Source organism: Cyclopterus lumpus, chromosome 22 (assembly GCF_009769545.1).
Source record: "Cyclopterus lumpus isolate fCycLum1 chromosome 22, fCycLum1.pri, whole genome shotgun sequence".
In the NCBI taxonomy this organism is placed as follows: domain Eukaryota; kingdom Metazoa; phylum Chordata; class Actinopteri; order Perciformes; family Cyclopteridae; genus Cyclopterus; species Cyclopterus lumpus.
The window spans coordinates 12917472-12986977 of NC_046987.1; the positions used below are offsets into that span (position 1 = coordinate 12917472).

At 40.3% G+C, this 69506-nt stretch overlaps 7 protein-coding genes across 16 annotated transcripts; 3 read left to right on the forward strand and 4 right to left on the reverse strand.

Moving 5' to 3' along the window:
- Positions 1–7398: 7398 nt before the first annotated feature.
- On the reverse strand, positions 7399–23741 carry LOC117725482 (sorting nexin-14-like). 6 transcript variants are annotated; one of them, XM_034525681.1, is made up of 31 exons: positions 23446–23741; positions 23097–23280; positions 22849–22969; positions 22457–22530; positions 21903–21981; positions 21757–21800; positions 21568–21655; positions 21396–21480; positions 21157–21313; positions 20880–20955; positions 20618–20662; positions 20413–20493; positions 20097–20211; positions 19568–19723; positions 19335–19459; positions 18536–18594; positions 17982–18008; positions 17026–17172; positions 16208–16340; positions 13118–13304; positions 12703–12786; positions 12356–12456; positions 11651–11762; positions 11438–11478; positions 11132–11251; positions 10143–10266; positions 9488–9652; positions 9301–9396; positions 9075–9166; positions 8763–8819; positions 7399–8000 (listed from the first exon to the last, which is right to left on the reverse strand). In XM_034525681.1, exons 2-31 carry the CDS (start codon positions 23231–23233, stop codon positions 7962–7964), a joined length of 2967 nt encoding a protein of 988 aa, XP_034381572.1. In that variant the 5' UTR covers positions 23234–23280; positions 23446–23741; the 3' UTR covers positions 7399–7961. The 6 variants fall into 6 exon arrangements, with proteins under 6 accessions (XP_034381572.1, XP_034381571.1, XP_034381569.1 ...); XM_034525680.1 differs by having other exon boundaries at positions 7399–8003; XM_034525678.1 differs by lacking the exon at positions 17982–18008 and having other exon boundaries at positions 7399–8003; positions 8763–8873.
- Positions 23742–24502: 761 nt separating this feature from the next.
- LOC117725483 (heterogeneous nuclear ribonucleoprotein Q) lies at positions 24503–32537 on the reverse strand. 4 transcript variants are annotated; one of them, XM_034525686.1, is made up of 13 exons: positions 32388–32537; positions 31177–31251; positions 30446–30605; positions 29353–29471; positions 29101–29208; positions 28721–28834; positions 28233–28409; positions 27967–28102; positions 27456–27661; positions 27164–27313; positions 26939–27060; positions 26514–26839; positions 24503–25976 (listed from the first exon to the last, which is right to left on the reverse strand). In XM_034525686.1, the coding sequence occupies exons 3-13, from the start codon at positions 30591–30593 to the stop codon at positions 25948–25950; spliced, it is 1635 nt and encodes a 544-aa protein (XP_034381577.1). In that variant the 5' UTR covers positions 30594–30605; positions 31177–31251; positions 32388–32537; the 3' UTR covers positions 24503–25947. The 4 variants fall into 4 exon arrangements, with proteins under 4 accessions (XP_034381577.1, XP_034381578.1, XP_034381576.1 ...); XM_034525687.1 differs by lacking the exon at positions 31177–31251 and having other exon boundaries at positions 24503–25973; positions 32388–32536; XM_034525685.1 differs by lacking the exon at positions 31177–31251 and having other exon boundaries at positions 32388–32536.
- A 4254-nt stretch (positions 32538–36791) lies between these two features.
- Positions 36792–38629, forward strand: cga (glycoprotein hormones, alpha polypeptide). Its single transcript, XM_034563346.1, has 4 exons — positions 36792–37196; positions 37279–37381; positions 37569–37753; positions 38540–38629. The coding sequence occupies exons 1-4, from the start codon at positions 37170–37172 to the stop codon at positions 38612–38614; spliced, it is 390 nt and encodes a 129-aa protein (XP_034419237.1). The 5' UTR covers positions 36792–37169; the 3' UTR covers positions 38615–38629.
- Positions 38630–39859: 1230 nt separating this feature from the next.
- On the forward strand, positions 39860–51293 carry znf292a (zinc finger protein 292a). 2 transcript variants are annotated; one of them, XM_034525418.1, is made up of 8 exons: positions 39860–40053; positions 41988–42142; positions 43008–43086; positions 43381–43516; positions 43660–43862; positions 43951–44087; positions 44469–44610; positions 44761–51293. In XM_034525418.1, exons 1-8 carry the CDS (start codon positions 39904–39906, stop codon positions 50857–50859), a joined length of 7101 nt encoding a protein of 2366 aa, XP_034381309.1. In that variant the 5' UTR covers positions 39860–39903; the 3' UTR covers positions 50860–51293. The 2 variants fall into 2 exon arrangements, with proteins under 2 accessions (XP_034381309.1, XP_034381310.1); XM_034525419.1 differs by having other exon boundaries at positions 39944–40053; positions 41988–42047.
- Positions 51294–52213: 920 nt separating this feature from the next.
- On the forward strand, positions 52214–58314 carry orc3 (origin recognition complex, subunit 3). The gene is made up of 20 exons (XM_034563599.1): positions 52214–52370; positions 52488–52542; positions 52626–52723; positions 53372–53510; positions 53623–53727; positions 53868–54025; positions 54123–54262; positions 54564–54723; positions 55201–55314; positions 55436–55569; positions 55745–55808; positions 55912–56028; positions 56158–56237; positions 56638–56771; positions 56943–57037; positions 57152–57249; positions 57352–57493; positions 57574–57690; positions 57902–57981; positions 58116–58314. The coding sequence occupies exons 1-20, from the start codon at positions 52347–52349 to the stop codon at positions 58219–58221; spliced, it is 2160 nt and encodes a 719-aa protein (XP_034419490.1). The 5' UTR covers positions 52214–52346; the 3' UTR covers positions 58222–58314.
- LOC117751659 (akirin-2-like) lies at positions 58305–61202 on the reverse strand. Its single transcript, XM_034563600.1, has 6 exons — positions 61024–61202; positions 60505–60706; positions 60187–60324; positions 59937–60086; positions 59351–59422; positions 58305–59219 (listed from the first exon to the last, which is right to left on the reverse strand). The coding sequence occupies exons 2-6, from the start codon at positions 60680–60682 to the stop codon at positions 59209–59211; spliced, it is 549 nt and encodes a 182-aa protein (XP_034419491.1). The 5' UTR covers positions 60683–60706; positions 61024–61202; the 3' UTR covers positions 58305–59208.
- Positions 61203–62238: 1036 nt separating this feature from the next.
- On the reverse strand, positions 62239–65402 carry LOC117725196 (cannabinoid receptor type 1B-like). The gene is made up of 2 exons (XM_034525220.1): positions 65247–65402; positions 62239–64572 (listed from the first exon to the last, which is right to left on the reverse strand). Exon 2 carries the CDS (start codon positions 64494–64496, stop codon positions 63066–63068), a length of 1431 nt encoding a protein of 476 aa, XP_034381111.1. The 5' UTR covers positions 64497–64572; positions 65247–65402; the 3' UTR covers positions 62239–63065.
- Positions 65403–69506: the final 4104 nt, after the last annotated feature.

Genomic DNA, 69506 nt, shown 5'->3' on the forward strand with positions numbered 1-69506 from the left:
CATTCAATATAAACTGTAGTAGGTCTGAATTGTCTGCGATTACCACAGTTCACTGATTGTCAGGTTTAGTTCCACATTTCAACAATTCAATTCAGTTTATTTTATATAGCCCAATATCACAAATTACAAATTTGCCTCAGAGGGCTTTACAATCTGTACACATACAACATCCCTGTCCCAGGACCTCACATCGAATCAGGAAAAACTTCCCAAAAATAACCTTTGATAGGGAAAAAAGGGAAGAAACCTTCAGGAGAGCAACAGTGGAGGATCTCTCTCCCCGGATGGACAGATGCAATAGATGTCATGGGTGAAATGTCAAAATGAACAGCATTACAGAGTTACATTACATGAATATGACAATGTATGAATGGAACTCCAATCCATGAAACAGAAGGAGGTAGAGAGGAGGGGGGGCTGGGCGCATCAGCAGGGCCAACGCGGGAGGCCGGCTCACCAGGCATCAGACACCTCCAGGTCCAATGGACCCTAGGAGACGTAAAGTCACAAAGACTCCGGGGAGGAAGCAGAGTTAGTAAGGTCAAATGGAGAGATGTCAATTCATCCATAAGCAGAGAGAGAAGAGGATATAGGTGCTCAGTGTATCCTAAAACATCCCCCAGCAGCCTATAAGCCTATAGCAGCATATCAAGGGCCTCGACCAGGGCAAACCTGATTCAGCCCTAACTATAAGCGCTATTAAAGAGGAAAGTCTTAAGTCTATTCTTGAATGAGGTGACTGTGTCTGCCTCACAGACTGAAAGTGGAATCTGGTTCCATAAAAGAGGAGCTTGATAACTGAAAGCTCTGGCTCCCATCCTACTTTTTAGGACTCTAGGAACCACAAGTAGCCCCGCATTTAGTGAGCGCAGCTCTCTAGTGGGGCAATATGGTACTACAAGCTCCTTAAGATATGATGGTGCATCACCAATCGAGGCTTTGTAGGTGAGGAGAAGAATTTTAAATGTGATTCTTGATTTTACAGGGAGCCAGTGCAGAGCAGCTAATACAGGAGTAATGTGATATCTTTTCTTAGTTTTTTTGAGTACACGAGCTGCAGCATTCTGGATCAACTGGAGGGATTTAAGAGACTTATTACAGCAGCCTGATAATAAGGAGTTGCAGTAATCTACCGTAGTCTGGAAGTAACACACGCGTGAACCAGCTTTTCTGCATCTTTGTGCCTGATTTTTGAAATGTTACATAGATAAAAAGATGCAGTCCTTGAGATTTGCTTCACGTGGGAGTTAAAGGACAAGTCCCGATCAAAGATAACACAGAGATTCTTGACAGTGGTGTTGGATGCCAGGGCAATACCATCTACAGAAACCACATCACCAGATAATTTATCTCTGAGGTGTTCAGGGCGGAGAAAAATAACTTCAGTTTTGTCTGAGTTTAACATCAGGAAGTTGCAGGTCATCCATGTTTTTATGTCTTTAAGACATTCTTGAATTTTAGCGAGCTGGTTGGTCTCCTCTGGTTTGATCGATAGATATAATTGAGTATCATCTGCATCAAAAGGATAACCCTGCAACAAGAAACCAAAACAATGAAAGATGTTAATTAAGTTATATGAGCAAGAAATTAAGATAAGACTGAGTTTCTGCAAACACTTCACTCACTTACACTATTAAACTCTCCAACTCTCTCTAACGGAAGTTTAATCAGCATCACATTGAGTCAGTGACCTTTTAGTTATTGTGGTCATATCTATTTCTAGACCAAATAGGGCAAACCCAAAATCAGGCCAGATCCCTTGTTAAGAGATTCAAGCCTCGCTCTCCACCAACCCAAAACCTTCGCTGTAGGGAATGGCTCATCTTATCCAAGTGTTTACGTGTTGAGACACGGGATAAATGACCAAGCGGAGCAGATAGATCAGCCATGTTTGGAACCTGGATCCTAAAAGTATCTCATGTGTGCCGCGGTGTCTGCAGGAAGTCTGCATTTAAAAAGCAATGAATCTATTTATTGTTTGACACATTACACGTTGACGTGCATCTGAAGGCTGCATATTAAAACACTTCACTGACAAAAGGTGTTAGTTTTATATAGTTTGAGGCCATTTACAATCAAATAAAAAGTTAAACACTTCTATGTTTATTTACAATATACTTACTTCTACAATATATATTTTTTTCATTGTAGGATTACTATGAATGTTAAAGTTAAATTATAGGGCTGAAAGATAGGGAACATTTAAATATTTTGGTGGTCAAAATCTAGAAAGCAGTGAGTTTACCAGACCCCTATAGCTTCTATAAAGTCAAATTGCCTCTATAAAGTCAAATTCTGACCCACAGTCCTGTGCACAGCGGATATACAGTATGAGCAAAATGGTCTTAGCTCAAGGTGCAATGTAATGAGGAAGTATGACGTCTCAGTTGAATGCAAACTGCATGCAACAGTACATTACCTTGTAAGGGAAAAGCTGCAGTATGTACAGAAAGTAAAGTGAAAAAGAATGCGATACGCATTCCCATTCTCTTAAAACCTCACTCCCTGTTTCTGGGTTTGGGTCCTCACTTACCGTTCACAACAATTACTTTTACTTTCTATACTTAGATACATTTTGCAGTTAACAGGAATGTACTACTTTAGTGCCATTTTAATGCCATCTGAAGGCTGCGTGACAATGAAGGAATCAAATATAGGACACATCTTTAGTTGAAGAACCCGTCCCTCTACAGTGTGCCCCAGCCTGGTCTGATGGCATATGGTGCCTTCTGCTCTGCCAATCAGCCCTCAAAGGCCCCCTGCTAAAAATGAATCAGGAGAGATATGCACTTCTATTTACAACTGGAGGCTTTTTGGGGTTCTAACTTTCCAAAATGTGATGGTCATATAAAGGAGCTGGTGCCACCATATAAGGAAGGGACTGTGCCACTTGTGCCCCATTTTTGGGAGCCCCTTCCTGTGTGGGTCACAGGGCTGCCCACGCATTTCAGCACACAGCTACCGGGAAGGAGAGGGGGAAACGTGTATACCTAAATGCACCATATAGGACAGAATTATATTCCCTCAAAGAAAACATGTGACAGGAAATGAGCTAAGTGGTGATGATTGATAGCAAGCCTGTTTTTATGCGGTCAGACTCATTTTGGCTTGAGTGAAAGTGGCCCAGTCCATTTGGAGACTGCATGGTCAGAAGGGAGACTGACTGCAGGCAGTTATGAGTTGTATCATCATTTTTAAGAGCTGGAACTGGTCCACACTTTTCGGAGGAAAAGGGGAAGCGTAGAATTGATTTATTAAGCCCTCGCGATGATGCTGCAGTGATTCCATTGTGTCAGTCACTGAGGTTTTGTTGCATAATGCATTCACTCTCTAAATATTCACAGCATGCTGCTACAGTATCACAGATGGCCTCATTTTAACAATTAAAGGAAGATTACCCGGCGGTATAGATTGCAAACATTGTAATTGATATGGTCCTCTGTGATATGAGGAGAATAGGACTTGATTATGTGAGCATGAGATTGATTTACTGCTCCTGGAGGCATAAGCTGTCTGATTGTGCGTGCGTGCGTGCGTGCTTATATACTGTATGTGTGAGGTTTGTGTGCAGGAAGAGACAGAGAGGAGGTGAGCAGCCTATTCCCGAGTGGACAGACAAGTGCTCAATTCAATTAAGTTTGCACAATTCAAACATATAATTTAAAAAATGTCTTTTTGAAAAATTAATTTTTGAAAGATGCACTTTTGAAAAATGCACTTTTGAAAGATGCCCTTTTGAAGAATACTTTTTTGAATGATGCACTTTTGAAGAATGCTTTTTTGAATGATGCACTTTTGAAAGATGCACCTTTGAAAGATGCACTTTTGAAAAATGCACTTTTGAAAAATGCACTTTTGAAAGATGCACTTTTGAAAGATGCCCTTTTGAAAAATAATTTTTTGAATGATGCACTTTTGAAAAATCCACTTTTGAAAAATCCACTTTTGAAAAATCCACTTTTGAAAAATGCACTTTTGAAAGATGCACTTTTGAAAGATAAACATTTGAAAAATGTACTTTTGAAAAATGTACTTTTGAAAAATGTACTTTTGAAATATGCTTTTTTGAAAAATGCACTTTTGAAAGATGCACTTTTAGCCAATGCTAACTTTTGAATGATGCACTTTTGAAAAATGCACTTTTGAAAAATGCACTTTTGAATTATGCTTTTTTGAAAGATGCACATTTGAAAAATGCACTTTTGAAAAATGTACTTTTGAAAAATGTACTTTTGAAAAATGTACTTTTGAAATATGCTTTTTTGAAAAATGCACTTTTGAAAACTGCACTTTTGAAAAATGCACTTTTGAAAGATGCACTTTTGAAAAATGCACTTTTGAATGATGCACTTTTGAAAAATGCACATTCCAAGAGGGGCATCTGAATATGAATACCCTAAAGTTTGGGGCCAATCGCTACAGGTTAAGGGCCTCAAAACAGGCCCAAAGTGTCAAATTGGGCCTTCAAAGCCTTATTTATTCGTCTTTTTTGACAAGTGCAAAACTCGCCATGAAATCTCCATACTTGGTCCCACAGACTCCAGATTTTGCACACACACTCTAGACAGAGCCTATTAACAGGAAATGGGGTTGCATTTGTTCAGATTGAAAGTGATTTTTTTCTAAGCATGCTAGAGCTTAGCTTTCTTTTCCAGATTGTAGCCTCTCCCATATGGGTCCCAACCATGTTAGCTGTGATTCTGTAGCCCTTAGCATCTCTGTTTGGCAGTGGTTTGAAAACCCAGATTTCCATCCTTCAAACGTCCATAAGTCCTCTGAAGAATGTCCAAACTGCTTGTAAGTTGAAGGGTCAATTGCCCTGGTTGAGCTGAATGATATCCTTGAAGCACAAGTCTGTAGACCCTCTAGAAAAAACGACTAACAATCGATCTAGTTAAAACCAACAGATCCTAGTAGAGGGTCCTCTGCTGTCCGCTCTCTGCGATTTTGGTGTCAATCGGTCGTTTAATCGTGTTTCTATTGAACCCAGTAATAACTCCATGTTCTCATTGAAAATTAGCGCTAATGCGAACTTTTAGCCAATGCTAACTTTTGAATGATGCACTTTTGAAAAATGCACTTTTGAAAAATGCACTTTTGAATTATGCTTTTTTGAAAGATGCACATTTGAAAAATGCACTTTTGAAAAATGTACTTTTGAAAAATCTATCCATCCATCCATCCATTATCACCCGCTTATCCGGGGTCGGCCCAGCTCATTCTGGGGGATCCCGAGGCGTTCCAAGGCCAGCCGGGAGATATAATCCCTCCAGCGTGTCCTCGGTCTTCCCCGGGGCCTCCTACCAGTTGTAGTTTTGTACTTTTGAAATATGCTTTTTTGAAAAATGCACTTTTGAAAGATACACTTTTGAAAAATGCACTTTTGAATGATGCACTTTTGAAAAATGCACATTCCAAGAGGGGCATCTGAATATGAATACCCTAAAGTTTGGGGCCAATCGCTACAGGTTAAGGGCCTCAAAACAGGCCCAAAGTGTCAAATTGGGCCTTCAAAGCCTTATTTATTCGTCTTTTTTGACAAGTGCAAAACTCGCCATGAAAATCTCCATACTTTTGAAAAATGCACTTTTGAATGATGCTTTTTTGAAAAATGCACTTTTGAAAAATGTAACCATTAAATCCATGCAGTCTCGGAACAAGCTGGAAAACAGGTCCCAATGATCCAACCTCTCCATCGTGAACGCACGGAGGTGACATTGGCAGGGAGCCAAAGTAGTTCCTAGTGGACCTACTGATGGAGACGGGCTGGGCTGCAGGAGTTCACTACACCCTCGGGTACCAGAACAACGGGGATCCACCAAGTCCGGGTCTTTTATTTGTCTCTCTCTTTCTCACCATTTGGTGATTACTGTTATTCCCGCTACTATAATTGTTCTGGTGAAAGCCACTCTTTTCTTTTGCTTTTTAAAATACACACCACCCTGTGTAATCCAACCTCAAGGTCTGATGCGTTTCAACATGTACTTGTGGGTAATTATACATATAATTTTATATATATATATGCTTATCTCTCTAGATGCAGAAAAGGCATTTGATAGGGAGGAATGGCCATATCTATTCAGGATTTTGGATAAGTTTGGTTTTGAGTTAAGTTTGTGGCATGGGTAAAACTCCTCTACTCACCAATAGATCAAACTATAGAAAGAATATTTAAATTTATACCGAGGTACCCGTCAAGGCTGTCCTTTAAGTCCCTTATTATTTGCCTTGGCTATGGAACCATTATCCATTGCTCTTAAAGCATTCCTTGACAGTACAGAGCACAGAGTCTCGCTGTATGCTGATGATTTATTAGTTTATATTTCTGACCCAGTGGAATATGTCCCTGCATTATTTGGGACAGTCTCAGGATATAAGTTACATTTCTCCAAAAGTGACAACTTCTTTTTAAACTATTTGGCAATAAGGATTCAAGTGTGATTCTGAATTCAAATATATGGGCATCTATATCACTCGTAATGTTGAAAGCTTATATAATAGGAATTTCCCTCCTCTAATCACCAAGATGAAGACAGACTTCGACAGTTGGAAAAACATCAATGCTTCATTAAGGTAGAGTTCATTATATTAAGATTAATATTTTACCATGTTTCCTATATCTGTTTCAATGTCTGCCTAAACTCTTTTTTAAGCATATTACAGGCTTTTTATGGGATGATAAGCAACCACGGATAAGTAAAGTGATGCTACAAAGACATTGATCTTAAGGTAGACTTTCTCTTCAGATATTTCAGTTATTACTACTGGGCAGCAAATATACAGAACATGATATCCTGAATCAAGTAGGCTGGTGTCTAAATGAAGCTACATTTTGTCCATCTTCTTCTCTTCGGGCATTGGTAACCTCTAGCTGACATATTAATCTACACAGAGAAAAACACCAAGAATACTTTTGTTCATAAGCGATTCAACACTGCCGTTTTTCTGTTTTTGTCATCACATTTGAGGTGTATTCTCAGCTACCTTAAAAGATCGATTTCCAACATACCGATTAACATGTGCGTTCGGTCAGTGGCCCCTCAAGATAATGCCCTTTGATATGTTGGAGGGGGGTCTGTGCCTGTCTGGAACGTGTGTGCTTAGATCAGAGACCTATGTTATCTCACGCTTTGATGTATGGTGCTCGCCCTTGGGTCTGAAACACATGTGTTTGGTTTAGAGGCTCCTGTGTGTTATCCCCAGTTTCTGTCACAATATCGCCTCTATAAAACTAGCTGCCTTGCATGATCTAGTCAGACTCTCCATTTGACTGCGAAGTCTCCGAGCGATCTAGACGCTCGTCCTGACCTGTGATTCCTCTCTGTAATAAACTCTATTATAACAGAAAGAACAGTGTCCGCGGAGATTCCTTCATCCTCATTCTTCAACATCATGGCCGTTTAAAAGATACGACACATTCAAGTCAAAGTCTTTCAAGTTCTTTTGTTAGACTGTTAAAATAAATTGAAAATGGGAATCGAAGGAAGATTGTTGTAAATGTCTCTTATCTCCCAATAATAGCGCAATCAGGGCTTAATAGAGTATTGACCTTTCAAAACATTGTGAGTGGAATTATGTTCACCCTTTTTCAAACGAGAGGTGTTAGAAGCTATAATGTGAGGTGATCATTTTATGGCAGTTCACATCTGTGGCAATACCACAATGTGCTCAACAGGATATCACATTAACTCATTTAAAGTGTACTCTGTGAAACAGATACACACTTTACACTGTTGGCGTTGATAGTTAAGGCTTTACACCGTTGTGTCATTTATTTCTATCATTTATTTTGCAGAAATAAATGATACATACAGCAGGAGATGCCTTGTGTTCCAAGTCAGATACAGTACATATGATCTGTGTTAGTTTCAGGGAACCAAACCAACACAAGTCTCTTCAGGCGTTTCATGCTTTGTTTTATTCCTAGAAAGCATGTCAGCTCATGTCCATTGAAGTGCATTTTACATCCATGGAGGCATCACAGCGGCCTCCTTCTGTACCTGCTGAGGAAACACAAACAGAGCGCAAGCACTAAAATAGACGGTCTTTGATATCAAATAGGTGTTCCATTATATAAGATTGAAATACAATACAATGCATGTTAATATTATTCTGCTATTATTACACAATGATTTATGTTGAAGCAATATCTCATTAAGTAAAACATGAACGCTGTACATCAAAAAGTGTTATATTTCAACAGCCACACATACATCCAAATAATGTACATACATTTTGAATTTGTATCTTAACGAGTAACCTCAAAATGTATAACATATGCACTGACACAAATCAAATAAAAAAAGATAAGATTTTTATATATTGAATCACAAAATATTTCCGTTGCCATTTGTTCCTGATTTATAGTAAGACACAATAAATAAATAAATCTTGTCTGGATAAAAAAAACATAACTCCATAACTCTATAACTATTCTGGTAAAAATATATGCAGATCTTTAATCACTGTTAAGTGTATAATAGAAAGGAACTGCAGTCAATTATAAACTGATTTATAAAGACTTTAATTATTATTACCAAGCATACTTTTTATTATAACAAAACACTGCTAAAGAAAATACAGTGATAAACAATAATAATCTCTAAAAGTATTTTGTCATTAGTCAGACATCATCATACAGACATAGAATTTGCTTGTTAATCAATACTTTACAGATATAATACAATACATTTTTTTGTCCAAACATGGGTGGATGCTCAGACTCTATCTTTCTGTAGAAACCAAGACTAACATCTGGTTACCTTGTTTAGTTCAGGGAAAAGTTCTTGAATGGCGATGTCCAACAGCACATATGTCAGCTGAGGAAGGCCAAAAGCAGAGAGGGGATATAGAGCATTAAAGGAATACTCCACCTACCATTTGTAAGTCAATTACTCAACCTGTGTTACCTTTTTAATTGTTGAAGAAAATTGATTTTCTTGCATGACTCCATCCAAATATGGAGACAATTCTTGATGAATTAATGTAAATTGGTACCACATTTAACAACAGCAAAACTATATTAAAATATTTTTTGACAAACACAACTCGTGCGTGCGTGTGTGTGCGTGCACCTGTTTGTTGAGAACTGGCTGTTGCAGTCCGTCAAACAGAAGACGCACCCCTTCATACTTGGATTCTTCTCCAATACATTTCCCCAGAATGTCTGAAGATAAGTGGCTTGTGAGTTTCTTGTGAGACATGTTCTCAAAGCCGGACAAATTGTCTTGTAAATTGAAGTGTCAACAGTAAGTTGGTCTACAAATTACAAAACACTGCCTTGAAGAACTGAATGCATACCTGGAATGTAGGTCTTCATCTCCTCAAATGTCTTCTTGGCCCTCCTCTGCTTGTCTTGAGGCGAGCGGGCTAGACTGCTCTCACAGAACACAGTGTCTAAAAGGGTGAAGATTATGTAAATCATTTCACCTCATTAAATTAGCATGTTTGGAAAATACACATATTTCATTCCCCCCCCCCATCTTACCTCTCAGCAGGGTGATGAGCGAGACTAGCCGGTGTTCCTGGACCACTTTGTTTAGTTTGTGCTGAAGGTAGTGATCTGTGTAGGCCTCCAGTGTGTTCTTGAACAGGATCCGGCCAGCCATCAGCAGGTGGTGCAGCCAGTCGGGAACGTGGAAGACGACTCGGGCTGACAACCGGAGAGAAAAAGGATAAGAGGGAGGAAGAAAGAGTGTGTGAGTGAGTATCGGTGGTCTACTAACAAGGCAGCAATGTCTTTTAATAAAAAGTATTGTTGATAAATTGTATTCACTTTTTTATTCCTGGTGTTAAACAGTGTAAAACACTGTTTTATTTTGTTTTTCAACAGTGCTATATGAATATAGGTATTATTACTAGATTGAACATGTCTAAATAATATTCTAATACACACGCAAATCATTATTACAGTGCAACAACACCTGACAAACAAAAAAATTATCATAATAAAACTGCATTTTGTTGTCCTAGTACTTGCAATGACAATAAAATATAATCTGAATAATCCCATTATGGAATCCCATTAGGCTGCTGTTATAAAATTGTGTCTACATGACATCTGCTTTTGTTTTTGCTGTAATGGTGGTGATATACTCAATATGTTCAAACTGCTCATAACACCTCCAGGTGAAGGCACTTACCCAAAAACATTAAGTAGTCATACAGCCCTTCAACCGTGATCATTTCCATGAAATAGTTCTGATTGTGTCTCTTCTCTGTCATCTCTGATCGGTTGGCGTTGTTTTTGAAGAGGTCGTTGAAGAGCTAGGGAATTTTAGGATTTGATCAGACCAAAGCCAATTTAAAACCACATGATCACGATCCTGACTTCCTATTTCAACAACCTTTTTTATTCTGAATAACTGACAAAACTCTACTGAGGTAAATGGGCAATTTCTGCTTCAATTTTTAAACCATAATCCAAAATCTATACATACAAATATTGAGAAAGAAATTCTTTCTCCATTTTAAACTGAATGGTAGGTTTATCCCTGCATTTTGAGACGATGACACATTTGTTCTGGAGCTTTAGTGAAGTGGACATTTATATTAAATCAGGGATAAATGGGCTGAATGGCAGCATTTAAGCAGGTCAAAACTCATGAAGCCTTTTACGATCCGATGGATTCAGCCTCTGGCAAGTTTTCATATTGAATGCAAATAGCCTTTCTTGGCCAAAATAGGTGGGATGCAGAGATGCCGGAGCAGATAACCATTTTGTGAAAACATTTTAATAGAAACTATATGCAATGACATGATCTTTCCCCATACAGTCTGAATATGATAGAATACCATGTACATAAAGCTCAAGTCTCAAATAAAACAACCACACTGGCTGTGAAGTTGAACCTCTATCTTTACTTCTTTAAGGTCCAGTTTCAGTCTTTTAAGTCAGCTGGGCGAATGGACTACATTTCAAAACAATTGAAAACTTGTTATTATCATGACAATACAAAGAAAACAAATAACAGTTCCTACAGTGATGTACAGTGGCAGATGCAAACCATAACTATGTTCTGAAAAGTCTCTAAAACATTGAACTGGAAAGCTCGATTGGATAGTGAGTTTATAAACCAGAAAGTTGAGTATAAAGCTAAAGGAAGGAAGTTATACAATTTGAATCCCCAACCTTTTTATCATTTTCCGAGGTGGGGCTCAGGATTGTGAGCTCAGGGCGGCTCGGTTTGGGTTTGGGAGATTCACAGGAGTTGAAGAAGGACTGGATGAAAGGCTCCAGATGCTGCCCTTTCTGACAGAGAAAGCACAGGATATTACAAGGAGAGTTTCTCTTGTGTATTTGTTGTATACAAATGGGTAATGCACTGTTAAGGACTGTTAAGTGACTGCTTAAATTTACCGTGATGGGAGACATTAGTATTGTAGAAAGACGAGATAGAGATAAATAAATCTGGCCAAACACTCGTGCATTTCTTACCTCTTTTATCAGTTTGCTGGGAACTGACTTAATGATTTTCCCTGTGAAACATAAATACTTTATCTCAGTGATGCATGGTTCTGTCACATTTTGCCTCTGTCTCAAACTCAAATATCTTTTCACTGCAACCATGTCAGGCTTGACATGTCACTTTTGACATGTTCTGCTGTGCAAACATAATCCATCCCATCATCTTTGTCAGTCATACTGTACCCAGGTTCACATCCGGTAACATCTTGTCCAGGAACTGAGACTCCATACTATAAGGGGACAGGAAGTCGGCGAGGAGCTGACTGTTACTCAGCTCCGGATGCTGCAGAAGTTTCTGCAAGGAAAACATATGTAAATATACTTTATAACATAACTTGTGTTCTTCTAAAGTAGAAGAACAGAGGATCTTAAATCAGTTTTTTAAATATATGAAACATTAGAAGCAAAGTTGGGTCAAAGCAGGGACAGTATATTACTAAGGTTGCCGTGTAGACACATTCGATCACAGATGTTTTATTATCCAAACTGATGGAGCCGATCCCAGCTGACATTGGACGAAGGCAGGCTAACCGCAGGGGAAACATAGAAACAGACAACCATTCACGCTCACATTCATAGTCTTCAATTAACCTGAGCTGCATGTCTTTGGACTGTGGGAGGAACCCGGAGGGAACCCACGTTGCCATGTGGAGAACGTGCAAACTCCACACAGAAGGACCACCAGGGATCGGGGATCGAACCCTGGCCCTTCTTGCTATGAGGTGCCACTGCACTACCACTGGACCGTACATGGAGTTTTGTCTTTTTTGTAGCCAATCAACATAGTTTATATTACTGACAAACATTTTCCATAAAATATAATTATTATTATTATTTTTTAAATGTTCAGTCCTCAAAGTAGCCTCTTCTGTCCATTAATTTATCTACCTGAAGGTACTCCTGAAACTCCTCCCGCTTCGATGTGAGGAACTCGTAATTCTTGGGACCGATGATTCTCTTCGAAGGCAACTGCGCATCTGGAAATGAGCCTACAAAAATATGAAATAAATGAAAGAACAACAAGCTTCCTTATACTTTGATGGGGAAAGTTGTATGGTTTCCAAAAGGAAATTATGCAACCGGGCCAATAAACATACTTGAAAGCTAAGGTTTACGTGGATGTAATGTTCCTCTGGAATCTGTGAGAACATTTGGGTGGGAAATTCTTTTCATATGACAATAACTTATAAAAAAGATTAGTGGACAGGACCTCAAATGCAAAACAGAAACCTTACCGTGAAACTCAGTGAGCTTTGATTCAAAGACATAGAACTCCAGATATCTTCTGTACACGGACCAGTGCTCAGTCTCATGTCCCACTGCAGCGAGCACAAACAGGGATAACACACAGTACAATTAATATGTTAGACAGGCAGTGAGGGGTAACTGCAGTCACTTATATTTTACTCTTATGTTTTGATTTTGGTTGATAAAAAAAAAGTTGTTGCTTCACTGCTTATTTACAGATAAATATTTCAGCGACTTTGAACATTTCTTTAAACAAGAACTGACAGTACCCTAAACACTTTATTGGTTAAATACTAGTTATAAGCTGAGTGCAAAACTATATCCGCCCACAGCCGCTTCCAAACCCCCATGCAGCGAGCAGAAGGACCCCACTCAGGTGACACTGAGTCCGTTCAGCCTCACCTGCCTTCCGGTCATTGCGTTCTACATCGATGCAGAACACAGGAATCCTCTCCCTCTTCACATCGTCGTCATAGAAATCAATGTACGGGATGGTGATGTTCCAGGCTGAGAGGTTTCGGGGGGTGCTCGGGGTGGAGGCCGCCTCCACTGGGGAGTCATCCTCCAGCACCATTATGGCTTCCTCCACCTTTAATGGGAGTAAGTGAGATCGGTTAAGGGCAGGTAGAGTACGCGTCTTCAGGAGAGATAGGTCATGGTAAAACATGCTACTATTAAAAAGGTGCAAAATACTGTGAACCATCTTAAGAGCAGGACTGTCTGGAGGGCTCACTTTTGAATTCTCAGATTTTCTTCTTTTTTTTTTCATTTTGTTCTGAATTACAACTCAAATGTGTTCATCAGTTTGACCTTTGTACCGGTAATTCATTTAAGATTCAGTGTACACCAATCAACTTTACTATGAAGGGGGGGAAACAACAAAAGGTCAGCTGAGACTCAGCCACAAATAAAAGAAATGCAAAAGCAAACCCAGCATATCCTCTTCCACGACAGGAAGAGCAATTAAAGAAGCATTCAGCTTTGGAAGGCAGGTCATTATATACATGTGTTGATTTTCCTATACATCATATGTGTAAAACAGTTAAGCACTTTCTATACAGAAAAAGAAGAAGAAGGTAAGAACTGGGATAACAAAACACGCCAGTTACTCTCAACCAAAGCAGATGTTTAGCGAGTATCATGAGTCGCGTGTGTTTTCATGGCGTTTTCATTTCCTTAAAATCCACACAACCTTTTGCAAATTGAACATGCAAACTCACACTGTGCAGACAAGCAACTGAATATATAGAAAAGGCTCCAGTGGAGCTTGAGATAACTAGATAGTGTATACTTCATGTATTTGACTGTGTGTTATCACTTTCTGAAATCATGCAAATGTCTCGGGAATCCAGACAGCAGTGATCCAAATAGAAAACTCTAGAGTGGGAGGCATATTTGGTGAGCAGTTTGGCTTCTTTTCTGCATTCCCCAACACCGCCAAGTGGTCACGACAGTGTTGGTGTAGAGCAGCTATTCTCAACCTCAATGGAGGGCCTCGGAGCGCCATCTAGTGGGCCACAGAGATACTGCTCAATGGTTTGAATGCATTTGACAATTTACAAAGCTAGTTGATTTTATATATAAATGTGCTCAAGAATTCACAGATAAAAACACATATTAATTCAAACAAAGCATAATTTCAATGAACAGTTAAGTTTGAATATCACCACCTAATCACAACACATCATCAGGTAGACAAACGTGTTGCCACAGTTAGCTAGCCAACGTTCCCTCGGGTACAGTGACACAAAACAGATCGTTTTTTGTAACGAAAAAGTGATGTTGGACAACCTTGTGCATGTGATGAAGAAATATAAATATAAATTAAAGCTGCGAGCAGCATTGATCGGGCCCTTGACAATTCACGCACGTCGAGGGTACTTGCTGGACGCCGGTTCGCGCGGCTGAGTGTCTGCGACCGTTGGACCAAGCGTCCACGAGTTAGAGGTTTTTTTGTGTGATGGAAAAGCATCTTCAATTCATAAATGTTAATCACCAAGGATTTTAGACCACTGACCACATTTGAAGCCTATCCCGACTAAGCCCGACTTTGGAATGAATCGGGTTTAATCTCTAGGAGGAGTTCGCTGTTTTACAACTCCCCAAAACGTGAAGAAAAGTTAAAAAATGTGCCACTAGGTGGCGCTATGACTTGAATTCAAAATTAACACATGGATGTCTTCAGGGTCAGTATGTCATGACCTATGAGAAATATGGAGCAGATTAGATAATGTATGGCCGAGTTAAAACAACTTCCATTTTCATGGCAAATGGCGTTTCTTTGAAATAGAACCCTACTCACATAGTTTTTAATTTTTAAAATCCTCTGATAACTTTTCATGCTAAGGTCTCTAGAACACATAACCCGATTTTGGAATGAATCGGGTTTAAGCTCTAGGAGGAGTTCGCAGTTTTGCGACGTCCAAAAAAAAAAAAAAAAAAATGCGAAAAAAGGCTAAAAATGGCGATATTGAGCGATTGACTGCAGCGCCCCCTAATGTTCAAATATTATGAAAAAATCAGGGTAGGTTAAGGGATACAATGTGAACATATGCTAGCAATTTGGTGAGGACAGACCAAGTCATTTGTCTTTACATATTAGGCCACACCCCTTTGATGTTAATTGGCCCATATCTTCTGAACGCAATGAGATATCAACACTATTTTCATAAGTGCTGATGACATTGAACCAATAATGAACCAAATAACTTTTTGTCAAAATCGGACCAAGGGTTTAGGATAAAATGGAAAAAACGTGTTTTTTACAAAATTCAAAATGGCGGAAAATCTAATATGGCGCATTCTATGGTCCCCTTGAACATATTTGTAGAGCAGGTCCAAGTGGACATGTGTACCAAATTTCAAGTCAATCGGCCATTGCTGAAAAAAAAGTATTAGCTTTTCCAACACAAGGGGGCACCACCGAGCTAAGTATTTTCACCGATTCTGATATGTGTGGAAATGTTGAAGTATGCAACTTTAGGCCATGACCCTCTTTTCCCCTTGCAAAGTGCCAGCATAAGAATAATAATAATAAACATTCGAAAAACAATAGGTCCTCGACCGACTTCGTCGGGTCTCGGGCCCTAATAATATAAACCTCAATACTTCAAAGTTGGATTCATTATGGCAGGCAGTGATGAGTGAGGATAAGCAGAATATTTATTTTGGTCATTGGGGGTGACAGTGGCATAACACATATTTAAAGCACAGGTTTTTTATTTGGTCTTCATCATGATATATCATCATCATTTATTTGGAAAGGTAGTCCTCGTGAAATAGTTTAACAGAAGTGGGCCTTACGTTACAAAAGTATGAGAACCCCTGTTGTAGAGGAGTGCCTTTTTTTTGTTGCTTTAAAGTTTACATGAATCAGAGAAATCTGAAAGGAGATTTTTATTTGTGTTTTGATCTAAACAATTATTGTGTTAGTATTATAAGAAACACTTTAAATCATCTAAAAGTGAAAGGATCCTTTTAGATCAGCCTCACCATATCGTCCTCTCCCTCCACCGGCCCATAGGATGGCAGCATGGCTCCCTCCATTGTTGTGCTCTTGAACACTCCTTTGATCTTACTGCCAATACGGCTGATCCCAAAGGACTCGCCCCTCTTTGATGTGTTCCTACAGGCCAAACAGGGAGGTTATTAAATAATGTGTAATGGAGGAGACGTGCATGGCTTCAGCAGCTTGAGAGAAGTGACATGGAAGGAACCGTAGCGAACAGTAGGCGAAGCGAGGAGCAACGTACTGCATCGGTATCGCGACTGTACAACAGGGAGAAAAAGCACCGGTAGCCAAACCCACAGCCCAAAAGGTCACTTCACAGCCATCTCACAATGAAATGCCTGGTGCGTTGTGAAAGTGCTGCAGGGCCAAAAGCAAACACAGCACACTGCAGTGAATTCATGAACAGATGTCTAGTTTGACGGGGATCCCAGATTGGAATGATTTCTAAATATATTGTATGATCAGCTGCTAGTCAACCAAAGAAGGCACACAACATCACAGGTGCTGTGTGTGAATGCCTGTGAGATTGAGTTAAATAAAAAATCCCCATAGGGTGATGAACCCATTACACGAGAAACTGGACATTGAAAAGTCACTGCATTGTGGAAAACAACAGACGAGTCTTCAGCCTACACTACACAACAAAGTTGGAGGAAGGACACGTGGCAAATAAAAACAGGATTCCATGCATCAATCCCACCATGCAGGCGTCTGGCTGGGACTGGGGTCACGTAGGGGAAGGTGGACAGCATGACATCACACTGAGCGACCTGTGACACACAGATGGAGCCCGACTTACTTGGGTGATGAGTGGCGGTGGGATAGCGAGCCGTATGGGAAAGTTGTAAACGTGGGCTGGGCATGGAGAGAGTTATAGGATGCAGGTGAAGAGCTGCCAGAGGCGGTGAACAGGGAGGACGGGGACTCGGGGCTCCAGTCCCAGGAACTATAAGCAGAACAAGGTCACGTCCCCACAGGCAAGTGGAGGGAGAGGACCGTGGATCATACCGGGGCAGCCAGTATGGTGGTTACAGAATCAGATTGGACATTCAGTCACAGACACAGCATGGTGGTAGCAATACACATATGGAGAAACAGGCGGACAGGCGAGCAGAGTGGAACGGGGTTACATGGAAGGAGTTCAGGCTCTTATACGAATGCGAGTGCCAATGAGAGCCATTATTTCTTATCTCATCTGTCTTCTTTAGGTGGCATAATTCATGCTGCTTTGAAAACTGCTTTCTTAAAAGAAAGATTGCTTACTTAACCATGTGAAAAACTGAAACATTAAAAATCAATCAACATCCCTTATCAAGTTCCTCAGATGTTTTCATTTGTCATTTCGAAAATCAAGCAAACCTAAGTTTTAAATAAGTAGCAAGAAAATAATTACAAAATTATGCCTCAACCTTCCAAAACTAAGATTTTATATTGCATGTGTTCAGCAGCAACACCCATGCTATGATTAATGTGATGAGCTGATTAAGGTCACTTTTCTCAATCTCAAACAAAACACCTTTTTATGGGTGACATTAGATTAGCAATAAAGTGATATATCATTCTCATATTATCGTCTACTGCTCAATGAACTGAAGCCCTGATTGCAGTGAGCCCAGAGCACGGTGAGTTTGTTCAAAAGGTGGCATGTTTCTCTGTCGACCAGTCAGGCCAGAATGAAGTGGTTTGTAGCTCGCGTGCAGCAGCAGCGCTCAGCCAGCCACTGTTTTGATCAGCACACTGATGCCTTGTACTCACCGAATGTCATCCAAACTGACGCTATTTCTGGAACAATATGCACAAGGAGTTAGTGGCAGGGCCTCGTGGCCACATACACACCGCACCCCATGATAGTAACATGACAGTCGATCCCTGGCCTTAGGTCACTTTTTATTGAAGTAATCATTCTACTGTAAAGTTAAAAAAAAAACTGATTTGATTATTTACAGCTTTTTTTAGGCTGTATTAAGACAAATTTGGATTTATGTTTGATGCAGCAGACAGATGATATATAGTCTGCCTTCACACTGCACCGGCTAACGGGATACAAAGAGTTGTGAACATTAAAAAAAGTTTGATCAATCATCAGTGAAATCCAGATTGAAGGAACTTGGGTTGTGGGGGCAAATACTACTGCAAATCTATTTGTTACCTCAAAATATAAACTACCAGTGAGGCACTCTATGTTTGAACTATATTATCAAAAGTCATGCATACCGTGTGTCAAATAGTAACTGATGAAGACAAATACTGTAAACATTATAGCTTATATTCTGACAAAAAAAGACAAATATTGGTAAAGTGAAACTTACCTGCTCATCCTGGAATTCCTGGCAGGAGACTCCGCCCCTCTCAGAAGCTGGCGGAAGTACTGGAGATGACATGCAAAGAGCCAATGAAGGTAAATCGGTTTCAGGTCAATCAAACATAGCATGTGCAAATTCTGGAACCTCATAAACAACGTTAAAAGGACAATACTGATCTATGAATCAAGTGACTTCATTATGCCTTAATAATAATAATAATAATAATAATCATGACTTCACTGTTGTAGAGCAGAAAGTAACTAAATATAGGGCAACTAAATATGAAATTATATTATTATTTTCCAGACACACTATTCATGCAAGGCAGTGAGTGGCCTGCTGTGGACAATGACCGAGCACTGGTCCACCCAGCTGTATTCAATGAAACAGCTCTGAGGGGTGAAATTGGGCTTGGCAGCTTGGCATAATGCCAGCGTTGGCTCATTGGCCAGCCGCGAGTCTGGTTTTGATGACACGGCGATAGTGGTTGGAGGCTGAGAGATCGGAAGAGGATAGCGCCTGAGAATGAGTGAATTACAAATCAACGCTCTTTCCAGCATTTCGCAGCCCCTTTACTGATAAATCTGAAGCAAACTAAATTCAAATGGTCGAGGATATTAACATTCAGTCTGTGCTAACACAACACGATTTTGACAGCACTGTAATTAGAAATCAGAAGCATGACAGACAGAGGCAACACAGATATGAAAGAGGGGATTTATCAATCGGGTTGAGCCTCGGGCATGTGTTGTCAAGCTGTGGTGACAGTGAGCTGAGAGATTTATTTGGTGGTGTAGACGCTAACCTCATCACTGTGACAGAACATGGGAGTGAAAACCTTCTCCAGGAGGGACAGGACGTGCTCATAGGCCTCGAACAAACACCTCATGGTCTGCAGTTTCACCACCTCTGCATATGGGCCCTCTGCAACTGGTAAGTTCAACCAAAAACGCACACATGTTCATTGCGTACCCACTTCTTCAAGTCGGTAATTATATGATTGTCTGTGAGAAATTATAATTTTAGTAATTGACATACTGTTTCGTATTTCTTCCACTATGAAGGGGTCGAAGCGGATCTTGTCAACGCTCTCGTCCAAACAGTACGTCTCATAGATCTTCTTCACCTCCTCATGAAGCATCATCTTCTCGGTGTCAGACAGCTCAGGGCATAGTATCCTGTCGTTGAATTCCTCTGAGAAGTTAAAACAGTCAAACATCTCAGCCGCCATAAGGACCTTTTGAGTGTTGCTGATGCTTTCAGACTGACTGTGAGGCTGACAGGTGAGAGAGGGGTTAGAGTAGCGGTGCTTCTTTTAGATGTCTCTGCTATAGAGTCAATGGTTGACATTACAACTATTACAAATTACAGGTAATTAAAACCCCAAAAGAAAAAAACAGGACACTTACTTTTCCTAAGTTATATTGATTATGCAGATTTGAAGAGCATTTAGAATGTAAAAGCAGGATTCCAGGTGATGTGCTTGTTTGTTCCTGTGGTGGTGGCTTGACTGGCTGGTAGCTAGGTAACTCCATGCATGTAAGAGCAAGATTGGGGACACGCTTACCGACTGCAAGACAGAACTGGAGCACATGAACAGCCCCTTCTTGCTTCAGGAAGTTCATAAAACGGAAGAGAAGGTCTTGCTGCTCTCTGATTTCCTTCAACTCCAACTTCAGCACCTGGTGAGAGAGAGCAAAAATCACAGTTAAGAAAGGCAGTGCTCTTATAAATAGTCTGTCTAACTCGTTGAGACCTGATATACCAGGTTAAACACACTCAAAGTCTGCATACTGTGATGACAGTTTCACATCATAACATACAGTATCTAGTGGCTTGTTGGGAAGGTGGTATTGTATGTTTTGATTTAAGGAAACACTCACAGAGGGCTTTTTGCTGCGAATATCAGAGTACTTTTGCAGGAAAGGAACCAACGTTGAAGTGGGCTCTGTGGCTTCTTCGGGCTACGGGGACAAAAAGTATATCGAAACATGTTTTACGTACAAACTCTGCCGCAATATGATTTAATACACAGAATGTAAATGTCACGGCCTGTGCGCATAAGGTCACAATTCCACATATACTTACAGGGGAGTTGTCGATGAATATTAAAAGTAAATGATTCACTGTGTCCTGAAATATAAAAATAAAAAGCAGCCAGTAAGTTCACAAAATGTAGAACACTGAAAGTACTTTTGATGTTCTGAAAAAGATCATATGTGTCCGCCATTTGTGTGCTTTTGGTAAATAATGTGAGCTGACATGCTTACTGAGTATGAATCAAATATAGTCTTTGACTGAAAAACTGCATCCACAGTAGGAAATCTGCCCTTAATGCATCTACACTCACAGGATCAGCCAAGTAGTCCATTGAAGGAAGGAAGACAGAACCAGCCAATACTTCTCTTATCAGGAGAGTAAGAGATCTGAGAGAAGCGAAGAGATAAAGCCGCAGGAAACAAGAAAATGAGAGAGTAAAGACTGACCTGTTTTTGCTTTTGTGTACTGTCAATGCTGTCAGACTTTCTATTTGGGGGTCAATTATGCACATTGATTCTGTGAGGTTTTGTGTTGCACTTTGACAAATACATAGAGGCACTGCTTCCATCATCACAGCACTGAATTACCTGCAGTCTGTAGCCTTGGGTGGCAGAATGTAGGGGAAGAGCATCTCAGTCAGATTCCTGAGGTAGAGGAACTCATCTCTGCGACTGCGAAGGGCGACGTGGAGGTCGGGGCCGTATTCCTCCAGGGCAGCTTGCTGAAGATACTCTGCGTTCTTTACTACACAGGGGAGAGGTTTGTCGTTTTCTTTTTATGGTGAACACAAAGAAAAGACTCAATGGGTGACGCATCTGAGCAATACCTTTCTGTCTTGCTTTGCCTATTATTTCAATGTGCTTCATGGAAACTTTAAGAAGCTTTTGTGTGATGAGGGATGCCACTTCCACCTGAGTGGGAAAGATTTGATAAAAAATGATTAATCTTCAGTCAATAAGCATCCCAAGATTTGAACTGCATGCAGTCCACTTTGTCACCTTCTGGGTTCGGCGGACCAAGACAGCCGCAAAGAAGCGCAAAGTCTCTCTGAGTTCGTCAACAAACGCTTCATCATCCGTGATGTCTCTGAAAAGAAACTCTGTACCGTCACATCTATCACTAAATTGAACACATTAGACCAACTCACTGGTTTCTGACATGATAAACATACAGAAAAAATGGCTTACCTATACCAAGGATACACAAAATTTTCCAGAACCAGCTCCAGAATCTTGAAAATAATAAAACAGAACTGGACTATGAGATGATTTGGTTCAATATTTATCTAATAGTAAATATATTAAAATATATGTTTAATCCATGCATGCATTACCTCTGAAAGAGAAGCATCCACCTTAGAAGGAACTTTCAGGTCAAGCCATGGTTGATAGTTTTCAAGTAATAAAGTCGGTCTATCAGAAATTGAAAGAGCACAAATATAATGGTATTATAGAGAGAAAATCATTAGAATATGTTATAACCACTAGAGGGCAGTGTAACATATTCCATCCATTATAATAAACAGTAGTGTATTATTGGGCACATTGGGTTTGCATGTTTGCAAACCCAATACAACAAATTCTGAATTATATAATTAATCTTCAATTAATCCAGATGACTCTTTTGTACAGTTTACTTTACTGTCTGCTTCCAAATTAATGACTGACTTGATTTTGATCCTCTCCCTTACTGGCAGAAGATATGCAGTCGCATAACGAAAGTCCCAGGGATTATCCAGGTTTATGGAGTGAACTCTTATTGCCCTTTTGTGTCCGTCGGCATTAAGACTTTAGCTTCTCAGCATGTTGACACAAATGATAAGGTCACAAACACACTGCAGCCACGTCCTCGACTACCATTGAAAATCAACAGAACCAGATATCTCACCTATGCCTTTTGCATTTGATTTTTCCACAAACAGCACAGCTGTGGCCCAGTGGAAACAGCTCCTGTTGGTATAACTGCAAGAGAAAGTTAACATACTGTGAACTTACAGGTGTATGCTATACAAGTACTATTATACTAGAATAATACTAATATTTCTCATTATTTACTGCAGCAGCAGAAGGGCCTTAATAATAGGGAATTTTGTGTCCAATCAATTAAATGTTAATTCATACCCAAAATTTCTTCAGAAATCTCCATAAACCATAGATGTAACATTTAAAAAACAGCAAAAGACACAACAATAATATTTTCCAAATTGTTATGACTGCTGTGACCTTACATTTTGTCAGTATCAGATTACTCTATTCAGCAATTCTTGCTTTCAGGGGTACCTTGGTTTTTGGTTTGATGGAGACCAAGACATTGGGCAGCAGAGACTCGGGCCCCAAAGAGCAGTAGAAAGTGACAACTCCGGCCAGAAAGGACCAAAACACCATCATAATGTGTATATATCTGTCAAAATAGAAGACAATATAAGGCCGGTGACTGAGTAACAATATTTTAGCATATAGAGGTGTCAGGGATGCCCTGTATGAAGCAACACTGATGGGAGTAATAACTATTGTTTAAGCCTCCTCGCCTGTTTAAAAGCACAGTGGACAGCAGCAGGACCAGCAGCAGAAAGCAGAAGACCGGATACTGTCGCCCCAGCTGTCTGAACCGCTCCAGCTTCACCGTGAGTCTCATTTTCTGCAGACAAGCCCTGATGCATCCCATCTTCGTCGCTTTGGGGAGCGGTTTCACGTGTAGATTATTGCATATTACTGCAAAAATAAAGAAGACATCATGTGGCGACTGTCTACGAATAAATAACGGCGCGCAGCAGCGATACATAACAGCGTCTCAATTAAAATGGTGTTATTGTATGCAGTTTATTCCGTTTACCCAGGTTCGTTGTAGTGTTTTTATTTATAGACCGCAGCACTTACTGTAAATGTACGGTGGATGTTAAGGGCCAGTTTTCATTGTAGTTCTGCAGCGACACCATCACGAATTGAACGCGCCGGTTGCCCGTTTATAGGATCAACGAGGTGCCCACAGCTGGATTAGAGGTAATTACGCAGCAACATCTGTGTACAGACGGGCCTAAAATTGCGGTGCCGCGCTAATGGCTGCTGCGCTCTCGCTGTCATTTCAACGCTTGCTGTCCGCTCGTCAGCGCTGCAGACGCGTGATGTCACCGCCGCTGCTCGCAGCGCACTGGCTGCTGGAGCGTTAGTTTACAGACAAGCACACCTCGCTAAAATAGGCCCGGATACACGTCTCAGGTCCCGCTTTAAGAGACGAGGACGAGGAGGAAGAGGCGGTTCCTCAACCATGCCAATTCCTTTATTGTGTTGCGACTCGACGTGCGTTCGCGTTGATATAAATAGTTAATAGCTCACCTTGTGAACTGAACCAAAAAAACTACACACGGAAACTGATGCATGTTTACGTCTGCGAGTTACCTCACTAGCTGTCTATTTAGCCGACTAATTAGTTCAGCTGCAGTCACACGTGTCACATTAGTACCGAAAAAGGACGGTAGTGTTGAGCAGAACTGTTTAAGAGGCGTTTACTGCGACTAAAAACCTGTTGGAATTAAGAAAAATGTTTCTAAAAATCCTGGCCGGACAATGTCATGACAGGAAAAAAACAGGTCACATTGGTAGCAATACTAAATATAGTTTGGACAGTTGCAGAGCCCCAGCATTGTGCAGAACACTTGAAGTGGAACTGAGCTATAGAAATGTGATCACAAATCTACAGCGTTTCATTTAATAATTTAAATACTGGTGTTTATTAGCTAAACGCCCGATATAATGCGTGCTATACATTTATTATTTAGTCTAAATTGATCAGTGATTTTTTTTTTTGTAAGCCATCAAATAAGAAAATAGGACCGCTTGCACAAAGCATTTGCATTGCATGACGATTTTATCCAAAGACTAAGACACAGATAGAAATCAAAAACTTTATTACAAAAATAAGTTACACTCACCTCCATTTTACAGTATAAAACAATTTATTTGCAGGAATGCAAAAAACGTTGTTGGCCACCAACAATAGTTTAAAACTGCTAACATCTTTTTTTCAAAAGGTGGTTGTTATGATTTTATTGAGGGAGTTAACTGTAGAAAACTGGGATTGAAGAGCAGTTTCCTTTTTGCTATACCCGGGAAGTAGAAATCCTTCACTGCAGTATCCCTTCTACCACTATGGGACTATGATCCTCACCAATCAGGACAGCTAAAGTTAGGCACACATGCTCACTGGCTGGGCAATATGGCAATTCAGTCGTCCATCAAGATTACCTCGAAATATCTTTTACGAAGTTGCGGTCTTCGGCACTAGGAAGGGATCATTCAAGATTAACATGATCTTATGATGACGGATTGGATTAGGTTGTTTTACATGATTCTGAAGATGTTTGAAAATCCATTGGTATCAATATAAAAACAAACCCACTGAAATAATACAGTGGCACAAAAGGGACACTGCAGGGCTTTATTTTTGTTTAATTTTTTTTTTTTTTTTAATCAAAGGCAGTTGGATGCCTGTGATGTTGAAGCCTTTACAAAAGTAACATTTTATTCCGAAAAACTATACAACCAGTAACTACATACTCTGAAAAAGCAAGGTAGCTAATTCAGTTCAAAATAGGATAAAAGCAGGGCTTGTTCAGACTCATCATATGAGATTGTTTTGCATGCCCAGTTTGACTGTTTGCAGTGTCAGAGCTGCAGCTAAAATTACTATATTACATTAAGTACATTGTGTTTCGCACTGCAGCTCTTGTGCATATTTTGTATGAAAACAAGCCCTGTTTTCATCAATATAGTTTCCCTATTTACAGTACAGGCCGGGTAGTTTAGTCCTCTGTACTGAGGTAGTCAACCAACCCTTTAAAGACAAGTTCTGAAAAGAACCACTTTCCTGGAATGCCTGACTTATCCATGCCAGGTGGGTACACCCTAAAAACCTGCAAATGTTCTCTGTCAAACATCCAGATCAAACGATTAAGAACATGGATATTCCGACAATAAAAATTGCGATTAGCACAAAAATATACAATAGCATCAAGCTCCTTTGAGCCACTTCAAACCCAAGAACTTAAAAAAGTGCAATTTCTTCAATAATTATTTAAAAATGGCATGTTCAGGGACAGGGAAGGGGTAGATTGTAAGGGCAATACAGTTCCCTGTAAACCTGGGTTGGGTACAGGGGCTTGGGGCAAAGAGGCTGTGGAGAGTATTTAGAATCCTCCAGTCATCTTTTAAAGGTGGCAGTTTTAGAAACAAATGAAAATAAAAATAAAACATGAGGGAGGGGAGATGCTTCTTCTGTAAGGCTGGAATATCATTGGACCTTTTTGTCGTGCTCTTTTTTTCAACATCCATTGCAGCTAACGGTGTAACCCCACACATCAAGTCAGTATCCACTGTGACAGGTCAGGACCGCCCTCTGCCTCGTTTCCCTGCTGGTCCAATGAAAGGAAAGGAAATTAGTACAGAATTATAAAAAGAAAATCCAGACATCCATGTTGCACAAAATGTAGACTGAAGACAGCTTTTCCGCTACGATGGGGCTCAGCTAACCTCCTTAAAAATATAGTATGCTGTGAATGACGTTTGTCTGCTGGCAATCTGACTGGCTGCTCTGAAAGACGATCAGGGATGAGTTATGAGGACAATAAGCAGGTGTAATCTACGATTAAGTGCTGTTTTATAATTACTACCAACATCCTTTTGAGAGAATCAATACTTGTGCTGTAGGTCCTCCTCAGCTTCTTCCTTCTGCAGCTGCTAATCTACGATACCGCTGATATCCTGACCCACAGAAACAATGTAGACACCAGCTTTTCCTGTGATATTCAAGACTTATACGAAGCCCATACTCCAAATAAACTGAGCCACGTGGCAAATTATTTACCCCAATTGAGCAGTAATTATCTTTGTGACTTCTTTAATATACCCACATTGAAACTAACAGTATCAAACAGAAAAATGAAATGTACCTCTGCTTGTTCCAGGGCCTCCTCGCTGGGAGAAGCCCACTCGGCCTCTCGGTGTGACGCCACCGCGGCCCCTGGTCTGACTGGCACCACCACGGACTGCTCCCCTAGCTCCTCGTACTCTCCCAGACCCCTGGAAGTCATCGTACCCGTAGTACGGGTCATCGTAACCGCCCCGGTAGTTGTGGTAGTCGTATCCATAGTAATCGTAATAGTCTTCATAGCCATAATAGTCAGGGGGGTAAGAATAACCTCCCCTCCCACCTCGGCCTCGGCCTCTCGTGGGTGGGGGCATGTGGGGAGGCCCGTAATAATAGTATTCATCATACCTGAAAGATGATACAGACTCAACGTAAACATTATATTCTTGAATGTTGCTAACTGCATGACTATAGGTCACAGGTCTGAGTTGCATTGTTCCCTCTTACATGTGTGTTTTAGCGGCTTGTCTCTGGGCTTTGCGCTCTTTCCTCTTCTGGTCAGGGGGCTTGGCGAAGACTATTTCAATGTGCTCTCCCTCGAGGTCTTTGCCATTGAGATCAGCCAAAGCCTGTGAAATTTATCAATGACAGTATGTTTACACTGCAAAACCCACAAATTTAAGATTACGTTGATGCATGTCAGTCCAGCGACAAAAGTGTTTTCTTCCATACCTTCACAGCACCATCTCTTTCCTCGAAGTGGATGAAGGCATAGTCTTTCAATTTTTTCACCCGCTCCAGCTTGCCAAACTGACTGAAGGCCTTTTCAAGTATCTCTTCTGTAACGGTGCTCGCCAAGTTCCTCACAAACAGCACCTTGACCTGGTAACGGAAAACAAAGGTTATGGGTATTTTTTCAAAAAAGGTTAACATACATAACTGCAGCAGGGAGTCATAGAAAATAAACACATTTTGGTCACATATTAACAATATGCTACCAACGACCGCTGGCCCTGTGCCTTACCTTGGCCATGACCTCTGGGTCTGGGTCCTCAATGGGGTCAGCCCACTCCACGGTGACCACATTTCCCCACACCTTCACCTTTCCGCTCATCAGTCGGCGGCGGGCCTGAGCGGCCGTCTTGTGGTCTTCATACTCGAGGAAGCAAAAGCCCCGATTCTTCTTCTTATCGTCTGGCTGGTGGTACAATATGACATCATTTAGACCCTCTGTTGAAACAGGAAAGAGGTGGAGAAAAGGCAGCAAGGATTAATAGGCTTTATTCAACTAAAATGAGTTAAGTGAATAATTTTTTTTATTGAAAATTGTCTGTTTAGTGTCCAGTCAGATCTTAGCGGTAAACCATCATGGTAATGTGAGTCACTCCAGCATAGTAATTAGGTCATCATCATTTGGACGTAAACAGGAAATGCTTTCATTAAAGATCTTGAATGTAGAGCAAATGTAATCAATTGAATTAATATTTCACAGAATAGTATTCAGAAAAAGAAATCAAGTGATGATGTGGACTAACCTGTGACTTTGGCAAATTCTTCAACAATCTGCTCTTTTGTTTTACTCTTGGGGATAGAGCCAACAAACAGTCTATTATTGGCCACAGAGATGCACACGCCAATGTGTTTACCCGGTCGAATTTCATTGTTGTTGCACTGCGGAAGTACGGAGAAAATTGTAAGAAAAGAAAAAAAGTTGCTTTGACCAAAACTACTGCTTACAAGTTAACTAACAATTACATCACCCTCCCGCTTTCTGGATATATTTTCAGTAGAGTAAACATACCAATTTGACCGCCTGTTGTGCAGCTTCTTTAGTGCAGAAAGTGACAAAGGCGTAGCCTCTGTTCAGGCCACTGAGAGGATCCATCATGAGGCGCAAATCCCAGATGGGACCAGCTTTCTCAAACAGCGGAACCAGCTCATCCTCAAAGAGGTCTCTGGGGATTTTGCCTACAAATATCTGTCAGGTTGAGAGGAAAAGAAAATATGGTGTATAAGAGCAACTCTGACTTGTCATCCGAGGTTAAAACATAAATGGCATTCAGGTAAAAAGGTGTCCATTCAGCTCTTAGCGGTAAACTATCATTGTAACCATGGTTACTACAGATAATACAAAAAAAGTTTCATCATTTAGACACCATATCAAAGCTGAATGCTCTTGTTTCACAACTTAAAACAACCAACTCAACAGAGCAAGTGAATAAAAGTGCATAATGCTTGCATCTTTGATTGATTAATGGTACAACTTTTTTTTAATTATATGTTCTGTACCTCTGTACCAATGGTGGGCTGTGCCCCTGAGTGAGCAGACTCTGGTGGGGGCCCTCCATACTTCCTCTGGCCTGTTGTTACATCAAGCGTGTAGCTAGTCCTCTCCAGCAAAGCCTGATCATAAGAAAACATGGAAAAGAGAGAAGATATTGTTTCAGTCATAGACAAAAGAAAAAGAAAGTTCCACAGTAGACTTGTGGGATCAAGCTCATTACAAAAGGCATGCAAAACATTATTTAAAACATGTCCTTTATTCAAACAGCATCCTGGTTATAGAGATTAACTATATTTTCACACTAAAAAGCATTGCATCAGCATTCATATATTTCACCCAAGCATTAAATTGAATACTACAATCTAAATTCAGGATTAGTTCTCACTTTGATTTTGGCTTCATCTGGTCCTTTATTGGTGTCTGACACTTTGGTCCCTTGTTTCTCTCTCTGTCTGTACGTCTTCATCACACCACAAAGAAAGGCACTTTTGTTCTGAAAGAAGAAAAATACTAAATACTGTCAAACACTAATTATGTAATTAAAACGTTTTATGATCATTAAGACAACTTCGACAATCACCCACTGAGTATGAAAACATTAGAAATAAAAGGTTATCTAAACAACCTACACGCATACCTGAACATGTGAGAGGTCGCTGTCCTTAAATTGCAAGAGGACTTGCAGAGCACCTTCCTCGTTGAATTCTTTCAGAGCCTCAATCGCTCGATCATCTAAGTCACTATGTGACACCAAACCTAGAGGGGAGGGGGGCGCAAGACAGAGCGAGAGAAAAAGAAAAAATTAGCTACCAACGAGGCTGAGAAAGTTATTACTTAACTAATTACTAGTTTGTCTTTCAAGTACGAAATGTAAGTACAACTGAAAGGATTAAAGATACATATAGTATGTGTGCATAACAAATATCTTAAATTGTGTAATGGATTAATAAGGATCACTACAATTAGAAGGGAGGAGCGGGACCAGACAAAATCTACAAGCACTGTAGTGAGGCTGCACTTTACCCTACAACCAGCAAGTTTTTGCAGAACTAATCACAACAGATGTGACAATGCAACTTAATATGCCAGTGCCCCTCTATACTGTAGCTGGGAGTTTCTAATGAGCTGGTCTGCATGCTCCTCTATGGAGAGGATGTCACCTGTCCAAGGCAGCCACACACCAAACAGCTGCCACCATTGTTCCTGTCTCGTTTCCATCTGGCTAAAAGGCCAGACCAATAATTTTCTAGATCTGACCGACCAAACTGAGTTGAAAAATGACCCACACACTTTTCACTGTAGCTCACCCCATACAAACGGGTAAAGCTCTGACCAATGCAACAGATAAAGCTTTGACTGACGTTATACTTAGACCAGTTTATCGATCTGCAAATATGTTATGGGATGCGGAGAAATGTCATACAAATGAATGGAGACTGGACAGGCTTACCAAGACACTCCCAGGGAGAGCACAATAAATGTGCCCTGACACCATTGATCATGCAACCATGTTGGGAATGCAAATGCTGCAATCATTTACACATTGGTAATGTGTAATTATATATTTTGTAGCACTGCAGTACCCATTTTGGTAGGAAACCACAAAAAGTTGCTTCATGATCCCAATTCCCCCATTCAAAAAGGTGATAAAATGACAGTACATGCAAGAAATTGATAAACATAAAAAAAATTGCATATTTAAATATGCAAGTATATTCTTTGTGCCTTACCTGCTATGTAAATTTCATCTAGTTTTTCAGCAACTTTCTGTGGTAAACCAGCTTCTAGTAAAGTCTGGAAGTGCTCAGAATGGGTAACTGCAGCAGAGTTGTCCATTGGTTCTTCTGGACCATTTCCATTAATATGTTCTGTGGCCATGTCTCCAGAAATCTGTGTAAATGCAATGAGCCAAATTAATCCTGGATCAAGGGCAAGACTTGGGATGTGTTCAGAAGCGTGCAAAGTCTCAGACTTGTCAGGAAAAAAAATGGTATTACCATTGTTGATCTTGAATACAGTTATGTTTTTATTAATAAGCACAAACGATCAATAAACAGGGGTGTCACTGTGTACACAACAATTTATTATGGTGCTGTGGTCCTGTACAAGCTGTAGACTTTTCACTATCCTGAAAGACTTGCAGCTTTCAGCTTGCATGAGGTAGAAGCCCAAAAACCTGTATATAGGCGGTTGACATACGTTTGAACATTGCAAGCAAGACAATCTACATACCAAAATCCCCCCAAAAATCTATTGAAAGACATCTTGTCAAAACGGTTTAACTACAGAGTATGTGCCCATGTGGCAGTTTTTTCCCCCTTTCTGGTTTGTTCTGGGTTAGGAAGTTTGTGCAAACGGTTCCAAGTCCACTTGTAACCTAACGCCTGTATCACAGTCCTCTTAGTCACTGATGGTGTAGACGCCTTGTCTGCGTTGGTCTCTAAATTGCATGTTAACTTACCTTCTCACTGCTGACTTCAGCACATGCTAGATAGCTGATACACGTTCCATCAGAGTGAGACCCAGTTTCCGGTAGCTGACCAAAGAGCAAGTATGCACCTTTTAGCATTTATGTTTGACACTTTGGCAGCACATATTGTGTAACAAAGGTAAATACTTAAATTGTCACATTAATGATCAATCCAACCATTTGTTCAGTTTGAATCGACAGATACCGAGGCATGAACCGTTGAAAACAGCAACTTAAATGCTATTACTATATCCGCCAACGCTGGACTGAGGAAAACGTGGACAGCAATCATCCGCTTCGGCCTCACATTAACTTAGCTAAGGTTACACCAAGCCAATATGGGCGTACAGATATAATACAACCGATATATTGCAGTGTCTGATAAATCAATTTCATTATATAGTTGAGCACGTGCTTTGTGGTTAGAAACATTTCTGCAATGTTAAAAGTAACTATAACGTGAACCAATCGTGCAAATCAATCTTAGGTTTGGAATTTGAAAGGGAAAAAAAACTAACAAATGTGTTGCAAAAGGTGTACGATAACGTTAAGTTATCGGTAGCTGGGAAGAGACTGGCTCGCACACGTTGAGGCTAGCTAGCTCAACGTGCTAGCTAGCGGGCTAGTTAGCACAGCTAACTTTACAGCTATCGAGTTAACTGAACCTTCAGCGGGACAACAACAAGACACGCTAATATGCATCTTCTATGAGTGCATCTGCGTTGAATATCGTAAAACAGAAGGCATGGAGTACGCCATAGCGTACGGTAGTTACGCGGGAGAGCAATTGGTAGGATAACAGGCTTTACCAGCTAGCTGCTGTTAGCACACGATGACAATGAGCGTGTCAATTCCATGATCTGTCAAAATAGGCTAGCTTAAGCTAGCATGCTAACCCGAACGGGATTTCGGTGAGGCCATTGTTACAACGGCTTTTGACGCTTGGGACTTCACCAGTTGACTAAAGTATCGCTTGTATAAGTAATTAAATTAACCGAGGCCTAGAGGTGTAGACTGCTCGATGCGTGGTTTGTCAACGTGCCGCCATATAGGAAGAGTCCATTTTCAAAAAGCCGGTCTGGAGAAGTCGTTCCCAACCAACACCAGTGTCCACATTGTTTGAAACAGCACCGCACGATTCAGACCCTTTTAGCAATAAATTAAGCAACAATAACGTGACCAAATAGTAGCATTCGCCCTACCTGCCGCTGGATCACCAACGTGTATGGTGTTGGTAATTTAGGAAGATAAATGTGATATTTAAAAGACAGAAAAAGTGTAAAACTCCCGGCACTGATCCGGCTTCAGTCATTCACTCTTGATGATGTAAAATGGCTGCCACGTTCACGCCTCGAGTTTTGTCTCGTCGAAGGGGTTTCTTGGACAGCGCTGCACGGGCTTGCCTTGTATGCATTTTACAGAGTAGCAGCAGGTCATTCAAAGCATCCATCATAACTAGTAACAATCGCTAACGACGAGTAATTTCACGACAACCGTACTACTGTTTATTTGAGGGGTTAGTTAGAAGTGCTGGAGAGAAACGCTTTGGTACAGAAAGGAAACATTGAACTTAAATATACAAGTAAACACTAATGAAATAAAACAAGGAAGTGTAACAATGAAATAAATTAGCCTATCATTAATTATTTACGATTAATCTACCACCACCAATACTACTACCACTACAACATATTTTAGAGATGATCAGTATTTTCGGGTAACATTTTATCAAATGCGAGTCCTCATATATTTAAATCTAAAACAAGATGTGTGACATTAACAGACCAACTCGTGGGCTTCAGCTCTGACAATATTTCAGCAGAGTGCTTGACTGGAAGTAGGGAGGGAGATCCCACTTTCCACCACACTGTGTCACTCTTCTCATTGATTAAACGCTCATCTTCTCCGTGAACAAAAGAATAGGTCAGAGTATGTGTATGCATATAGAAACCTATATGATTATTGATTTGATACAACAGAGACAACATCAGGTGCAATGGTTTGCACTACTGAAGAGTTCTCTACTTAGTTTATACCAAACTACGTAGCATTTTTATTGGTTTGGTAAAAGAAAAGTTATACTTGTCATTGTGTGTGTATTTTACTTACGTCTATGTTTATTGTAGAAAATCTAGTTCTTAAACAATGGTATTTGTCCTCACTCTGGGGCTGAAAGTGAGAATCAATGGCAAAATTGCACAGTCAAATTCCAGTTCGGGTTATCTTTTTAAATTGCAATTTCTGGGTTCACATATTTGACAGTACAAGGTAGATACATGCCTTAATACGAGTAATGAAAAGTACTTGTCAGTGTTGATCCTTGACCATTCTTTTAAATAAATACAAATACATTGCAGTGACAATACAAAGTATGAATTTGGGATTTGGCTATATGCACAGCTACAGTGAATCATGGATTTAATGTTTAGCTCATGGCTGAAATAATAAAACCGTAGCAGGTAACTGACTCCAACAACTCCCTCAGCTAGGGCATTAACAGCCGGATGATGATGGCTTGAATATTTTGAGGAATAACTTACGCAGCTGTTGAGAAACAGAGCAACATAATGATTTCCTGGTGCACATTACCAATCAGTATCAATGTTTAACAACAACAAATTGTTTAATGACACAGATAAGGCGGATACAAAAGTGCAATGACAAAGCATAACAAAGGTCACTAATCAATAGTTCTCGATTTTTTTGTTCATGCCTGTGAAAACTCCTCAGAGAACAAACAAAGCTCAGACAGATATTTGAAGAAAAAACAGTTGGTTCAGACAGTTTTGGGTTCAACTTTAAAACAATATGCAGCAGGGGCTGAGAATGTGGAAGAGGTCTTCTGTACGTTTTCAGGGATTAGCCAAAACATGTGCCTTTTAAAAAGTCAATTGAAGATCCAGTTTCTGAAGTCAGCTAATATTCGCTATTACGAGGATAATAATGTAAAAAGAGCTGCAGGATATAATTTAGGTTCATATCATTAGGTTTCAGTGGTTAACTTCTGACATATCACAATAACAATATTAACAAGCTCTTTATTGACATTGGTATTTCAATACAAGCATGCTTTGAAAACCATAGACCATAAGAAGGATGAAGCATTATGGTTATATTGGTCTGTCTCTGGCAATGACTGCTTTGTTTCTGTTACCCCGGTATGAGAGCCTCTGATGCTGCAGAGCCACTATTTTATGGCTTTTGAATAAGATAAATGGCCCATAATTGTACCTACAAGCCTGTTACAGATCTCTCATGCCACCGTGTGGAGAGACTGTCGCGAACAAAATGATCTTACCCCTGAACAACTTAGCAACACTTTGGTTCATCCCTTTCAGTCTTTAGTATTCCTTTTAGCAATGCACCATCCTAGCTCTCATGTGTATAAAAGAGGATACATGTGTATGCCAACCTGCACACTGTGTACTTATTCAGATCAATTGTTAGTTGTATTCCATCTAAATGGTGCTTTGCTTTGAGGAAAAAGTAATCTTTTCAGAAGAAAATTAATAATGCAGCAAATATATGTATATAAATATATATATATATATATATATATATATATATATAAATATATATATATATATATATATAAATATATATATATATTTTTTTTTCTGGTTCAGAGTGCAACATTTAAAAAGGTGCTAAGGCAAGCAAATGGGTATCTTCTAGTTAGTTTAACCAACCAAATATACCAAATCTACTTTAAATGTGCCAAATTCAGCCTACTGTGACTCTCCGCTTTACAATCCTTTAATTTAATGAATAGTTTAAGTCGTTAATATGCTTGGACTTGATTTCAATCAGGTCGCAGCTAGTTTCTTCAGTTGTTGTCTGCTGTCCCTGACCTATTAATATCATCGAGAGCACCATGACTGGGAACTGAGCCTGTCTGAGACATGACCTGCTAACCTCACTGTGTCTCCCCTCTGTGCTCTTTCTGCAGCAACAGTGACGGCGTCGACACCGGAGCCCCTGAGAATATATCTGACTAGTATTTCTCCAAGCGTGACTGTGTAGACTGCAGAATGTACTTTACACCTTGGGCCACATCTCTGTGATTCTCATCCTCATCCAGCCAGACCATTGTACCTTACACAGAGAGAGTCTGAGCTACATTTCATAAGCCAGGAGGTCATGAAGCAGGCCAATGCCAGAAATCAAGAGAGGGAAGTTGCTCATGTCCTCAATCTAATCCTCTGTGCTTTTATTCTCACATGGTGAACTGTTGTTGGGCTTTAAAGTACAGCGACACCCTCTTCTATTTCTCATAACATCTCATCTCTCGTATGTCTTAAACATCTTAGTCATCAATCAGCTCCATGATTATTTTAGACCCTTCTGCAAATAGCCATGTGTGGTTTTTATTTGATTAAAGCGTGTCAGATCTTGGCAGATGTGATTTTACGCGTCAATGTTTGAGATTATATTTGTATGCTTAAACATTTATTTTTCAGTAGTAAATAGGCCAATGTACTCAAATAATTGTACTAGTGTATATTTGATTTACAGGACATTTTGTGTGTCGTCAATACACTTACTTGTGTATGCCCAATATATTGGTTGTTATGAATTAGATTGATGGATAGTTATTACATTATTATGTAGAAAACATTTGTTACAGACAAAGAATAGAAGCCAAAAAACAGCTTTAAACATCTCTGTGATTTGAAACTCTTCAACGCTTATTGAATTACGAGTCTTAGGCCACGGATTTATCACCAGCACAACCAAGGACACAGGACATGGATACTTAAGTAAACAGACAGATGAAATACAAAATAAATTCATATTCATCCTTGACATTTCGGATGTGGGAGGCGGACAGATGCAAACTCCTTAACAACTATCAGATTTATCCATTTATTGATAACTTCTGCATCCAAACATGTTTTGCCTCAATATAAAACTATGGATGAAAAGAATACACCCAAAATATAAGATTGCTGTGATGTTTTATTGAAGTTTAGTTAGATTTATTATTAATATTTGTTTTAATGAAATGTGTTAAGAAATAAGACGCAAGGCAGCATTCCATTTTAAAACTAATCATTTAACAGGGTACAAATGTGTATTACATAATATATGTACAGTATCCAATGTCTGACTGCATGTAGGCCATGCATAACATACATAAAATAATAACTTTTATCATGGTTATTGTACAAAAGAGTACAATTTCCAATTAAGGGATTCATTGTTTAGTCTATAAAAAAAATTCAGATCAACAAATATATTTTTTTGTCTCCAAAAATCCCAAACCCAACCATATTACAGTCATATAAGACAAAGGAATTCTGCAAATCATCACATTTGAGAAGCTGGAACCACAGGATATTTGACAGGTATGCTAAAAAATCTAAAATAAATTTGACATATTGCCTATTGATTGATTAATCAATTAATACATTGGGGCAATGAATGTTTGAAAATGGCAAGGGAAAACAGGCGTCATGGGAAATATGATATAAGAATATTGACAATAGGAAATGATGCCATTATTTAACCCTGAAGATACAAATGGATCCATTAACTGAGGGAAGATGCAGCGAGAACATTGCTTTTCAGAATCACACTTTTACACTCTTTATAATAACACTTTTAAGGCCTCTTCTCTTACAGGCAACTATTGGTCTTTCTGCATTAAACCGAAACTCAACTAATGACCCTCCCTTTGTGACATGACAAATAATAACATCCCCCAGTTAACAAAAACCCAGGGATTAAATGCAGCATCCATAGTCAGGATGGAAGGTTGATGGAAGTATGTTTTGACTTTCCACGATTTGTTCTTATCATTTTGTCCTTTAAGGGGATTATGAGAAAGGTAGCGAAGTGGCCAGTGAGTCGGTGAGATCGTTGATAAGGTTGGTAGGGTTCATCTAATCCAGGAAATGGCCACAGACTGAGGGACACGGTATAAAACGTCATTGAAGGGAAGCAGAAATCCTCAATAAAAAGCAGCCCAGCACAGATGCACAATGAAGAAGAAACTTTCTATCAACACGGTAATACTCTATCTCTGAGGTACTCATGCTTTGATTCAAAAGACCATTGATTGACCATTTTCTTTTGTCTCTGTATCATTAGGTAACCACGATGGGCTCGGTGAAATCAACTGGACTGTCTCTTCTTCTGTTGTCTTTTCTTATTTACATAGCAGATTCTTACCCCAACCATGCTTTATCAAACAGTAAGATTCCATTTTATTTCAAGTTCTGAGTCTCCTCTGAAATCTAGTACACAAACCAAGGATTTACTTCAGTAAATTAACACCATTTGATTTGGTCACAAAGATTGTACACTGTGCTTTTAATCTCAGATCTCAAATGTAGCTGTATAACAAGCTGTCGATGATCAATAGTCTCGTCTTTCTCCAGTGGGCTGTAAGGAGTGCACACTGGAGAGGAACATTCGTTTCTCCAGGGATCAGCCGATCTACCAGTGCATGGGCTGCTGCTTCTCCAGAGCGTACCCAACATCTCTCAAGACCATGAAGACAATGACGATCCCAAAGAACATCACCTCGGAGGCAACATGCTGTGTCGCAAATCACAGCTACGAAGTACAAATACAGGCAATCTTTTCTTTAAACGCTGTGCTTATTTAATATACATAGAGGGGAAATGAGTGTAAGTGGGAAACTATAGGTTTATGACTAAATATTTCCCCAAATCTGCAAATGAAAAACTCTGAAACAAAAGACTCCATGTTGGAAATAGTCTAGAATATTATTGTTCAACTTTTTTGTCGAAATTCTTTTTTATAGATCTGTAGTTTTTAGATTTTTGTTTAGATCAGTTTCGGGATATTTCTGTGGATTTCGTCATGTAGTGGAAATAAGTACATCAATTTTGAGGTATATGTTAAATAATTCTTTTTTTTATTCAATTTGCAGTTTTACCAAAGAAACATGTACCATCACACTTCTTAAAAGGTTCACTGTTTGATATTTAAAGAGGTAAAATTAACCAATACTTCACAAAAAAAAGATATTGATAGAGATTTGAGAAGCAGAACTTAGTTTTTTAATCATCCCAAGGGGGCACCAACCCCTAGACTGGGAACCATCTTGCATTATATGATAGGGTCACATTTTTGTAGCACACATATATACAGTACATATATAGCTTTTACATTCAGAGGACCTGAAAACTTCTATTAATTCTACAGATGTTTGGTTTTAATTTGGTTTGCAGTTTAATTTTGGGTTCCGTTGTTGAAAGGTGTTTAGAACATTTTGACTGCGCACACAGCTAAAAAAATTGTTTAATCTTCCACAAATACTGCTGTCGCTTGAATTTGTTAATAATCACTTGTATGTCTTCCTCCTCATCTTTGCCTCTTTCAGACAAAGGTGGACACCATAGATGTGAGAAACCATACAGAGTGCCACTGCAGCACCTGCTATTTTCACAAGATATGAAGACGGGAACTGGAGACCATTCTGCAGTGCTCAGCTTGGCAATGAATTGTGTTTCTTTTAATTTGCACTTGTGTGAATTGTGTGTTTGTGTAATTAGCCTATATTTGCATTAATGTATATGATTGTCGATTGAAAAGCAATTAAAATGTGCAACCAAGATGTTGCATTTTCATGAATGTCTCTTACAGTGAAATGGATGGGATTGTGATGTGTGTGTGTTACAAATCGCTAAGTTACTCTGTGTCGGCTAAAGCAAATTAAATGTGAGGAATAGTAACACAAGTAACTGTCTGAAAGGGAAATTTTGTTTTGAGGTTGATAACAGGATTTTGCGCTTTGAAGTGGAAGCCGCAATATCAAGTAGCTGAACAGAACTGACATTTAAGCCAACATCACAGAGAAGTCATTGAAAAGCCCCAAAAAGCAAAGGTTATGGTGATTTTAACCTCGACAATTCAATGACAACTGTGAACATCTCATCTGCTGGAGACTGTGTGATATGACAAAAAACGTAGTGCTTCAGAATTTAAAACCTTTTAAAACTAGATTCTTAATTAATTTCGAGTAGACAAACCAATCAATTTATTTTGTGGAAAGAAATGTAGCCACATTTGTAGGGTATTTTGAAACTTCAAGATGTCATAGTAAGTACTCTACAATAACCAGGAGTATTTTGGCATCACTCTTTAAAATGTTTTTTTATGCTCCTTATAATTTACAAACATAATCATAATGCTTTAATGCCACTTATTGAGCAACTTGCTAAGTTACATGTGGCCTTTTAGGCCGGGTGATTAACAAGGAGTTCAACTCACTGATGCTTATTAAAAGACACGTGCCCTGACAAAGTCACATTGCATGCACATCGGGGAAGCTGACCCTTGTGTGTGCCCTTGAAGACAATAATATTGTGCCTTGGAGATATTGAAGGTTGAATAAAACGTTTGTGAAAAATATAATAGATGTTGCTTCATGTTTGAGGTTGTTTGTCAAAGGATGCTGTGCCTGGAGGTCATAGCTGACCTGCAGTGTCTTTGCATGGATAGTAATAGCATGGAGTCAGGGGAATCCAGCACTCCAATCGTTCTTAGACGAGCTGTTAAGTAAACCTTTCACGTCCAGTCTGTGTGCAGAGTGTGATCACTGTAAGGCCATGGATGCTTTGTTGACATCAGGGCTATGTGTATGTGGAGCACACTGTGTGCTCTCCCTTCCCCCTCTGCGTGCGCGTGCGTGTGCGAGTCTGGCAGCGTAACATCTGTGCGTACGCGGTCGTGATTGTTGTGAAGATGGCGGAGGGGGAGACAGAGAAGGAATATGACACACGGAAAGCTCTCGAAGAGCTCCGAGAGCGGTTCCAGGGTTTGACCACAGCTTTGAAAGAGAGCTCGCAGTCTCCGTTGGAAGCCTCTCTGCATTTCTGCCAGGAGTTTTGCCAGGTTAGCCCGTTCTCCTACTGCTCATCCCGGGCAGCCTGCAGCCCCTCTGGCTTCCTGGCCGAGGATGCGCGTCTACGTTTGCTACAACAATGTAGCTAAGGCGCTAGCTGCCTGGCTAGCTTCCTGGCATTTCAAGATGGGGAAAAAAACTCTTCCGAGGTTTTCCGCCATTATTTTAAGGATGTTTGTCCGTGGCATGAAGTTATTTGCAAAGTCTCACTATCCACGCGGCGGCGAGTCGCCCCAATGTGTGCGCGCCGTGCACGTATTACTCGTATTTTCCAGGCCAGATAGCTAATGGCAGATGAATGTTGCTAGCTGGTATGCAGGGTCCCCCTGTCCTGTGCAGTGGTCATGCTGTGCAAAAAAACAAAATGGGTAGCTACGTTAGCGAGATTTTTTAGGGCGATTGCATTGATATGCACTGAATTATACGTCTGTGTTCCCCGTTGAAAATATTATTCAAACTTTATAACGCTGCATCTCTTCGCTGGTTTAGATTTCCGCTTGGTGTAAAAAGGGGGTTACTTTGGGAAAGCTGTTTTATTGTACGGGAAGATCAATGATTTTTTTTCCAAGGTGCTAGCCCAGGCCTTTTGCACTAATTAATCCAGCGAACCACACCGGCGGGATGTTTATTACAGCCATATAGCCAGCACCAGCGAAAGATGCGGGATTGATGTCAATGTTATAGCAGCCGATCCGCCTGCAGCTGACTCAGACAGTGATTTAAAAGGGAAAGTGTGGCAGTGGTCACTGACTCCATTACACATCCTCCTCATTAATTTGCCCTAGCCACGAAAATATCATGCGAGGTCTCCATTTAGCTGCTATCCTACTGATACAGCAAGGGTTGCTCTTATTGCACCATATTAGTTTTGGTTATTGGTTTGGTTTCTCTATCACATTAACCGGCGGTGAGGAATTCCTTCAACTTAAAACGGTATTTGAGCAAAAGGGGATCAGTTTGGATCAGTTAAAATCATGATGGAGATTTATCTCGCAAGAGCCTAACTGCAGAAAGGAAGGATGGAGGCATTAATGTGTGTCTATGAATATTTGTGTGTGGAAGAAATGGAGGGAGTTTTCATTGATGAAGGTGAGGCGTTGCTTGAGCTGGTTCATAAGGGAAAAAGGGGAGGATACAAAAGTTTGCAAAGCCACACACAACTTTGGTGCTTTGTTGTCTTAGGTGTCTACATATTGGCTGTATTATGTAATCCATATATCATTTGAGTTAGTTATGGCTTTTTAAAAAAATTAAAGTTAAAGTTAAAAGTTGACTTTTTACATTGAATCATGCAATCACATCTTAGTATTTAGTCCTAGAACAGAATAATTAGATCATTCCTTTCTCACTAAACATGTTTCATTTTTATACTGTCATGAAGCATAGATTTTGTCTTTACTACCAAGGCCAACGTTTTATTGGCTCTTATTATTGATCAAGAAGTATCCCTAAGCATTATTTGCCTATATGTTATTACACAACTGCTGAGTTTAGAAAGTATAAACAGACAAAAAGGACAAAACCAGAAGAGAAAATAAGCAATACAGGCTTGAAAGCCTAAATAATATTTGTATTATTGATTCATCTGCCAGTTTAAAGAATATTGATTATTTGCTAAATGTAAAACAATAGTGAATTGTTTCTATCAATCAGATCAGAAAAAAAACATTTTAAATTATTTTATAAAAGAGAGGAAAGTAGCAATCCTCACTTTTGAAAAGCTAGACACAGAGGATGTTCTGCATGTTTTGCTTGATGAAGGACTAATTGTTTTAGCAGTCAATAAGTATATTAGGGATTTAAATACACATTTTTTGATTTTACAAACATGATTATTATTTTTTTTTAAATACTAGAATGCCTTATAAAAAGCAATCACTTTATCAGTGGCTTTATTGTAATATAGTATTTTTCTGTTTTCCAGGTCCTTGTGGAAAATGCTGGCCGTTGGAAAACTGATGAGGATCCACTGCCTTTACTGGAGGTATACACTGTGGCCATCCTCAGTTTTGCTAAGGCTGTGTCCTGTCTCTCCTCCGAATGTGAAAACGTGCCACTCCTACTTGAAAAGTTAGCACTGTGAGTATGAACTCTGACATGGGTGTCACTGTAAATTCGATTTTTCCCTTAATCCTGTATTATATTTGTATTCTTCCTAATGGCATTTTCCTTCTGAACTTATGTATATGTATTACACATTAATGACACATAATGCTCAAATTGTATGTCTGTTAAATCATCTCCATCGAGTCTTTCATGTACTATCTTAAAGTGTATGTGGCAAAGAATGGGTTACTGGTTTTGGATGTGCACATGACATTAGACCTAACATTTGCTCTGCAGTTCCACTGGTGTAGCATTGTCTTTGGATGGCTCCTCAATGGTAAATTCAAATAGAGAGAGCAATCTTCAATGAAATATGCACAATATTTGACAATAAGAACAAAATATAACACACCCAAATCCCAAAGTAAATTTAGATATAAAAAGTTTTGAAATACTATTCAAACTGTATACAGGAACTAGACAGCTTTTCACACAATGTGCTCACGAAGCAAAGTCCTTGAGGCTGTAATTGGAATAGAAATGTAGGCTTTGACATATTTGGGATGAGCTACATACTATTCTTTGCACCTTGCACACACAAACAGAGGCAACAATTAATAATGTCACAGTTGTTGCTTTTTTGGGGAAATTATTGATCACAATTACTGATCCGCCCACTCCTGAGCTGATTTATAATTTCTACCATATGAAAAACCACAGGGACTATTTAATAACACTTACTAAAGTGTTTCACTGCTGTTGATTTACGCCTCAATTATTTCCAAAATGCCACACTGACATTACAGCCCAACAATTTATGAATAGTTATTCTTTGTGGTGTGTGTGCACAGACTTGACCTAAATGTGGCTTTACCAAATGACTGTGTTGGATTCACAGGAGCTGTGCGGAGCTGCTGCTCTTAATGCCCCAGCATGTCCCTGGTGCCTTATGGGAGGAGTTTCAGTCCTCCATGAAGGTCAGTATTCCCAGGGACTTTTTCTGAGGCTTATCTTTGCAGTGATAAGCAATGAAAGTTGTTTAGTTATTAGAATGCATTTGGTTTAGCGCATCATTGAAAAGTAATAAAAACACGAGCGGAATGTTTGGATAAAACGACATTTCATGAAATGTTCTGTTCACTGCTGCTTTTCAAGAAATGTAAACTGTTGAATGGTGACACATCCACCACAGTAACATGTCTAAGGGTAATTATGACTCACTGACGTTTTAGTAATTTGGTTACTACATCTTTATTTATCTTCTGTTGCAGTTGGCACACAGCCTCTTACAAGAAAGTGGGAGCACACAGCTTTGCCTGCTCTCAGTTCTGGCGCAACAGGATGGCGTCTGGTCTAACAACACACTAAGCGCCATCATGTCCAATCAAATCCCTCAAACTGAGCAAGGTCTGTTCTTATTGTGTTTGAGGATGCTCCGCTCTGACGTGTACAGCCGTATTTACATTAAATTATAATTGTTCAATGTGTGTATTATACTTTTGAGCGGTTTCTTACCTTTCGTCTGTCTCTTTTGACTTTTTGTTTCATAGTTCATGAGTATCTTGAGTTGGAAGGTGCCACCCTTCTGAACATGAGAATAAAGCATCTAATCAAAGTGGAGAGTGTTGATAAAGCTGCTGTACTCGCAAAAATGTGCTCAGAGTATCCGGGATATGAAGGAAAAGGAAACTTCAAGCAAACCTACTTGCTGTGCATCTGCATGACCAAAAGCCAGGAGCAGCTAATGGAAGAGGTAAGAAATGACACAGTGTAAAACAGTTACTTGTACATACAAAGTCATTACATTCACATTTGATTTTTTTCCTCTTTATTCCGAACAGATTGCATCAATAGACTGTAAAGATGCTCTTGAAATGATCTGCAACTTGGAGTCAGAGGGCGATGAGAAAGGAGCTCTCTGCTTATGTTCTGCTTTTCTCAAGCGACAGCTACTTCAAGGAGATGTTTATTGTGCCTGGTGAGGGTTCCCGTTTGTTTCAAAGTAGTAGTCTTGGAGCACTTACTTGTATCCATCCTAAAGAAATATCTCACAACCATATGCACAAAGATACCCTCACAGTTGAGCATATTGCTGAGGCAGACTCTTTGTTTGACGGCTCATGTTTCTTAATAGCTTAGTACTTGAGGAAAGATAGGACAACTGTGAATTAATGACTCACGCTCTTTAATCTCTTTGATACAGCAACAGTTGAAGTTAAAACGATGCAGTACACTTTTAGATTTGTGGTCATCTGTAATCTGAATTTATGTATTTTAAATAGAGTAGTCAGAAAAATAATTGAATAATCCAAAAATAATCCATAGTTGTTTCTAACAGTTGTGTTGTGATGTTTTGCAGGGAGCTCACACTGTTCTGGAGTAAGCTACTTATGCGTTTAGAGTTGTCATCTGATGCATTTCTTGGACACGGCAAAGCGATGGCTCTTCTCTGTAGAAGCGTCTGTCATATTCTGTTCCTTATCAAAGTAATCCAAAACGAGGTAAGAGAAATAGTCTACACATTAGTAGCTGATAGCGGGAACCATTACACGTAATCATTCACGCCAACAATGACTCATATGATACTAGATCTGTTAAATGGGCCTGAAAACACAACCCGTGGCATTTATGTTTCTTTTTTATTTCCGTAGGTTGGAGAGGTGGGGCTTCCAGTGTGCGTAGAAATGTGCATTCAAGCTCTGAAAATGACATCCAGTGACCATAAAGATAGCAAGTCCACCATGTGCAAGACTATTTCCTGCCTCTTGCCAACTGATCTAGAGGTTAAGCGTGCATGCCAGTTGACAGAGTTCCTCCTCCAGCCTACCGTTGACTCGTATTATGCTGTGGAGTCACTTTACAACGAACCCGACCAAAAGCCTGAGGAGGACGAGAGTCTACCAGTGCCCAATTCATTACGTTGCGAGTTACTGCTGGCCTTCAAGACACAGTGGCCTTTTGATCCAGAGTTCTGGGACTGGAAAACACTGAAACGCAACTGCTTGGCCCTGATGGGAGAGGAGGCGGCTATTGTGTCATCTATTGACACACTCAATGACACAGATGAACAGGAGGTGGAAAGTGCACTTGGCAAACTCCCTGAATACAGAGACTTGGAGGATTTTCTGCTAACCACTACAAATGAACTAAATGAAATCACGGATGAAAGAGAAAAAAACAGAGAAGCTAAAAAACTTCGGGAGCAGGGTTTTGTGTCTGCCCGGTTCAGAAATTGGCGAGCCTACATGCAGTATTGTGTTTTGTGTGACAAGGAGTTCTTGGGTCACAGAATTGTTCGCCATGCGCAGAAGCACTTCAAAGATGGAGTGTATCTTTGTCCAATTTGTGCTGACAGTTTTGAAACTAGGGAGATTTTAGAGCCACATGTAGCATCGCATGTAAAGCAATCTTGCAAAGAGAGACTAGCTGCAATGAAAGCTGCTCGGAAGGTAACCAAACCACCTCAATCCCCTAAAAGTCCATCAAAAATGTCCAAGGTTGCTGCCAAGGTGAGCATTAGTCCTGTTAAAATTGAACCTCACATTGGCGACCAATTGGTGTCTCCTGTTAAGATCGAACAAACTACATCTGACACACATATAAGTCAAGACTGTTTCTGTCCTGTCAAAAACTGTTCCAAGGCTTTCAAGTTTTTCCGCAACCTCATGGCTCACGTCAGATCTCACAAAGACGACGAAGAGGCCATGAGGTTTTTAGAGATACAAAAACAGAAAGTGGTGTGCCAGTATTGCAGACGACAATTTGTAAATGTCAGACATCTTAATGATCATTTGCAGATGCACTGTGGCAGCAAACCATACATCTGCATACAGTTGGATTGTAAGGCCAACTTTAACTCCAATTCTGAGCTTCTAATGCATAGAAAAACACATCCTGAATTTAAGGCCCAGTGCATGTTCCCTAACTGTGGCCAAGTTTTCAGTGAGGCCTACCTGTTGTATGATCACGAGGCTCAGCATTACCTTACTTACACCTGCCAAACAGAAAACTGTGGCAAAATATTCTACTCACAGGCTCAATTCTTGTCTCACCAAGATAATCACAGTACAGACAATGCAGTTGATAGTTTTCCCATCACAAATCAAAACCCTCCTGATACTTCAAAAGTAGAACCACCACCCGAGAGCACCCAGAGCAATGAAAACAACAGTTCTGCAGTTGTCTGCATTGAAAGCATAGACATGATGGAGGCATCAAAGTCAAACTCATCACCATGCAGTTTACCTGACCTTGCTAAAGAACCTCTTCCTGTGAGAGTGAAACACTCAATTGAAAGCATGCTAAATTCTGCGGAAGATGCTGAAATCACAGAACCAGACAAATGCTACACTCCGCTAACGAACCCCACTCCAGCACATTCTGATGTGAAACCCACACCGGAGGCTCCTCATGCACACCATAAGGAGGCTGGACATGATGAGACCCTTCCAGTAAATCCTGTACCAAGTGCAACAAACCCTGTGGCAAGTCAACAGGAAGAGGGGCTTAATAATGTACAGGGCAAGGAACTCACAAAAGCAATTCCACAAATAATTTCTCCAAGTCAAATCAAGACAGAAATTCCTTGTTCACTGCAAGGATATCCTTCCAGCTCGCCTGCTGTAGCTGCTGGCAATGAAGAGAACCTGCATTGCTGCCCATATAATGACTGTACCCGGGCATACAGTACCAACAAAAGTCTGTCTAGGCATGTGAAGAAGCAACACCCTGAAATATTTGAAGATTGGAAATTGGCAAAGAAGTATAACAAAGTGGCCAAAATTACAGCAAAAAAGGCACCGAGTGGGCCCATTTCACCTAGTCAGTCTCAGAACCAGGGTAACAGGCCGTCAAATCAGCCAGGAATACTATGCAACAAACCTGGGATGCAGCAAATGGATTTCTCAATGGCATCTTCAACCTCACCTGCCCAGTGTTATCCTGGATCAATGGAGCCTGTGCCTATTACTCCAATGGTGAACCCCACACTGTACCCATCATGGGGAAACCCAAATAATTCCTCCGAAATGATGCAGTCAGACATGTCACAGTCATGGTCTTCACCTCTGATGAATAACTGCTATCCAGATGCCTTCAACGCGAATGAGTACCCCCCTCGGAGCGGTCCTCAATGGCAGGCAGACTCTTATCAAACCACCGCATCTCTCCCGTCTGATAGAGATCATTCAATGGCAGCTACACATGGGCCCTCTGTCTCACAAGCTCCTTCAGTTTCAAGTTTGATGTCTCAGTATGTGTCAAGTTCTCTGATGCTTGACAATGGAGGGCAAATACATAATGGAGGGCATCAGTATGGAATAATGCATCCAGAGGGCAGTGGAGATCGCGAGGATGTGGGGAAAAGCAGTGCAAGTATGATGAGCCAGTTGGATAATGGAAACAGTATGTCAACATTTGATAGCCTCCCTGAAGGAAGTTACCAGACTCCATATGCCCAGAGTGAAAACTCTTGTCCTACTCAAGACTCGTCAGTTGATATTCCCATGAAATGTCTGAGCCCAGAGGCCCAAGTTGCATTAAAAGCTACACATGAAATCATCAAAACAGAGAATGTGTCCACTCCTTGTTATGAACAGATAGACAACTCTGTGGATGGCATGCTCAGTCCAAACAGTGTCATTCACACAGATTTCCCTTACGAAGAGGACTGTCCCAATGCCGACTGTGAGGTTACCCCTGCAGATGAGAAGGTCGGTGATCCTGACATTCAGAAAGGAAAACGCGGCAGGTTGAGCAAGAGAACCAAATGGCCAGCCATCATTAAGGACGGCAAAGTCATCTGCAGGAGATGCTTCAGAGAGTTCACAAGCACCAAGTCTCTCGGAGGTCACTTGTCTAAACGCTCCCAGTGCAGACCTGTAGAGGAAATTGACCTAACCGCTGATCTGCCATCATCTTTTCTGGAATTTCTCAATGACCCCACTGTCCCTGATGCTAACGGAGCAATATTCAACTTGTCAAATGGGGATTTCTCACAAGAATCTTGTAGCCTGACCACTTTGACTTCACCCATGGTGTTGAAACAGGAGCCCCAAAATACAAATATAATGGACTATTCTAACTCCATATGTGTTTCCCCTGAACACCAACAACAGAAGGCAGGAGAGTTGGCTAATCCGTCCCTTGCTGTACATCATCAAGAGGATCACTTGATGGAAATTTCACATGCCTTTCAAAGGCTGGATTTGATTGAGGCAGCACAAGTGAAGATGCGGAGTGCTCTGTTGTTGGAGCAAAATGTCAGTCATTGTGACACAGCCCATAACATTGAAAAAAGTAAGATACTGAGTAAAAGTGATGACAAGCCCCCTGAAAAGATCCCCAAACCTTTTAAATGTGACCAGGATGAGTGTGAGTACTCATTCATGACGAAGGAGGCGTTATTCAAACACTTAACTAAAATGCACGATTACACTCATGAAATGATAGAAGATCTGAAAAAAACCCCATCTAAACTCTCTCCATATCCTTGTCAGATTTGCCCCAAAACCTTCACGAGAACGACAGGTTTGAGAATTCACTATGAAAAAGTCCACCGATTGTCAAAGGCAGACATACAGAAGCTAAAGATCAGTGCTCGAAACAGGCGCGCATTCAGACTGAACAAGGATGACGTGTTTATTAGCCGTGTGACCACTGATGCCAATTCCAGTCACACAACACAGTCTGCAGTTGTATTACCTGCTATCAAACAAGAACCGCTTGACATTGCAATTGCACCTCAAACAGACAATGAGAACAATCCACACGTTCCTCAAATGACTTCACCTGGAGACGCAGGTGCACATCTACCACCACCTCAAAACCATATGACTGAGAGGTCGTTCTGTGAGGTAGAACCATCAGGTCACGAAAAAGCCCCAGAGCAACCTGAAGTGGCTGTTGTAAACAAGAGTCCAGATGTGAAGCAGAACTCCAGTGGACAAGAGAAACTCAGTCCAGTTGGCAAAACCAAGAAGCAGCACGGACGATCAGATGCATCATTTAGCAAAATCGAGGAGCCAATGTCCAGCCCTTCTACTGCATCTGCTTCATCCTCCCCAGAGAAACCCAGCAGCTCCAAAAACACACCAACGAAGGATGAAGCCCAGAGGAGAGAGAAAGCTCAGAAAAGGTTGAGCCTCAAAATGTGTGAAACAGATGCCTACAGCCCATATCGACCATATCGCTGTGTTCATGAAGGATGCACTGCTGCATTCACCATCCAGCAAAATTTGATTCTACATTACAGGGCCATGCATCAGGCATCCCTGCCCACGAGCAAAGCTGAACCCGACACTGAAAACACAAGTGTTGAAAATGGACAGGAGAGCCATCAGAGCATAGACCAAGAAGATGAAGTCAGGTGTCAGGTGAAAAACTGCTCACGGGTGTTCATGGGAATCACAGGGTTAGTGCAGCACTACCTCTTACTCCACAAGTTCAGTCGTGACAAAGCTACCGCCATGATGGCCAGCATGAACATAGGGACTTTCAACTGTGACCGGCGAGAGTGCGCTCTCCCCTTCAATTCTGTGGAAAAGTACATTGAGCACATTAAGAATTATCACAAAGAGATTGCCATCTCTGAGAGTGGCTCAGTTGATCAAACTTTCAAGTGCGAGTTTGAGTCATGCGACCGCGTTTACACTACAAAATCTAACCTCCTACGTCACCTAATAAAAAAGCATGAATATGTTTATGATCCCAAAACAAGTGACGGAAGACGGACTAAATCAATGGGGCTCTTCCTGGGGGGGAATGGGAAAGAGAATTTTGAAAACAAATTCAAAGTGAAGAAGAAAAACTCTAAAAAGAAGGATGGGAAGTCCATTGAACACTGGACTAGTTTTGGAAAGCCTACGTTAAAATCACATGAGGAGGCATCAGCCATGTGCACCAAGAAGTCTGCACTGCAGTACCCATGCATGATAATAGGCTGCGATGCAGTGGAGCGGGCTGAAAGAAGTATATTTAAACATTACACAACCCATGGTCTCACAGAGAGATACATTGAAGACCACAGGAGCCAGTTCATTTTCTGCAAAAAGTACTCGCGCTCCAGATTCAAAGATTCAAGCAAGTCTGAGGGCGCATCAAGCTCATCTTCGGAGGAGATGGAGCCAGATGACGCAGAAAAGGCCAGTGAGCAGAAATCCGATGAGCTAGTGGATCGAATAGGCCATGATGACAGCAAGCTGTCCAACGATGATAGTGCAGAATCGCAAGCTTCCAATGGGACAGAAGGAGGAACGAAAAGAGGCCGTCCCAAAAAGCCTGCTCATCCTACACCTGCTTGTCCGGAGAGGATGCAGACCCTTAGGACTCGTTCGACTGTTAACAGTTCAAGAGAGAACTCAAATCCTGGTACCCCTACAGCCCAAGAACAACGTGACGACGGGGTTATGCCGGGGTCTTTCAAGCCTTTAGGACTTGAGGACTCTTTCCTTAAGTTCTTGGAGACCTCCGAGTCAACCCACTCTTCCAAACGCAAATTAAATGACAAATCTAGTGCTGAACTGCCGTCCAAAAGACAACAAACTCACAAACAGAAATCTGCAATGAAGAGTAAAATAACAGGCTGTGAAAATCTAGTAGAGTTCAGAAATCCACTTAATCTCAAATCAGTGAGCAATGTCAAGATTGTCGTCGATAAAACATTTTCAGACGGTGCTGATCTTTTGCTAAAACAGCTTCAAGACATGAAGCCCATAGTCATAATTAAAAAGTGGCTTTATAGCGGATCATAGCGATATTTAGTTTTCAACTCGATCTCACTCAGGATTTGAGAAGTTATGCTGCAGAATGGTTTGTTAATGCATCAGATTTCCAACTGGTAACAGTAATGGTCGCAGTTAATGATGAAATGGCCTATTTTGTACTTAATGAAAAAATGTCTTGGATGATTTTAAGTATGTATGTTAGTTATAATAACCAGGTAATCTATAGGGCATAGATTTTAGAAACATGTTTGTATTTATGCTTAGTACTGAAGATGTTTTTTTTTCTTTTGCTAAATGGAGACTTTTAAAGAAAAACTATGTTTTTATACATCCCTATGGGATTTCAAGTTCTGTTTGTATTTATTTCATCCTTTTTCAACACTAGTAGACCTATCTGTAATATTTACATGTCTTCCACAAAGTGTTCAATAAAATGTTACTGTTTCTTTTTGTAAAATATTGCCTGCAGACCTTTTTGTGTTGCAGTTTATATATATATATATATATATAAAATGCACAGTTTTTCGTATATGGAAAATAGAAAAATAATGCCTAGCATGTCATAATCAGCTTGATCATTGTTGAGTTTCAGACAAAACGTTAGAGCAAGATCATTTATAATAATATTGTTGTCTGCAGAGTTTCCTAACACAAATTACACATTTAATGGACTTAATTTGCATAAAAATAAATGCCTTTTTTGTACCATTTCGTTTTTTTATTTTGTCATCTGCATAGAACCACCAGAAATGTATACAATTACATTATTTTACCAGACTAAAAATCAAAGTAAAACATTATTTCTTACATAAAGACAAACAGTATAGAGTTATAGGCAGGCACCCAACAGTATACAATATGCATAATGCACAATACAGCATCAAGCCATGGCCAGGTCCCTGTTTTTATGCGATAACAAAAAGCATGCAGAATAAACTGCATCCTGATAGAAATGTATAAAATGAAATACTATTACTTATAGTACTGATATTGTGTATGTAATTACGTTATTAGTAGTGTTAGGGGGCATCATTTGTACATGCTTGTCTTTGAATATTAATATTAAACACTGCAACAGGACATATTTGGACCTGTCGACCTGCAGGCAGAGGCCTCAACAGGGAAACCAGGGATCCTATGAAGGGTCGGGGGTGTTCAAGAGCAGCAGTGTTTAAAAAACATCCACCGCAATTAGAACTAAGGTCGGGAATAATGTAAGTAAACCAAAATGATGCTCAAACCTTTAAAATGGCATTAGTCATTTCAATGTATTCGTGACAGCGTCAATCATGCCGTGCGGATGACTTAAAACTTGACCACGCTCAGCTGCGACCACACGCACGTGACCGTTTATCAGCTGAACGCAACTCTTTCCGTAAACGTCACATTGGCGGGAGGCAGTCGGGAGTTTGTTTAAATACACAAGCAGATTTCCATGACTGGGATTTCTCTTCTATCCGGACGGCAGCGCTATCTCACAAATAAAGCAGCCGCTGCATGTCGCTAACGCCAAGATGTCCACTTCATCTGTGTCGAAGGTAACGAATTATTCATAAAAACCTCACGAAACTCGCTCGGCAGTCGTGACACACACAACATGGCCAATATCACAGTTAACCGTCTTTGTTGTTAACTTGTGGCCGTCGATATTTCAGGGCTGCTTTGTGTTCAAGCCAAGTGCGAAGAAGAAGAAGACCGCTCTCAGTTTGGGTGCGTTAAGTTTAATGTTTTAAAGTGAAAGCATCCGGACTTGAGAGGTCCCGACGTCGCACTCACGTTTCTTTTCTCCACAGAGGATCACTTCGTCCATGGCTGTGAAGGTGCTGAGAACAGTGAGCTACGATTCAAACTGTGTCATGACCTGTGGGACAAAATTCAAACCGACACAGAGGTAAGAACACATATTCAACATATTGGTCACCCGACGTACAATTAAACGTTTGGTCAAAGTTAAGTGTGTAACCAAAAAAGGTTGATTCATTCAGAAATTATCTTTCCTCTCAGATATGGTGGTGTCATTATTTGGTAAATGTTCATACATTATAAGCATTACACTGACTTTTATATATGAAATATGTCAATCCACATTGGTGGTGTCTCGCCATTCTACACAACCAAAGCAGTGTCTCTCTTCCCCCCCCAACCAGACGTGAGATGCAACCCCAATAGGCCTTTTTCACATGTCATTGCAGGTTAAACACAGGTGTAATTATTAACATTAATTAATGCGGGGCCGGGGACCTGGTACTGTGCATGCTGGCTCACCGGAATGACACACTCTATAGAATGGGAGCATAATTAATTTGATCAGTTGCACCTGTGTTCACCCTGCTATGACATGGCAAAATAGCTGCTGCGAAAATGGCTCCACAAAACTTAACAGTGCATTATTTTTGAACAGAACCCTCTGAAGGCGATGGTAAGCATTTACATGTTGGCCCTAAACAGGGTCTCGTAAACATTTTTTTGAGTTTGTTAGAGAAATTAAGACTTTCAACAAATTAACAATCATCAACAAAATATGTTCTGCTTATGTAAGGCGTTACAGGATGAACTCAACAGGAACATCTTGGACAGCTTGCTGGACTTCACGAGGAAGTGCTCTTCCACTCGCCAACACAGTGACTGGGCTTCACAGATGAGGGCCAGTGAGATTCCCACAGCGGCTCTTGTGCTCGGTATGTTTTTAAAAAGCAGTTGCATGTGATATTTAGAGATTATATTTTTAATACTAATCTTAAATTGAATAATACATTTTGTCTGCCATCTTCCTTTTGATATCATCCGTAGGTGTGAATGTCCCGGACCATGACATGACCTTCCAGAGTCTGTCTGACCTGCTCCAGCAGTCTGTCACTCCCCATGTGGCCTCTGTACAGGCCAAAGAGTGTGGAGGTAAAGCATCGCTTTGACTTTTGATTTTGAAGAAATTTATTTTTTAATGGCAATGTTAGCTGCTACATCATTATTTTGTCATGTACAATCATTACAATTATTTATGCTTTCAAGTCTTTATGTTTGCGTTTTTATTTCAGCATTGAAGCATTTGATGAAGAGGGTCCTGGAGAGGTTAATGGACACTGTTGTGGATGATGAGGATGAGGAAGAGGCTGAGCAGACTAGTGCTCAGCTCAACAAGAGCGTGCACTGCTCCCTCAGTACACTCTGTGCTTGGTACAATGCCAAAACAAAGGTGAGTCCGTAAAGCATAACTAGTGTACGTGAGTTGGGATTTGCAATTTGGTCCATAAAAAAAAGTTTGATCACCTGAAGGCATATTTTTATTTCAGAAATCCAACACTGTCAGTCCTGGAAAAAAGCGTTGTTCTCATGTCGGAGATGATCTGCAGTCTCCACCCCTTGTGATTATTTTCAAAGATCTGGAGGCTTTCAACCCAAGAGTTCTTCAGGACTTCATACTCATCTGCAGGTAACTAGAAATATTGAACTAATCAACTTCACTGTTGCGTTGCAATTCTGTTACAATTTTGTTCCTTTTTTTTCTTTACAGAATTACAATAAAATATTTGGCAAACTTTGAAATAAATCTGCGTTTGTTTCCAACTTCTCATACACCTGAACTAGAGTGAAACAAAGTGACCCACCGAGAATCTGTTCATCCCCCACCTTGTTAAGAACATTGTGTCTTTTTAATTGATCCATTTTTGATTCCGCTTTGTAACTTCAAATGTAAAAACATAATTTCCATGAACATGTTCTCCATTCAACAGCCGGTACATTGAACGTCTTCCGCTGATGTTCATCTTCGGTATCGCCACATCACCCAGCACCATCCAACACATGCTGCCCCACTCCGTGTCCTCCCTGCTGTGTATAGAGCTCTTCCAGTCCCTCTCCTGTACACAGCACCTGGCCACAGTCATAGACAAGGTAGTTTTTCACTCTCACATACAGTACAGAATAAATACATTCAGGCAATATGGTGGAAAGTAAAATCGTGTCTTCCATCCAATTTTGTATTATCAAGGTGTTAAAATCGGTCATATTTGACAATATTTGAATATAGCCTCTACAACAGGTTACATTACATAGTCTAATATATTATACAATTATGTTTATTAATCTGAGAAGCCAAATCCGGATGACATGCTGCAAAACATTTAAGCATAATACATGTTGGAACTAATTCATTTTGTTAGTTTGATTTTTACAATGTGGTTCCTGCACGAATGCCTCAACAGAATTATGTTAACAGAATTATGATCCACTGCACCAAAAAATGTAATCTATTGCAGAGGCTAAATTGCATTTTTCAATCAATTTTTCTTTACTAGGCCATCGTGTTGCCTTTTTTAAGTGAAAACCCCAGAAGTTAATTGTATTTCTTTGTCTCGTCTGTATTTCCAGTTGATCCTGACGCCTCAGTTCCCTTTTAAGCTCAACGGTAAAGTGATGCAGGTGCTGATCAGCATCTTCCTCTACCATGATTTCTCAGTGAGAAACTTCATCAAGGGCATTCAGGTATAGAGTAGCTTTTAAACACGTCCTCCAATATGTGTCTTATCGTGGTATCCTCTGTTGGTACCGGTGGTCTGTCCGCTGCTCATGTGCTCAACAAATGTTCTGCTCTGTCGTGGTGCAGCTGGCCCTGCTGGAGCACTTTCACTCTCAGCCTCTCAGTGTACTGTGCTGTAAAAAGAAAGCGGCTCTGCTGAATGTGATGCATCTTGGTCCCCAAGACTTGGAGAGGATCAGGCAGCTGCAGTCGTTCAAGAGGTACGCGCACACACCTGCATTGACTCCAAGTGGACTTGTTAGACAAAACATTAAACTGTGATTCTACCACTTAGTTTGGATGCAAGCAGTGAAACCACATGTAACTTAATTTTTTGTACCTTTTCAAGTGTAAAACTAAGCCTTTAAATCAAGTCCAACCTGTGTGTTTCTCCAGGTATGTAGAGAAGCAGGACCCTCAGGAACAAGTCAATCTGTTCACGGATGACACTCATTTAAAGGTACATTCTTTGTTTGTATCTCTGCACCTGACTCATTAGCAATTAAGAGTGCACATACCTTGTGCAGAATCTAATGCGTAAGGTTTTTTTAAAATTTTTTAAGGAGGTGTGTCAGAAACTGATAAAGAACCTTCGCCAATATCACAAGAACTATTATCCCATCCTGAGATGTCTCCACACTCTGACCTCGTCATTACCTCGGTATCCCCTTGGAAAACAGGCAAGAATTGACTGCTTTAGAAGTGTAAAGAACAAAAGTTTGAAACCGTTTTTTCATTGTGTTGAAGTAATTGTGGCAGGTTGTTTTTCCAAACTGGCTTGATGTATCACAGGATTATGTGTGTTACAGATCAGAGAGCTTCATTTAATTTGTCTGGATAAGAACATATGGGAGAATGAGGACTACCAGTCCGCCATGAAGCTTCTAAAGTAAGTCTGGATATTTAACCTGTATCACCAACAAATGGCCGATAATCATACTTTGTTGTAGGCTGTAGGCCCTTTTTGATCTGTGCCCACTGTTTAAAGATTCAGTACTCCTAAAGTCCTCCAGTTATCGTAACCATGTCTCATTCGGAGTAATATACAATACAGTTCCTTAGCCAAGTTAATTTTCACGTTTTACTACTAGATGACAACGTATTCAAGTATATTTGGATTAGTGTTGCGCTTCCTCGTGGACAAATAGCCATTAATATATAGTATTACAGAACTGTACTTTTTCACACTGGCTTTTATTGTGAACAAACCAGGCGTTGGTCCAAAAACAACCCAGTCTGAATTTGGCCACCTGGCCACTCATTGTGAACCTCCTGTGCTTTCCCTCCAGGATGCTGGCTAAAGATCAGCTGATTGCTCTGCTCCAGAGGTGTGAAGAGATTCTGCAGGCTGCCAAGTCGAAGAACATAAAGATGGCTCTTGTCCAGCTGGAAGACATGCTCTCCAAATTTAAGCAGTTGGACAGTAAGTCGTAAAAATTAGGCGGAGCACCCACATGGCGTATTTCTCCGTTTAGAGATTCTTCCACTCCCTATTTTGCATTCACCCTGGGATAGTTTATGTTCTTAAATAATTATTACTTGAGTTAATGAATTAGCAACACACCTTGAAATGATTTTCCTGTGTTCTTAATAGCAGTGGCTGCTGAACCTTCCCCCAGTGTGGAAGACAGCATCACCTCTCCAGTGAAAAATCTTCAAAAGAAAACGGATCTGTTCCAGTTGCAGAAGGTTTGTTTGGTTTCATGAAGAATGTTATCTTCACAGCCTTTCTGTCAACAGATTTTCCACCTCCTTGATGTTTTTGATTCAGAAATTGACACTGGTAATTCTCACGTATTCTAGACGCTGCTGGAGATGAACGAGTCTCGGAGATCCAAGAAACTGAGTCCGTTCGAGGCTCTGCGAAATGAAGCTCTTGAGTTTATCGACAGCTTAGTGAAGTCAGACATATTGCCTTCTTGCTCTGCTGAAAGAAACAATGTGTATACAATTATTTATTTGAATAACTGACTATAAATCCATAATCTCTCCCTCCCACCCAGGAGTCACCTGTCTGCCCCAGAGTCTCAGACGCTGAATGAAGTTTGCTACTACACTTCCTCTGCCACTGTGAGACGGCACCTTAACGCAACACCTCGCACTTCCATTCAGGCTGCACTCAACATCCCCTACTATTATCTTCAGGTACTTGTGCCTCTTCATCTTATCAAGTGTGCAGCTATCTTAACACGAGCAATGGAAGTACTCATTGGAGCCTCTTCCAGAATGACCGCCTAAAGACCGAGGATGGGATTGTCTCTAATGCTGCGCCTGATATCTGTATCGTGTACAAACTCCATCTGGAATGCGGCAGGCTGATAAACCTCTACGACTGGCTGGAGGTTAGCTTGTATACAGACTGTCATATTTGTGTAAATAAGGTAATTTAACTGCACCAACCAACATCTTTTAAGGACAAAGATGAGTGTCAAACTTTGATGGTTGGAAGTTAGTTTTTATTCTCTTGAGGCGTTTTGGATCTCAATGTTTCACGTTATTGATCTAAAAAATATCGGTCCAAAAAGACAAAAGAAAACCTGTGTTTGTTTTCAGGCCTATTCCACTGTGGTTTCTGCTGCTGAGGGCAATGACCCAGGTTCTGACAACTTTGGGAAAGTGGATGATGTCAAACAGTATCCTTCTACAAACATTCCCCACCATTTTATTACTTATTATTATAAAGAATTTGACCCCAAAAAAACATTGTAATTGTTTGCGCTAGGGATGTTTTCTAATGAGAACTTATGTTCCTTAGTCTGTTCTCCAGCGCTCGTTTCATTCGAGCCGTGTCTGAGCTCGAATTTCTGGGCTTTATAAAGTCCACCAAACAGAAGACTGACCACGTGGCTCGACTCACCTGGGGAGGCTGCTGACCAAGAAGATCCGTCTCCTTTCATTTAAGCTCTTATAAGAAACAACTTTGATTCATCCCTCCAAATAAAATATATGCGAGTAGTGACTGATAATCATGGTGCCATGTTTATTTTTTACTCATAGCTGTGTATTAAGCAAAACATCTAATGATATAGTACAGAGATCATTTCGGTTTCCACAAGATGTTTATAGTACCAGCAGTGAGTCTTAAAGGCTGAGCAAACTTTCCTATACTGAAGGCACAGCTCAAATACGGATGCATAGTATGTTACTTGACAGACAATTGTTGGTGAAATTGAACCAATATTCTTACAAAAGAAAAGATCAGTTAATCAAAACATCAGTACCATAGAAATGTCTTAACATGCATCAAAACAATTCAACTCTTAAGATTTTATATTTTCCCCATAAGTACATTGGTTTCAAAGTGATACCAGCGAAACAAGTCAAAATAAATAAACACTGGTAGGGAGAACAAAAAAAAAAATCTAATCACTTTATGCTCAATTTAAAAAGCAATGAACAGAGGACAAACTGCAAACACATTCACTCTGTTCTGCTGTTTCTTCCCCTTCCTCTCAGATTGACCAGCAAACCGTAAGTAAAACTCTTGCACTGCTTTATCATATTTACATGTAACAAACAAAAAACAAGTGACAAAGCCTGGAATGCTGGGAATCATTACAAAAGTGAGATAACTGTAGATACACGTACAGCAGGAGGAACATAGGCCACTGGTAGAGATAGGGTCCATTCATTTACATAAGGAAGCACCTAGTTGCTAACAGAGTGGTAACAACTGACAACAGCTTCATATAAACCTTTGCCCAAAGACAGAAATATGGCACAGTAAGAAAAGTTTCATTTAAACTAGCTAAACTGAATCTCTTACAATGATGAGCTTTTTTTTTTTCTTCTTTCTTGAGACATCACATGATAGCTTGCAGCAAGAGAAGGACATCTTGCAAAAGATTTCTGGGCCACACTCAGGAAACATCTGGTGAAGAGGGAGATGAAACAAAAAACAGACTTTTTACTTTAAACTTCAAAAGGCAGAGCTCAAACCAAGATCCTTAAAGTATTGCCAGTGAGACAGGAATATGGAAATGATTAAATTAAGTAACTCACAGCTTGCAGGTTGCTCCCCGAATCGTCGCATCAACTGATCATGTGTGAACTTCACAAAGGTGTCATATTGTTCTGAAATATACATGACCCAGATATATGAACTGCGTACATTATTGGAATTAGTCCAAGTCATAATTTCCCTATTGACATGTAATGACGACGGTGCGGGTCAAACATTGACTGGTCAGGAATCAATTAAATTCTGGCTTTGTGAAGTGGAAAAACAAAACTCACAACTTTGAGGATGTTACTTAATATAGTAATGTCATAACTTTAGTGTCTTTTTTTTTTTTTAACGGCTGGTCAGACAAAGCACTTCAAGACATGACTATGGGCTCTTGTACCATCGGCAATTAGAATTTTACATTTCAAAGATTCAATGAGTTAAATATCTTGATCAAGATAACAGTGATGCAAAGATAAGTGCATTAATCGTTCAGCAATTTTGCTTACCAACTATTAGCAGCAACGCCAAACATTTGCTCTTTTTGGCTTTTCAAGTGTGATAATTTGAAATTGGACACCTTTTTAGGTTTTGCACTGATGGTGGATCTGAGTCATAACAACTTGCTCAATGTGCACCAACCTGCCAGTTTTGAAGTCATGGTCTCCTCATACTCCTCCCGCACCTTCTCTTCCTTTTCTTTCAGCAGGCGTTCACAGATCATTCCAACTTGTCTGAGGGTGAATAATGGCTGTTCTTTTCTAGTAGGGGAAACGCCTCCAGAAGACGTCCCTGTGCAAATCAAACAAAAACATGGTATTTCTAGTTGCCAGAGTACATGCTAGTGATTCTGGAGCGGCCTCTCCTGTAGGCAGTGCGTTACTCAACCAACCTGGCATGCTGGACACATTCATAGTAGACGATGGGGACTCTGGAGAATAGCAGCACTCTGAATGTTGGTAGCTTGCATCTAGATGCTTCCTCTTCTGAATGCGTTTGTACTCCTGCTTGATGCTGTTGAGGATTTGTTCTAGTGGGACAAAAGAAAGTACAAAAAAAAGACAGAGCGGTTGATCAGTGAGGGCAAAAAAAGATGACATGTAAACTTTAACATTGGTAAGCTTATCTGTTTATTGGTAAGTGTGGTTTAACGTGCTAATGCCTCAAGCCCCTGGCTGGTCACCAAGCAGGCCAACTTGGCCAACATTACCTGCACTAAGCCTTGACGACGACTCCCCAAATGGCGAGGGCTCCATGCTAAGATACTTCCTAGGGGATGAGGACGAGGATGACTGCGACACGGGGATACATCTTCGTCTTTTAGGCGACGTCGGACTCATCAGAGGATCGAAATCCATGGTCCTCTTCAGGGTGGCTCCACACGCCATGACTTCAGGGTTTTAAAAGGAGGGCTGGGGGGGTGAAAAACAACGAAACAGAACATTAATGAAACGATAACATATGTTAGTTCAGATAACGGCTCACCATACCTATTCTTGAACACGCTTGGCTCGTCAGTGTGACTTGTTCTGCTAAAATCAGATTCCTTCTCCGAGCAGTACACGCTAACCACACTGCGCAGCGGAGGCTTTTTAATATTTGCTAGCAAGCTAACGCTAGCTGCGCTTGCTAGCAAATATTCAAAAAGAAAACAAAGCTAACGTTAGCTTTGGCCGCCACTAATGGAGCAGAGCGCTCCGGTGTATATTTTAATAAAACAGTTTCTTACCTTTTTTAGGGTGGAAGCTAGTCCGTCAAACTGCGGTCAACAATCCGTGTTGTTCTAAAAGTTGCTTCCCAAAAGTTGAGGTGACGATCCGCCGGCTGCGGGCCAACTGTCTGCTGTAACACGGGGGAGCTAGCCGACGCAACTTAGCTGCTTGTTTTTGATATGGGGCTGTCGGCTTCTCTCGCTCGTAACGTCACGTGAGAAATGCGCCACAAGGCATTCTGGGTCATGTAGTGAAACGGTGAATGTCGTCCTCATTACTTAGCCTACTTGACACAGTCTCCCTACATAATGCAACATACGCGTGTTTGATTTGATGTAGTTATATTTTAGCCTCGTTATGCTGTAACACCATTCATCAGTATGATCAGTACATGGAAAATAATAGACAATAGATGGATGGTGTCTCTTTTATCTCCACAGGAGGGCAGTGTTGCATAAAATAATTCCATCCACATTATGACCATGGCCTGTGACGAGGAAAAACAATAGGCATTACTTAGGGCAGTGGTTCTCAAATGGGGGTATATTTCAAATAAGCATCCATTCAAAAATCCTTTAAAAATAGTTATATAATAAATATTCAATACAATATAAGTGTAAGTTAATAAACTTGTGTATTACATATTTTTTTCCACCAAAAATGATTTTGGCTGGTTACTTGGCTGAAAAAAGATTTCACAAGGGGTACATCACTGAAAAAAGGTTGAGAACCACTGGCTTAGGGGGCCCCAAGTAATTGCCCACACTTGTACTTATTTTGCACTATATATTTTGCCTACTGTAAGTGCTGCACATGTTCACACTATCTATCTTAGCGTGTTCATATCTAGCCCTTATCCTGCTGCATATTTTATATATTACCACTCTAGATATGTACATTACTCTGCACTTCACTGCTTTTTGCACTTCTGGTTGATGGTAAACCACATATAGTTGTCTAAGTACTTGTAATCTAATCAATAAAGTTGAATCTAATTGAATCAAACCAAATCAATCAAGTGAAAAATGGCTGGCCTACAGCTTTAAATACATACCCTCATAATAGCTGCAGGTGAGGATGTGACGTTTTTCTGAGAATTTATTGTTTTAATGAAAAAAAGGCACCTGATGTGTTGACAAAATTATGATAAAAATAGACGAATTTTATATATTTATTGAACTCATGTCTCTGCTTATACACACTGTTATGAGACACAATGGCACAATGGATGCTTCACAGAAATACCAAAGTGTAGCTCCTCGCAAGATGCTGTAACTGTTTCACAAGCACATGTGTTATAAGCAAGTATGTTACATTCTCAAATCACGACAGAATAGTTTTGCTTTTATCAAAAAGCTGTTCTTATTTTAAAGTATGACTTACCATTTTGCTTTGCAAAGTCAGTTAAAAAATATTCAATACGTAAAGTAAAATAACAAAATGCGAAATGTCACAATATTATGGTCTTCATCAATAGCTGATTTTATATCACTAATGGGATGCTAATTTTACTTTCAAGCAGTGTGCTGTCATTCAAAACTTACATGTTGCATGAAGGTAGACATATTTTCACTTTGCATTAACACTATGATGTAATTTGATAAAAGAAGGAACAAAATGGATGCCATATTTGTTTGCCTTAAAGCTGAAATATGTAACGTAATGCATATTCAAACTACAGCAAAGGTGACCGAGCAGAGTGTTGTGAGTGTAACGGTTGATGCAGAAAAAAAAACTGGTTCTCATGAATACCACCATATTGTTATATGAAAAAAAAATATCCAATTGGCATCAACATCATCAGACTTGTGTAATGTAACAAACGATTTTTCAATAACAGAGTAAAGAGATAATGCACCGTTTTTAGATTCTCATTGCACTCCACCACACAGCTATAATATATTACAGATTTCAGCTTGAAAGCAACAGAAACTTGTTATTCATTTCTGCATCTAAGTCATTTTTTGGCACATTTCACAGTTACAGAGCAGTGCACTAGTGGGATTGGGGCTATTCTACAATCACTTCACAGTTGTTTCAGAGCAAGGCAGCTTCTCTTTTAGACTGGCGCTGCAGTAGAAGTCTCAGTTATTCCAGAAACGGTAACTTGGGCTACTTTTACTCGAGGTTTTCCACAGCCGGCTCTATCTTTCCCCGCCCCGCCTGCTGTGCCTCTCACACTCCTGCTGTTCCAGTCACTCTCTGCGCTGTTGTCCAGAGGCTGCGTCGCTCCCTGGCACACATGGCAGATGTTGAGGAAGGCCCGGCGCAGGTCCTTGCTCCTCATGGCGTAGATCACAGGGTTCACGGTGGAGTTGAGCAGGGTGAGCATGCTGCAAAAAGCAAACACGGTCTTGATGAAGTCATTCACCTTCCCAAAGAGGTCATAAACCATGATGGCTAGAAGTGGGCCCCAGCAGATGATAAGGGCCACCAGGATCAGAACCAGGGTTTTAGCCAGACGGAGGTCCATCCGGGCCTGCTCGGGCCTCACCGTCTGCACTTTAGTCCCTTCTGCAGTGTAAACGATCACACTTCTTTGGGAGCTGCGGCTCAGCATACGGACAGCATGGTGGTGGGATTTCCAGAGGATGAAAATGTAGGCGTAGATGATGAAAAGGACCAAGATACTTGTCATCCCGATCCAGAACATCAGGTACTTCTGGTCGATTAGAGGAAAAATGTCAGAGCAGACAGAGTTGAGACGCTTGCAGTTCCACCCCAGCAGCGGCAGCAGAGAGAAGACAATAGAGATGGCCCACATCACACTGAAGGCAATGACTGCTTTTGTCTTTGTGACGATGCGTTTGTACGCCATTGGCCTGTGGATGGAGATGTAGCGGTCAATCGCAGTGAGAAACAGACTGCCTACAGAGGCGGTGAAGGAGGCAATGACCCCGGCCAGCTTGAAGAGGAAAATATTGGGGCTGTCCTTCCTGTGGAGGACATGGAAATCCAGGAAGCTGTAGACAAAAATGATGCTGCCTATCAGATCAGCCACAGCCAGGCTGCCTATGAAGTGGTAGGAAGGCCGAGATCGAAGCGTCTGGGAGTGCAGGATCACACACAGCACCATGAGGTTCTCCAGCACCGTAAATGTTCCCAGGGTGAGCGCCAAGATGGCGACTGCAAGCTGCTGACTGGGAGTCAGAATCATGAAACACTCCATGTTGTCCACAAAGTCCTTCCCACATTGTGTCGCCCCTCCACTTTCCACAGTGGTGCCATTATTTAACAGAAAGTCTGATACATTGGTGGGGAAAATGGGAGGGAGGCCGCTGTAAATGACCTCCTTATTTACAGGGATGAGTCCGGGGAAGGAGTTACTAATCGAGACAGAGTGAGGCTTCTCAAAGTGGAATCGGTTCTTGATTAGACTGGAGTCAATGGAGGTGTCGTCATAGCTGGCGTCGTTGGAGCCAAGATACTGGACACCTGTTGTTAATGTACTCATCGTAGTGCCTGCTATCCTGTGCAAAGCCAGCTTCATGGTTGGTTGGTGGCGGTAGAGATGCTCAGTGGAGAGGAGTGTGGTGTAACAGCATTAGATCCAGGAAAAAGCACATCTGTGAAGAAACATTTTAGATTTTTTTTTCTATAAAAAATACAATACTTTAACATAAAAATGACTTAATATATCTTATAACATTTAAATTATTGATAAATATTCGAATACATGAAGTAACATCAGTGGTTATTATACTGGAAAATATATTAGTTGCTGGGAGATATTGGGAGAATATGCGTATCAGCCAGCTGACTCCAGAACAGATGCATCCCAGACAATAGTGGGAAACTGAACAGTTGATGACAAACCTGTGCAGCCTCAGGGGAAATCATTGCATTAAGTATGTAGGACAGACCGGCTTTCTTATTAATTAAAGCAGGTCATCCAGAATTGAGCTGATTTTCTCTTAATAATCGCTGGATTAATTAGGCATCAAGGGAGAATCGAGATAGAGTACACATATCTGTCCAATGATCCTTTTACATTTTTGATGCCAGTAATTATGATATCAATTATCAACAATTAAGTTTGCATGAGTAAGACATAGAGCAAAAGAGCAGAGACAGTGTTGTCTAACAAGTGCACACTATTTAATGATATTTAATGTTGTGTCTAAAACCAGTTTGTTTGCATCAATGCTTTGCGAATATATTGGCCAATAATACAAATTACAAATTAAGCACCTCCAAAGAAATTAAAATAGAAATGAGAAATTAGCGCAAAACAACGTACCTTGATTTCGAAAGAAACATATTTCCACGATCCATGACGAAAAAAAAGAATTAATTAAACTGGGAGTGAACCAGTCTGTTGTCTTCACTCTCTTCACCAACAGTTGCAGCAACTCCACAAATAACCGGAAGGCAGAGTGAGAAATTACAATTGTTGTTGTCTTTCTGATTTGCCGGGGGAATTACCGTTGGCTGACAATGCCAAACACAGTAAAGTCGGGCAGGCAGCGGGTGGAGAGAGGTTGTGTTTGTGGAAGCGGGCGGTGTTAAGGCTCCTTTTTGTGCGCCTGCTGGTCACGTGGTGTGAGGTGTTTGAGCGCAGACAAAGTGCATCCGTGAGCATCATCCACACCTATTTATACAAGAGCTAACCAGCTGCTGCAAGCAAGTCATGAAAACCAGCCCATTTAGTTCAGTGTCGAAATTACGATATGTATATCTATAATAATAATAACTGCATTATTGACCGTTACTCTTTTAATGCCCTTTTGCTTGTCTTCTGACCTGATTAAAACCCAATGTGTAGAAATGCCAAACCTAAGGTTATTCAACATTACCCTAATGTTGAATACCCTTCTTTTTGCCACAATTCTGATACGTCTTTTTATTTTTTTCACATCAAACAGGACATATTTTATGATCTATATAATATATGGGCATGAATACATACTTATTTTGTCATGTATTGTCAAATAAATGTACAGTACAGAGTCGCATTATTAATGTTCTGGGTTAACTAGATGTCAGTTTGATCTCATGTATTAATTTGTAAGAACATCACACATGAATCAACATTTCTGTAAATGTGCCAATGTTAGCCAGCTGGTTAATTCTCAAATGTGGTCCTTTGGTGAGATGTTCTAAAAAAACACTGAAGTGACAAACTAAGAAGTACAGTTTAATTCCCTGTGTTTGTTAAGAACAACATATTATAGATATCCAATAACAGAAATGTAAATAAACTTGTTTTGGAGATTTGGGAGGGGCGGGGCTGTGTTAAAAGTACTGTCAAAATCAATCACAGATATAGAGCATTTGAAAATCAATTGGATTTAACAGGGTTTTACAGTTGGGCTCTGATACAACAAATATAAATAATGCATTATTCATTCTTGTAAAATCTGAAAAAAATCATTAAATATCAATATGAAGACTCTATTGTACTTTGAAAGGTACTTGTGCATTACACATATCACAAATATAGCGGTGACACGACAACATTAACATGCTCTTTACATGTCGATGCATCAGTTAAAATTAAACCAGTAATATGAAACGTATCATAATATCACTCAGAAAAGAGTCATGTTGCTGATACTCTAACTTGTAACATAATAACTTGATTAATTTAATTAAGTAAAGTATGTGAATACCTCTTACCGCTTTTGCAATATGAATGTTACAGCAATCTCATGATAGTAGAATTTAAAAAAAGACACCGTACAGCGACATTTTAGTGTAATTATAAAGCCACAATGCTATTCAAAGTGCTGATTGAATTTCATCCACCATTAATCTATTTTAATTTTTTTACTTCAGTTGGGGGTCACATGCACACTATTAAGAGCCCTTTTCCTGTCCTGCGCAGCTGGGCAATTATTTCCACTATGTACTCCCAGCAGAGCTATCTCCCAAATTACATGTATCTTGTTGTGGAAAATACATGACATTTGGCGATGCAACATCATGGGAAAACAATGAAAGACTGCGCACATGATGCCAGTGCAGCCAGTTTTGGCAGAACAGAAGAGGCTGAGGAGTCATCCAACTAATTACTCAACACGTGTTATGCTGCGTTTGAAGCAGATTCAAGCAGCTATTGATTACTTGTGGCAGAACAGTACATCCAACATGAAGATAGTTTACCCAGACAAAGTAAGTGAAATGTCTTGTTAATGACAGTTTCATTTCATTTAGATATATGTAAAGTGACTTCTGTTTCATTGTTTATTGGCATCTTTCTTGTCATAAGGATAAAGTTTTAATGTGGTTATGTCTTGAAAGCTGCATCTATTATCTCTCGAAGCAGGGGGAGGGTATTGCAATCCGCATCCATCATAATAATTATCATCAATATTTCAGTGTCATTCTCACCAAGGTACCAGTGAGCGAGGGAGAGATTGCAAAGACAAAGCTGTCTGCACGACCGTTACAGCAATTTGTAGTTCAATTTTTCTAAATCCTCGTCCACCATGTGGGCCCTGCAGTTATGGGAGGCTTCACGTCCATCTGTCTTGGTGGTGAATATTGCACATGATTTACAGTGATTGATTTTCAGCAGGATTCCTTAAGAAAAGCACCATAATGCATCTCATTTAGTATTGATCCTTCTCCATTTACAGTCAGTTGTTATTTGAGTGGCTGCCTTCATTATAAAATCATTACTTTGAGTCCACACAGGCTCGATTCCTCCAAAGTAGACATATTCAAGCAATATACTTGCATGCAAAAACATGTGAATTAAAGTGTATTTTTATTTGATTTTCTTTAAGCTATTGCACAAGACCGTTCTTTACTTCCTCGGGGAGGCAAGAAGTATTTTACACACGCAGCATGTTACGAGACAAGACTCTAAAGCGGTCTCTGATGTGTTTCTGTCTAAGGGCTGGACGATGGGAGGAGAGGGGGGAGAGATAGAGGCGGAGGGAGGGCGAGAAGGGAAGGGGAGGAGGTTGTGGTTGAAATTGACAGTTGCCTAATCTGCCACTTCTATATTCTGTTCCTCCCCAGCTGGAGGCACTTCATACTGTAGCCAATCTCAATTCACATCATTTCAGCAAAAAGAAAGAGACACAAATGTGATGTTTACTAAAGGTATTCAATATCGTTTGACATGTTTCTCATGTGCATCATTTCCTTTATCCTTTAAGTCATTAGCTTATTAGGAGAGATCTTCCTTGCAGGGAATAAAAGCAAAGCAGAGAGGATGAACACGTTTTTACTTAATACCTTCTGAGACTGAATTGTTTACTGTCTGTATCAAAACACCAAAACCAGTATAATAAAAAAATCTAAGTTCAATGCACTTCTTTTATTTCCCATAAACAATTTAAGCTTGTCAATCAGCTGACATGCATGACTTCCTGCTGCAGTAGTGGTGGATTTTCGTAGAATAGGCAACGTGATGGTCACTGGGTCGAATCCCCTTCATGCACCATTTAATCATATAAAGACCTTTTTTAGGCTATCTCAGTAGAACACAGTGGTAATCACAATGATTTAGCAGGCGGTTCAGTGAGTGCTCACTTGCGCAAACACTATGCAAATGAACGCGACAGGCACAGATGAATTACTCAGGCAGCAGAGCTCCAAATCACAGCCCAGTTGAACTGTTTTTTCTCAGTGTTATTCCTCATGGTTTTCAGGGGGACGAGTGATTCGGTAGCTGCTGTTGTCGCCCCGTGGCTTCAGAGGAACAAGCCCCAAACAGCAAGATCAGGATCTGGAACTGCCTTGCAGTGTCATTGGCTGATTCAGAGCCAGAGAATAATGTATTTGCCCTTCGTCCAGCTGCAGAGCTGCAGAGACTGACGAGAACCCCGAATGGACCTGACTGCCATGAGACCAACAGTCACCTGTAATCACACGAGGAGGAAGAGTTGGGAAATTAAATGTATTTTGAGCAGTTCACTCTCTGATTCCTTTTATACACATACTAATTCATGCTAACGTTCAGTATTTTAACTACTTTAACATCATTATATTACATTACGTGTCATATAGCTGACACTTTTATCCAAAGCGACTTACAATCATGTTACATTCATACACTGTAGACACAGCTACAGGGAACAACTCAGTGTTAAGTGTCTTGCTCAAGGACACATCGACTAGGGCGGTGATTGAAAGACGGACCTGCTAACCACTGACCCACAGTCGCTCCTTCAGTCATTTAATAAGTATTTCAACTTGCAATAACTGGTCTTTTGGCCACTTGAGGGCTTTGGAAACCAGCCGTGAATACAACATTGACATTTTATTAAGTTTGGGGTTGTTGGCTTGCATATTTTACATCCAGCAGGAAAGGAGCGACACAAGCTTTCATTTGGAGTCATGTCTCCGGCCACTAGATAAATTAAAGTCCAATATGTAGTCTTCTTTTAGCTCTGATTTGGTCTCCACCACCTGTCTTTATTCACAAAATACTGAATGAGGAATTAAAGGGACTTTGGAAATCACTAAACATGACTTATCTGGCATCAATCAAACAATCAAATTAATTGCAGATATATATTTATTGTATAAAAATAGAAAAGATATG

Bases quoted from the DNA above. Each gene is read 5' to 3' on its own strand.
- LOC117725482 (XM_034525678.1), bottom strand. From the start codon at position 23,233: ATGGGATGCATCAGGGCTTGTCTGCAGAAAATGAGACTCACGGTGAAG. The intron at 21,656-21,756 runs GTAAGCCATTTT...GTTTCTTTTCAG, and splicing joins TTTGTGTATCCTTGGTATAG to AGACATCACGGATGATGAAG. The intron at 11,252-11,437 runs GTAAGAAATGCA...TTTCTCTGTCAG, and splicing joins CCAGCAAACTGATAAAAGAG to AAAGGGCAGCATCTGGAGCC.
- LOC117725483 (XM_034525686.1), bottom strand. From the start codon at position 30,593: ATGGCCACAGAACATATTAATGGAAATGGTCCAGAAGAACCAATGGAC. The intron at 29,472-30,445 runs GTAAGGCACAAA...CCTCCCCTCTAG, and splicing joins AGATGAAATTTACATAGCAG to GTTTGGTGTCACATAGTGAC. The intron at 27,662-27,966 runs GTTAGTCCACAT...CTGTTTCAACAG, and splicing joins AGAATTTGCCAAAGTCACAG to AGGGTCTAAATGATGTCATA.
- cga (XM_034563346.1), top strand. From the start codon at position 37,170: ATGAAGAAGAAACTTTCTATCAACACG. The intron at 37,197-37,278 runs GTAATACTCTAT...CTGTATCATTAG, and splicing joins AGAAACTTTCTATCAACACG to GTAACCACGATGGGCTCGGT. The intron at 37,382-37,568 runs GTAAGATTCCAT...GTCTTTCTCCAG, and splicing joins CAACCATGCTTTATCAAACA to TGGGCTGTAAGGAGTGCACA.
- znf292a (XM_034525418.1), top strand. From the start codon at position 39,904: ATGGCGGAGGGGGAGACAGAGAAGGAATATGACACACGGAAAGCTCTC. The intron at 43,517-43,659 runs GTCTGTTCTTAT...TTTGTTTCATAG, and splicing joins AATCCCTCAAACTGAGCAAG to TTCATGAGTATCTTGAGTTG. The intron at 44,088-44,468 runs GTGAGGGTTCCC...GATGTTTTGCAG, and splicing joins GGAGATGTTTATTGTGCCTG to GGAGCTCACACTGTTCTGGA.
- orc3 (XM_034563599.1), top strand. From the start codon at position 52,347: ATGTCCACTTCATCTGTGTCGAAG. The intron at 52,371-52,487 runs GTAACGAATTAT...TCGATATTTCAG, and splicing joins CCACTTCATCTGTGTCGAAG to GGCTGCTTTGTGTTCAAGCC. The intron at 57,691-57,901 runs GTTAGCTTGTAT...GTTTGTTTTCAG, and splicing joins ACCTCTACGACTGGCTGGAG to GCCTATTCCACTGTGGTTTC.
- LOC117751659 (XM_034563600.1), bottom strand. From the start codon at position 60,682: ATGGCGTGTGGAGCCACCCTGAAGAGGACCATGGATTTCGATCCTCTG. The intron at 60,087-60,186 runs GTTGGTTGAGTA...TGATTTGCACAG, and splicing joins GAATGTGTCCAGCATGCCAG to GGACGTCTTCTGGAGGCGTT. The intron at 59,423-59,936 runs GTTGGTGCACAT...TGTATATTTCAG, and splicing joins CATGACTTCAAAACTGGCAG to AACAATATGACACCTTTGTG.
- LOC117725196 (XM_034525220.1), bottom strand. From the start codon at position 64,496: ATGAAGCTGGCTTTGCACAGGATAGCAGGCACTACGATGAGTACATTA.